Below are 72,089 nucleotides of genomic sequence, written 5' to 3' on the forward strand. Positions count from 1 at the left end.
GTATAGATTTTATTGCTTTTTAGTGAAGTTTTTATTGCTTTCCTTTATGAAAAAATAAAATAAAATAATAAAAAATAAAAAAATTCAAAAATACGTTCCAATGAATTGTAAATCATGCTTCCCTGTGTCCCATACTTGGAAAATATTGTTTTGATTCTTGGTATATGATAATGAGCTTTGTGAATTTGTGATCATGATTTGAAATTTAATTGTTTGGATGCCTAAACATGCGTCAATTTTGCCAACTATTTGTGAATATAGTGCTTGACTAGTTGATTTGGTTAGGAATTGTGTGATAGTTCCTGGTATGTCAAGGAATTTGAGTATTGGTTTGCAACTATTAGTAATGTTTGTATGGCTCAATATTATGCACATTGAGGAGGGCGAGGCATTTGTTCTCTTAGGTAGCCTTCAGACGATATTAGATACATTTGTTCCCTTCTTGTTACCCATGTTGTTGCTTGTGCCCTTTTTATTGTTTATTTAGCCACATTACAAGCCTATATGAGCCCCATTGGTTACTAGTCCCAAGCTTGGCTTGGGAGAGCTATTAGTTGGTGAGGTGAGGGAGTTTTGGTGTGCATATTCTTTGCAAAATGTGGGAATAAAATAAGAGTTATTGTTCTTTAATATTATGGTTGGAAAATATTGATGATTTGTGTTTGAAAATTGAAAATTTCCAATGTGAGATAAAAAGAAAAAAAAAAAGAGCAAAGGAAAAAAATTGTTTCAAATGTTCAATTGTTCTATGTGAAGGTTGCTCAAGAAAAAAAAGAAAAAAAAAGTTCAAAGTTTTTTTAAAAAAAAAAAAAGAAAGAAAAAGAATAAGTATTTCAAAGTTTGTTTTAATTCACTCTATTTCCTATTATTATACTTTGTGAGTGAATGTGTAAGTGTTGGGATTTCTTGGTGAATTTTTGTGGAAGTTAAGTTGTGGTTGGAGATGTTTTGGTGATCACTTGTTTTGACCTTGGGTTTTATTAGGATATGGCTCCCTTAAACATGGCTTTACTCTCACATTTTCCTAAATTTATCCTACCCTTTACCCTAGCCTTACATTAAAAGCTTTAAAGACCTTCCGACCTTTGTGCATAAGAGTTGTATGAATGTGAAAGTGTTGTTTATCAATGCAAGTTATGATTTGACATATTTCGAGTCGACTAGTAGGTTGAGCGTACATTGTTTTAAACACACGAGAGTGTGAGTTGGGAGGGCATTGTTCACATATAAAGGGGTTGGTTGGAGAGCGATCGAGTACATCTTTTACTCGCCACATAAATGAGAGTTGAGTGTGTGAGCACTAGTCTTGAATTCAATATGCTCATGTGGTTTGCTCTACTTGACAATTGTTGGGGAGGAAGAATGATTAGATGAAGGAGATTGATTGACATTGAAGCATGTTCATTAGATTTGCCTTGAATCGTTTGTGCTTGATTTTGTTTACTTGTGATGAAGCAAAGGTTTGGCTTGGGGGAGTTTGATATGTCCGATTTATATAGTGTTTTACCGACCCCCGTCTCTTGGTCATAATTAGTAGTGTTTTTGGCTCTTTAGAGCCACTTTTATTACTAATTAGTGTTTTCTAGTGTTTTTTGTAGTTTTGCTTGAGTTTTGTAGGAAATTGCACATTTGGAGCATTTTACGGGTTTTTCATGGAGCAACTACGAGCATTAGGAGAACACGGCCATCTTTGAAGCCTAGGACCGGTTAGAGCCAGTGATTAAGGGCTCGGTGTGTGATACCGGGGCATTTGGACCGAGTATTCAAGACCCGAAGAGGAAATCCGAATTGGGCCGAAGAATTGAGCCCAATCGAAGTGTAGGAGTTTATAGGTACTACGCAGTGGAAAAACATGAATCATATTCAATCAAGTACCAATCCCAAGAATCACATGCATAACACGCAAGACACATAATCATACCTTTGACGCGTGAATTCCACGTAGCTATTCGACAGGCAAATCAGGGAGAGAATAGAGCCCCAAGCGTTGCTCCTCTACGTAGTCCACGAGATTCGATCGAGCCGTCCACCAATACTAGATTGGTCGAGTGATTGAGGAAAACCGCGATCACCACCTTTATGGACAACCGACCACCGCACGAACCACCACCGGCGTGAGGAAGAGGAGAGAGCCGTGAGAGAGAGGACTTTGAGAGGGGTTAGGTTTCGTGTTTGCTAATTAGGGTTTGATCACACTAATCAGTTAATTTATTCCATACATTGCAAACCTAGGCACCTAGTCTATTTATAATCTCATTATAATTAGACTAGGGCACGAAGCCCAAAACACTCTTATCCACTCCACATAGCCGGCCACCTAGAGTGATGAGGCCCATGATGGGCCTCATCCTCTAATGCTCGATCTAGCCCCTTTGTGTGACCTTATAGGATCCGTCCAATTGGGATTTGGGCTATTTTACTAGTCCAAAGATCGTTAGTACCTCTAGCTATGGCAAAACAACGACCCAAATGTACGAACTTAATTATCTCCATAATTTGATCCATTTATATACCTAGTAATTGCACACGACGAAGACATAACTCCTTTAATCTCCCACTTGTCTGAGACAAGGGTGCAATATTCAAATTCCTTAAGTCAATATATGTGTCGATTTGATAATATGATTGCATCACATGTCGATATCATATTAATCTACAAATCGTTTCTTGAAATCTGAGTTAGAATTACAAAACCAGATGATTACTGTGTAATGTATTTGAACGCGGCCACGTATTTTCTGAATTCTCCCTCTTCAAGCGGCCATGACACATTTCCTAATTAAATAGGTAGACTCTATCCAATCTTGTGGTAACATGACTCCCACTCAACTTCTGAAATAACCGGGAAACACCCTTTATAATCTCCAGTTACGGCTAGACGTTTGAGTGTACCACAGTCACAACATCCATTGAATGAAATCAATGTTCCACTCATGTCAAAGGAATCCACTAATATATACGGAAGCTCTATACTTGAACTTCAAAGTAGGTCAATAGTTCGATCATGCATCATTCATGCATATCCAAGTGATTGACCGAGCGTCACTATGCCCCTATAGCCCATGAAATTGCGCTATCCAATCAATCTTACATGCTAGTTCATTTATTGAAATCATTTATGTCCACTTTAATGATCTCGAACTAGGAACTTAAATAATATATGAATTTGGTTCACCTGTGGGGTTTCAATTCACCAGGTCATCAACCTGATGAGCTCATCAATTCATAATTATTTTGGACATTTTATTTAATTTCCAAAACCATAATTAAATAAGAGAAATAATAATTTCTATTTTAAACATAATTCTGCAAATTGATGCATTTCTCATGTAATATGCTTTCTCAAAACATATACAACTTAAATTACATAACTTGCTTCAATCCTAAGACTTTAATATAACTCTCATATCTTAGTCCATGGAAGGGGTTTAGTGATTTCTCACTCATAATAAAACTTTGCAGAACACGACCTTCCGCTGGTCAATGATCTCATAATTGAGGTGATATCTCATATCCTTTTGTTTGGATTTGTGATGTGACTCTGGCTCCTTTGTTTTTGGGCAAAGGTGACCTGTTAGTCACATGACATTTTAATCTGAACTTCCTCTCTAACTATCTTACTATAGTTTAATAATACACATATTCTGACATTGAGTATGCAACAGTGCTCTGCTTTGAACTCTTCAAGCTCACTGTTCTTCTCCATCCAGACACAAATATGCATTTAGATCACCATCTAGAATCATCTTGCCTGTTTGGAAAACTTTCATTCGTGTAACCTTTTGACAACTTGTTTAAATTACCATTTAACACAATAGCTAGAAATATTCCTTTTAGTGCTTCTCAAGTACTCAAGGACTGTTCTTGGTAATTCTCCGTATGCTTATTCTATATTTGCTTAAAACCTGCTACACATGCACAAGTCATATGCAACATCTTCCTTTGTACATTTCATGGCACATATAATGAACCTTTTGCAGAAGCATAAGGTACACTATCCATACAACTCATCTCTATTAGCTTTTGAAGGCATTGAGTTTTACTGAGTGTAATACCATGAAATATGGGAAGACATCCTCTCTTAGAGTCTTGCTTTATGAACTTGTCAAGATCCTTATCAACATAAGTCTCTCAATTCATTCCAATCATTCTTCAAGATTCACTTCATGGATCTTAATTCCCAATATGTACTTAACATCTCCTAAGTCTATCATATTGAAACAATCTTTCTAACCATTGCTTGACTTATTCAAGCATTGATATATCATTTCATATGAAATGTATGTCAACTACATACTAGACTAAGAAGACCAATTACTCCCACTAAACTTCTTGTCTCTACAAGATTCCTTTTCGTTCTACTAAGGAAATCAAACTGTTTGATTGCCTAATCAAAACAAATGTTCCAACTTCCTGATGCTTACTTCAATTCATAAATGAATTTCTGAAGTTTGCAAAACTTTCTAGGAATTTCTGGATTTCAAAACTCTTAGTATGTATCATATACATACTCACCATCAAGAACATTTCATGAAGGTAATTTTGATCTTCCACAACTAGAATAATCCGAATAGGCTTACCCAACTAATAAGTTTGACCCTATTTGTAAGACTTTTATCGACTAACACATTTTTACAAACATGGAGTCCATACTAGATTTCATGGCTTTAAGTCATATCCTGAGTTGGCACTTATCCAAAGCTTGCTTGTAGGGCATGGATTCTAACCTTTCTAATAAGAAAATTTTAGAATCCACCTTTTCTCAGAATTTCAATAAACTGTTTGTTTTAATCCCAAGTGGCCTACGATAGGTATGACCGACATTAGAATTATTCTCTTCAACTCTTTGAAGCCTTTCATTCTGGTGGGACGATAGAAGTCTCGCTAGTTGAATTAGCTTGCTTCGACACATGTTTCATCAAATTAGCTGATTTCATGCGCATTCGTCTCTGATGTAGTGTTATCATCCACATCCATTTGTTGCTCGTCTCGAATCTCATCGAGATCTAACTTTACTCCCACTTGGCTTTGTAGAAAGACATTCTTTCTATAAAGACACTATCGCGAGCATCAAACACTTTGTTTCTACGCGATTGTAGGAATAATACCTCTTAGTTTCCATGAGAAAACCCATGAAGAATTATTTTATTGATTTAGGGTGCATTATGTCTTCTTTGTAAACATTTTACATTGATTTCATAACCCTTAATCCTGTTTAGAAAAGATAACTTTTGGAACATTTCCAAATCATAACTCTTATGACATCTCTTCTACTGCTTTGGTTAAGTTTCCTGTTTAGTGTATTCGCAATTGTTGTTGTAATGCATGTCCTCAAAACGATATTCGTAAATCTTGGATCGAACAATGGCAAGCAAAGTTTGATTCCTTCTTCATAAACATACATTTTAATTGTAATGTTTCTGGATTGTGAATTAATTCAACAATTCCCTTCAAATGATCATTCCTTTTGAGTTAGATATTTATCACAACAATCATATTGTGGTGTTAAATTGTTTATCTCAAACTAATTTTACATTTCATTTTTTGGAATTTTGAACATTTCAATGTTTCCAAGCTTTACTTCATTAAGTAATTATCGATATATTTACTTAAATCGTTAGTAAAAGAATGAAATAGTTAAATCCCTTTGCTAGTTTTGAACTTATTGGCTCACATACATCATATGTATGAGTTCCAAAAGGTCATTTTAGCTTCTTTTACCCTTCCTACTAAAGGCAACTTGGTCATCTTAACTTATCAAGCATGACTTCTAAGTCTCAAGTGATTCATAATCATATAAGAATAAGAGTCCATCCATAACTTTGGATGTGCAAATTGTTTATGTGACCTAACCTTACTTTGTTATAAGCAAGTGTATTTTGAATCATCTAAACTTTACTTTTGTGATCTACTTATATCAATGTTATAAAACAAAATTAACTCATATCTAGCTAAATGAAAACAATTTATTACCTTGGTCATGGATCAACACTTGTCCAAGCCAAGTAAACCAAATCAGTATTCAAAACAAGAAAACCGAAATATTGTCTCATCAAAACTGGAAATTGTTCTAAAATCATGATAAAATAATCAAAATTTAAAACTATGAAGCTATCTCTGGCCACTCTAACACTTCTAGTGCACCTTCAAGCTCCAATTCCATGCTAGTTTCACTTATTTGCAGTTCCTGCGCAACATCACTATGTTAAGCACTGCAACTTGGTATCTCATACCTAAGTGAAAATGTTTATAACATAATACCTGAGGTTGATGCTCCATTCTTCTTGAGGAAGTCGTGGTATTTCTGGCAATTTCGCTTCCAATGCCCCTTCTTCTTACAGTAAAAGCATTCACTTTCACTTGCAGCATTGGGCTTTGGGGTCGTCTTAGGCTTTTCAGGAGCCTTGGCAACTTGCTTGCCCTTGCTCTTAGCACTGGCCTTTTGCCCTTTCTTCTTGAACCCCTTTCCCTTTTGAATCATAAGAACTTCCTTCTTAGGTTCCTTAGGGATTTATTTCTCAGCACTAACTAACATTGCATACAATTGATTCATAGTCTTTGCAGTGGCAGTCATGTTAAAATTCATGATTAACTGGTTGAAACTTTCTGGTAGTGAATGGAGAATGATGTATGTTGCCAAATCATCACTATATGGGTGCCCCAGTTTTTCCATACTTTGAATTAGTCTGATCATTTTGAAAACATGATCATGAACTGTGGCACCCTTCTCCGTCCTACAATCCAGAATCTCACGATGGAGGTCATACCTTTCAACTCTAGCTTGTTTCTTAAACAAAGCTTTGAGTTCTTGCATGATTGAGTAGGCATCCTGGTCCTCAAAACGCTTTTGAAGACTAGGCTCCATGGTAGCAATCATTAAGCAAGTGATAGGTATAGCTCTGTCATGAGCTTCCTTGTGCTTCTTGATCTCTGCCGCAGTTGGATTTTCTGGCAGAGGTCCTAGCAATGGGGTGTCAATGATATCCTCTTTACCTTCAGATTTCAGAACAAGTCTTAGCATTCTTTCCCAAGTGGAAAAGTTATCCCCTGTCAACTTATCCTTCTCAAGGAATGGTCGAAGGTTATAAACGTTGTTGTCATTGTGATTATGGCTACCCATCTATGTCAAAATAAGGCAAAGTTTAATAATTATGTTTAATTTAAAATTAAAGTACCATAAATGCATTCATTTGGTAACTTTAAAACACTCTATTCAATAATTAATTGATCCCAATTGAATTTTAAGTGATTCCAAGATCCTTTATTTGTGCAATAATTGACCGGACTGAGGCCCTACCATCAACCATTACATTTTCAAGGTGAGTAAACTCTTTACTGATTACAACTCTTGTAACTCCTGGTTGAATAATTAATCATCACATGCTTAATTATTACCCTTAGCTTCAAGGTTCTAAACTCTTTAGGTAACCTTGTTGAGTATAACCAATTAAAAGTGTAAAACGTGATTTACCCCCACTCCCCTAAGATATAATATGACACCCAACTGAGGCATGACCCATCATAAAATATTAAAGGTTTCATCGGGTTTTTAATTGGAAAAGCTACCTCAATATTACTGGGACCTAGATTTATTATGTTTTGATTATTTAGTGAACTCTAGCGCATCATCAATCAACATAAATAAAATCTAACATGCATAATCTACTAATGCAATAAATCATGACATAGTATGGCCCCTTAGTCCTAAGAAAACTAGAAATGAAAAAGCTCCCACTTGAATCATCATGGATCTCCATCCACCTTGCTCCTTTGGGCCTTCACTTCATGGGCTTCTTTGTACTAACACTATTTAAATAACTATTCTATTTATTTTAAATAAAAGTTACAAAAATACTTAACGGTACGCAGACCGTATTTAGATTACAAAAATACATCACGATGCGCAGATCGTATTTAAGAATCTATGGGCCACACTAGTCTATATACAGCAACATAATATCATATATTATAAAAGTTCCATATAATAAATCACTCAACATGTTTGTCTAAACTACAACATCGAATGTTCATAATAAAGTCAACGCATTTCCTAAAATATCTTATATTTTAATCATAATTAGATAATATCATATATTATTCATGACTGTTTATAAAATATCATATATTTAATTTAGTCATGAGATAGAATCAAATCATATTTTAATCTATAAAGATAAATCATATTTAATCTTTCATGATTATCCTAACAAAATTAGGAGATTCTATCCTAATTACTAGTCAATCAAATAATTTTAAAATCAATTATATCTAATCTAATTATGGGATAATCACATTATTTAAATCAATTATTATCCTTTTGGAATATGCTCTGAATATCCTAACCAATCTTATCCAAAATTAACCACTTTAATTAGTATAATTACCAATTTAACAACATTAAATATGGATAATATCAAATATAACAACTTTTGAATATTTGATTTTATCCTAAAATGAAAGATTTTATCCAAATAAAACCGATTTTATCTTTTAAAATAAAAGATCATATTTTCAAAATATTTTAACTTATCCAAAATAAAACTGATTTTATCCCAAAATAATTCATAATTATCTTGAAATAATTTTACAAAACAGATTTTTTTTTTTTTGAAATCCGTGAGCACCATGGTTGGCTAGCCAAAGATAGCCACGGTGGCTGGTTGCCACAACAGCAGCCACTACCGTAAGGCAGCAGCGGGCAGCAGCTCTGGCAACCGTGGCAGCAGCAGTGCAACGCTTGCACGCTGCTGCCCACAACCACCTTCGACCTCCGCCCTCCCCTTCCCCTCCCTCTTGGACCACCACCTGGTCGGCAGCCGCCGTGGCTACGCCACCCAGCCGCGGTTGCCGGCCATCTAAAATAATTTTTTTGTGTGTTTTTAATTTAATTAAAATAACACTTATCATAATTAAATTAAATCAGTCCATAAGATTAAAATTAAATTACATTCAATCTTTAAAATTAGGGTTCATCATAAAATTAATCCCAATTTAATTCTAACTTTTAAAATTAAATTGATGATCATACATAAAACACTTTTATGCATAAATCAATCCGATTAAAATTATGAATCATAAAATAAATCGAATTAAATCAAAATCAAGCACAAAAATCATATTTTAAGGCTATAAATTTCGAAAAATTCGAAAAATAGGGTTAGGAGGTTCGAAAATTTCGAATAATTTAGGGCTGAATTCGGTCTCTTCATGGCTATTTTAAGCATAATTAAATCACATTTAATCGATTCCAAAAGTTTAATCACATTAAATATAATAATTGAACCATAATTAAATTAATTTCTCCCTCTTAATTGATTATAAAATTAACGTGGACATCAAATTAATAATCGTATTATTATGATCTAACGCGTTCATGCAAGAGGCTAACTGATACTACTGTAGGAGTTTATAGGTACTACGCAGCGGAAAAACATGAATCATATTCAATCAAGTACCAATCCAAAGAATCACATGCATAACACGCAAGACACATAATCATACCTTTGACGCGTGAATTCCACGTAGCTATTCAATAGGCAAATCAGGGAGAGAATAGAGCCCCAAGCGTTTCTCCTCTACTTAGTCCACGAGATTCGATCGAGCCATCCACCAATACTAGATTGGTCGAGTGATTGAGGAAAACCGCGATCACCACCTTTATGGACAACCGACAACCGCACGAACCACCACCACCACCAAGAACCACCACCGGCGTGAGGAGGAGGAGAGAGCCGTGAGAGAGAGGACTTTGAGAGGGGTTGGGTTTCGTGTTTGCTAATTAGGGTTTGATCACACTGATCAGTTAATTGCTTCCACACATTGCAAACCTAGGCACCTAGTCTATTTATAATCTCATTATAATTAGACTAGGGCACGAAGCCCAAAACACTCTTATCCACTCCATATGGCCGGCCACCTAGAGTGATGAGGCCCATGATGGGCCTCATCCTCTAATTCTCGGTCTAGCCCCTTTGTGTGACCTTATAGGATCCGTCCAATTGGGCTTTGGGCTATTTTACTAGTCCAAAGATCGTTAGTACCTCTAGCTATGGCAAAACGACAACCCAAATGTACGAACTTAATTATCTCCATAATTTGATCCATTTATATATCTAGTAATTGCACACGACGAAGACATAACTCCTTCACGAAGTCCAAGCCTCGAAGAAGAGACTAGGCCTGATCGGGCAAGCTTGCACCCGATCGGGCGAGCGCGCATATGAGAGCATCAGCAAGAAGGCGCGCCCGATCGAGTGAGCGTAAGCTCGATCGGGCGCGGCTGCCCAGGAAGAGTGAAGAAAAAAAGGCGGGCCAGATCGGGCGCGTGTTTTTGGAGCTGAAGTTTTAGTTTTCAATTAGGATTTTTTTAGGGATGTTTAAGTACGATTTTTGTACGTAATTTTGATTACCTTATCTTTTAGACTTTCTCTCTCTACTTAGAATATTTTCTCTCTCTTAAATTCTCTCAACTTTGTTCTTAATTCCATTCCTTAATCCAGATTTCTTTTGGTAACAATTTCTTCTCTTTTAATTTCAGTTATTTTCTTTAATTCTTTCATCATGTCTTGTTTTATTGTTTTGATTAGTTTAGATTTTATTATGCTTGAGTAGTTTTATTTCTAGGGTTTATTGGGATCTAATAAATAATATGAAGGGGTAATTTGTGATTGTTGATTATCAATGCTTGATTAATTTCCTATTGATTGATTTAATGCTATGCAATTAGGTTTGGCCAGATTTAATTGTATGAGTTTAGCAATATTAATTCGAGATTCGAGAGATGAGATTTGATGTTTAGGCTTAGTTTCAATAGGCGGACTAATTTATAAATGGTTAAGTCGAGATTCGAGAGATGAGATTTAATACCGGTAAATTAACTCTGTGATTGTAATACGTAGCGAAAGCCCTTTATAATATGATTAATTGATGCTTGATGATTGCTTATTATGATTTACCCTGGAACATTGTTTATTAGTGAACATATGCCCTAGGTTTTTCCTTCATTGATTTATCTCCTATTTTATTCCCTTCCTACTTTTACCTTTAGTAGTATAATTACATCCTTTACAACAAATTTGGTTACTTGATAATTTAGATTACTTCTAATTAATTAGGAATAAATTGACCTGTTTCCCTGTGGTCCGACCCTTCTTCCCTATCTACATAGTTAGTGGATTTAGGTTTTATTTTTGATTAGGTGAATACGACTTGAGCCTGTCAGGGAGAATAATTTAATTATGGTTTAATCTTTACAATAAATGAGATTTAATTTTTTGAATTGTTTAAATATGATTTAAATTGCTCAATTATTCTAGCAAAATCTGATTTAAGCCCTAGAATTTTCGAAAATTGTGATTGAAATAAATCCCTAAACTTTGATTTTGTGCTTAATTTTGATGATTTTCGAATATTTATGCTTCATAAATTTAATTAGATTGATTTGATACATAAAATATGATTTTTGTATAATCAAAAATTTGATTTAAGTGTTAAATTAAATTAGAATTAAATTTTTGAAGAACCCTAGATTTGAAATTGAATTATGAATTTGATTTCAAAATTGAATTAGGCATAAATGTTATGTTTGAATTAAAAAGACCTAATTTTAGTTTAATTTAACAAAAGTTGTTCATTAAAATTAAATCTCTCTTAAAGAAAAAAGGAATTAATTTTGGGAAGGGGCAGCCGTGGCTGGGTGGACGAACCACCGTCAGGTGGCCACGGCGGCTGCCAGGTGGTCGAAAAGGGTGCAGCAAGGAGGGCGGGAGTCGCGGCTGACAGCAGCGACGAAGTGCAACTGTTGCACTGTCGACTGATGCAGCCGTGCTCTACTTGTGGCTGGGCTACGGCCTAGTCGCGACGGAGGCCCTCAGCCGCAAAGGGCGCATCAGGGAGGTCGGAAAGCGGCGTAAAATATGATTTCAAGAGGTCGGCAATTCCAACCAGATTGCCTGCGTCGTGGCTGGGATCGTTTCCTTGTTGCGGTTGTCTTGCGGTTGTGCGTTGGTTGGGGTCTTCTCCCTGACTGACGCACATTGGTGTCTCTGTTGTTGTGTTGGCTGGGTTCCTCCTAGCTGACGTGGCAGCAGACCTCAATTAAAAAAATGTTTTTATTAAAATTATTTTATTTTAAAATATTTTCAAAATAAAATCTGATTTTATTTTGGGGATAAAATCAAATTTCAAAAGTTGGTTTTTGATAATTATCCTTAATTAAAGTTGTTAATTTTGGATAAAATTTGTTAAGATAATTTCAAATTTTAAATTTTGTTTTAATCTTTGAAAATTTTAAGGATTGTTGAGCAAGATTCCAAAAAGATAAAGATTGATTTAAATAATGTGATTATCCAATTATTAATTTTGGATAATAATTTATTTTAAATTTTGTGATTGGATAGTAATTAGGATAGAATTACTAAAATTGTTAGGATAATCTTTGAGGATAAATATGATTTATCTTATAAGATTAAAATAAGATTTGATTCTATCTCATGCTTAATTTAAAATATACGATATTTTTTTTATGGACATGAATAATATATGATATAATCTAATTGCAGTAATTAATTAATTCAAATTATGAGATATTTTGTGTCATTTTTCCTTAATTATGATCATTCGATGTTGTAGTTTAGGAAAGCATGATGAGTGATTTATTATGTGGCAATTTTATAATATAAGATGTTGTTTATTGCTATATAATGACTAGTATGGCCCAGTAGATTACTAAATATGATCTGCGCATCGTGATGTATTTTTGTAATCTTCATACGGTCTACGTACCGATAAAGTATTTTTGTAATTTTATTTCATTTTATTTAAGTAGTATATAGAATAGAGTAAAATTACAGGTTGCAGTTAATCCAAAAAGCCATGAAGTGAAGGCCCAAAGGAGCAAGGTGGATGAGATCCATGATGATTCAAGTGGGAGCATTTACTTTATTAGTTTTCTTAGGATTAGGGGTCATGCTATGTCTTGTTTATGCATTCAGTATTTTATGCATGTTAGATTTTATTGATGTTTTGTGATGATGCGCTAGAGTTCACTAAATGATCACAATATAATAAATCTAGGTCCCGGTAATATTGAGGTTGCTTTTCCAATTAAAAAACCAATGAAACATTCGATATTTATGATGGGTCATGCCAAAGCTGGGTGTCATATTATATCTCGAGGAAGTTGGGGTAAATCAAGTTTTACAATTTTAATTGGTTATACTCAACAAGGTTACCTAAAGAGTTTAGAACCTTGAAGAAAATTAAAGGGTAATAATTAAACATGTGATGGTTAATTATTCAACCAAGAATTACAAGAGTTATAATCAGTAAAGAGTTTACTCGCCTTGAAAATATAATGGTTGATGGTAGGGCCAAAGTCCAGTCAATTATTGCATAAATAAAGGGTCTTGGAATCACTTAATTCAAGTTGGGATCACTTAAATTGAATAAAGTTTTTTAAAGTTACCAATTTAATTCGCTTATGGTACTTTAAATTTTATCAAACATAATTGAATTTTGTGTTTACTTACTATTAAGTAACATGTCGTTCTAATTTTATTATTATATAAATCTCCTCGATTGAAAATAAAGTTGAGAAACGTTCTCAAAAAATTAAAAAATAATCCATAAACCTATATTCCAATTTTGCTAAGATGGTTCTAAAAGGGCAAGTTTTAAACCCATGTCAAATGTATAAGGTTGGTTTTATTCAAAATGTTTGAGTAAAATGCCAACACATCTTCTTTTTGAAAAGTGTTTCAAGGGATATAATGAGATAGGAGGTACAAACCCTCTAAAAGACAAGTATAGAAGTCTAATAAAATCTCTTATCTTCAATGTGATTGAATATAAGAAAGTGATTGGAAATCTATATGATCAAAAGTTGATCAAATGACATTATTCTTCATCCATTTTATATAAGAGTTAAATAGTTTATTAAGCTCTAATATGAATAATGATTGAATAGACTTAGAAAAATCATGAAGTGTGCTTAAAGTAGTTAAGCAAAGTATCATTTTGAACCCAAGAGAAATGTTCTAAGTGGCTCAAATGGGAAAGGTTTAAGAATATATTTGAGGATTGCATTAAAAAGTTATATTATAGGCCAAGATATGCAAACAAATTGCTACTTCTCAAACCTAGAACTACTTACATGCTAAAAGTTGTTATGAACAACAAATGTTTCAAATTAAATGGACCAATTCTAATTGATTAGAAACTACCTCATATAGTTGGAAGGTAAAAGAATGCAAATGTTCCAAATTTAAGAAGTATATTATAGAAATTGATTTAGCATATTGCTACTTCCTGGACATAAGATGTCTTGTTTAGATCACTCATTTCACAATGTGGTTGAACTAAATGAAGAAGTATGGCTAAAGGAGAAATAAATCTACAACTTTAGAAGCAAATGTTGCTACTTCACAAGTAGAATCTACGAGTCTGGAAGCCAAAATTGCAACTTTACAAGTATATTTCACCTCACCTTGTTATTGGCTAGAATTAAATAAATATTATTCATTCTTGCCATTATCAAAACACCATTCAATGTTAGTAATGACTAAGCATCGAAGATTCAAAAAGGTAGAATAAATGTTATTTTACGCGTCTTTGAGTCATAATGTGTTTTGAATTGCTAAATAGGTTTAAAGTTCTATATGATAGATATAATTAAACCATTTCTATAGATAAATTGTCTCTAAAATGTTAAATAATTTGAATGAAAAATGAACATTGCATGCGGAAAATCCAAAGGTATGGACTTTCAATATCATTGGGTTATGAATCCATTGATATATGTAAATATCATTCTAATTCGAAAAGTTTTGACAAAGTCATCATTTAGAGAAATGATGATGCGAACTCGAGGTCGAATACATATCGATGTAAGAAAACCAAAGGTTCAAAGGCTAGAGACGGACAATGAAACTTCATTTGTGATATGATTACTTGTGCTTAGTTGAAGCATAAGTATGAAAATTTTAAAAAGTTCAAAATGTTCGGTATGAAGTTCAGTATCAACTTGACAAGATAATGATTACATTACAATATGATTGTAATTGTGAAAATTTGAGTTAAGACATTTACTTGGAAATATATTCAAAGTATTGCGATATGATCGTAATCATGAGAATTTAATCCAAGACCTTGATAAACATCCAAGAGTTGTGAAATCGTTTTACAACAAACTCCGAAAGAAAACCTTATGAAGTGTTTATGAAGGGAGCTATCAATCTATATAAGATATATTTTGATAAATGGATAAAAATTACCTATCTTCCAACCATTGTTCAAGGGATATACTTTTAAGATAAGCTACAAAACTAAACAACAACTTCATACGTCAAATCAAAATGCAGAAAAGGCTTCATACGTAATATGGATAAGAAATGTTCTTGTAAAGTCTTTCTACAAAACAAGGAATAAAAGTTGTATTAAATCGTTTAATGCAGGTTTAATTCCTATATAGAACATGGGTACTACTACACAAACCATACTTAGCACAAAAATGTTTGTTGCTCAAGTAGGTGCCCTTATGGAAAATTGTTCCAAAAGGTCAAGTGAGAGTAGTATAAATCTCAAAAGAGTTCGAGAAAAGCAACAAACAAACATGGTTCAAACCATGGTTGGTTCACCCCAATGCTGAATATTCCTCTTCAAAAGGCAAGTGGGAGTATAAGCATCTCGAAAAGTTCGAGAGCCTTGAAAAGTTCAAGAAATGTGAATTCGAAAATCTTGAAGAAATTCGAGAAGTAATAATATCTTATAAAAAGAATCCTACTAGACTCAAAATAGGTTTTATAATTTAATAAAATAATAAAATAAAGGAAAAATTAGAAAAAATAATCCCAACTTTCATCAATTTTGGTAGAATAATCCCAACTTTGGATTACTATGTAATAATCCGAACTTTGGGATTTTCTTTTTCTTCAATCCCAAATACCGGTAACCGGTCGAATGAGTTTTTTTTTATTTTTTTTTATTTTTGTTAAAGTAACACATGTCACAAATTAATTGGCTTAAAATATTTATAAAATAAACAAATTAAAAACATAACCACCAGCCAAAGCCCCAACCACCGGCCAATTTGCCAACCTGCCACCTCCCTCGCCGGACCTCTAGCCTTCACTCACTCCTAGAGTCGCCGCTCCGAGCCAAACCACCATCCCCTCTCCGAAACTCCCACACCACCTGTCAAACCTCAGAAACCACCAGCCCCTACTCTCGAAAACCCCAAAAGCACCAACCCCACTCTTGAAAATCCCTCAAAGCCACCGGCCCACTCCCGAAAACTACCAAAACACTCCTCCCCCACCATCGAAAACCCTAGATGCTAGGGTTTCGAGGTGGGGAGGGGCATTTTGGAGTTTTGTGGCTGCGATTTTGGGGTTACGATGGTTGCGTGGTTTTTGGGGTTAATGATTTCGGTGGTTGCGTCGGGTTTTCGAGGTGAGGGAAAAACGGCGACTCAAAGGGTGAGGGAGACGTGACGACCTGGGCTGTGGTGGAGGTTAGGGTGGATCGGTGGGGTGGTGGGCTACGCTATGGTGGTGGTCAGGATGCATGCATCGATGGGGGAAGGGGATGCTGGGTGATTTTCTGATTTTTTTTTGGTTTTTTTGGACCAATCAGGATTTGACACGTGTCAAGTGACCTGATATAATAGGTCATTGACTTTGGTTGACCAGTTTGGGATTGGGGAAAAAGAAGACCCCCCAAAGTTCGGATTATTCAAGAAAAATCCAAAGTTGTGATTATTTTACCAAAATTGATGAAAGCTAAGATTATTTTTTCTAATTTTTCCTAAAATAAATTGTAACTTATATAGAAAAGTAAAATTTTATATAATCACAAGATTTACAGGTATTGCAATCTACCTCTCCTTAAAACAAGTTTTGTCCTCGAAACTTAAAATAGAAAAAGTTAGGGTATTACAGTCTACCATCCTTTAAACAAGTTCCGTCCTCGAGATTTAAAATAGAAAAAATAACCTGTAAATTTGAAAGACAGTAAAAACTAAACCAAACATTTTTTTTAGGAAAATTTGCCAATTACTACTGCAAGTTAATACCACTTTGTAAATTACTACCGCAAATTAAAAAAGTTATGAATTACTACTGCAAAATTTTTTAAGATGTTGCGATTACTACCAAACCCCCATTAAACCCAACTATGACGTCATTGTATCACTTTAACCCATGTTTGACCATGGTTAAGGGCTTTAACCAGTAAAAAAAAAAAAAAGAAAATGGGTTAGGGATATAATGATGTCATGGTTAAGGAATTTAACCCATGTTTGACCATGGTTAAGGGCTTTAGCCATGGGTTAAAGAGCTATAACGACGTCATAATTGGGTTTAATGGAGGTTTGGTAGTAATCGCAACATCTTAAAAAATTTTGCGGTAGTAATTCACAGCTTTTTTAATTTGTGGTAGTAATTTATAAAGTGGTATTAACTTGCGGTAGTAATTGACAAATTATCTTTTTTTTTTTTTACCAAATATATAGATAGAGTAATAAATTATTAGGGGTATTACTTGATATAGTTAGTATTTCAATTGATACTTTTTCTAAATATTCATGCTATCAAGTGTTACTTTAATAGCCAACCTTTACCCAATGCTAATTGATAGATACTCGCTACTTGACCACTAAAAGCTGCAACAATGCCAAACAAGACTTTGATGCACCGTCTTTTTAAAACTGGAGTCTTTTATATCTGTCTTATCCTTTAAGCCGGAGTATCTTCTTAATCATACACTACACCACTGCTCTCGTCGCACTCCGCAACGGGCGCCACCAATTTTAGAGAATTAATAAGGCGGAGGTTGAGACGGCTGCAACACGGCGGGAAAAACAGTAGCACAACGACGGAGGTTTGCTGTTCATTTTAAAGTCATTGTTCCGAATCATATTTTTAATCGTTGAGTATGATATTGAAATTCGAATTTGTTGACAGTTGAAGTTGATTTGATGATATTCTACTTGATTTAGTGTTGTTAATCCATGGCTGTCACAATATCGAACGGTACATTCTTCGCCTTGTTCAAATATTCTTTTTGAGTTTTATTGTAATCCTTATGTGTTTTTTTTAAGTGACACACTTTCCATTTCCGGCTGTGTTTTTTTTGAGTGACACACTTCATTTTTTAGAAATTACCTATATTTTAATAATATATTTTCACCACACTATCTCTTACTTTATCATTTCTCACTCCTTTTATGTCCCCACTTTCTCTCACATTCTTTTACTTTATCATTTCTCACTCCTCCAACCTACCCACTAACATCTTATTTTATTAAAGTCAATAAAATCTCCTAAAACTCTGTGTCGGTCAAACTGTGTCATTTAAAAAAAACACAGAAGGAGTAATTGTTATTACAATTTGAAAAATTTGTCTGAAAAAACTTATTATAGTACTCTTTTTGTCAGAAAAAACCTTTTAAATTAAAATTTTTTTGCCAAAAGAAACCTGTTTTTTTGTTAAAGACAACCAAAAACTTTAATTAACCTAATTACCCCTAATTATCAATTAAACCTTAATTAATTAATTAAAAATCAAAAATAAAAAATAAATTGATAAATTAAAAAAACATAAACCACCCCCCAACCCCATCACCAGCTGCCACCCCTGGTAGCAACCGCCTCCACCCCTGCCTGCCACCAAAACCCCCCACACCCCTCCCCTTCCCCCGCGCCGGCAAAGTCCCTACCTCCTCCTTTTCCTTTGAACCACCACCGCGACCACCCACCAATCACTAAACCCTAACCCCAAAAACTCCCACCCCCCTCTCTACCACCACCACAAAACGGCCACCACTTCATTTCCTACACCCTGAAACGACAAGGGAAGGCCGTTTATGGGTGTGGAAAAAGGAGGGGTTGTTTATGGTTGTGGAAATGAGGGGTGGAATTTTCAGGTTAGGGTGTAGTAAGGGGTGGGTGGTCACGGCGAGTAAAAGGGAGGGGGTTGGGTCTCTGGTCGTCGTGATGGGTGAAAGGGAGAGGGTTGGGTCTCCTGTCGGCGCGGTGGAGAGGGTTGGGCTGGGTAGGCCAGCCTTAGGAGAGGAGGTTTGGTCAGTGTCGGAGATGGGTGGTGGTTCAAGGAAAGAAGAGGGTGATGCAGGGGGGGCGCGGGGAGGGGGTTTGTCGGTGCAAGGGGTAAGGATTCTGTTTGCGGGTAGAGGTGAGGGTGGGGGTGGCTGCAACCAAGGGAGGTGGAAGGGGGAGGGTGGCAGGTGGTAATGGGGTTTGGGGGTGGCTTAAGTTTTTTTTTTTTTTTTTTTTTTTTTTTTTTTTTTAATTTATCAATTTATTTATTATTTCTAAATAATTAAATAAGATTTAGTAGTTAAGTAAATAAGATGAAATAGATAATTAGGGTTAATCCAGGGCTAATTAGGTTAATTAGAGTTTTTGGTTGTTTTCAACAAAAAAATTTTAGAAATAGGTTTCTTTTGGCTAAAAAATTTTTAAAAGGTTTTTTCTGACAAAAAGAGGGTTATAATGGTTTTTTTGACAAATTTTCCTTACAATTTCAATTGTGAAATTTGACTCTGATTTTGCATTAGTTTTCTGCTTTATTCTGTTATTGTAGACACCATTCTTGACAAACTCAGAAATGGTAGTGCTAAATTTGAGCTTGTATCATCTGCTGTTGATTCTATTTCAACTCCCAACCCAGTTCAATTCCTTAACAACACCAGTTCTCTTTTTTTCGCCCGAATCGGACTTCCGCAGTAAGTTCTTATCCACTTCTCCTACCTTCGTTTTAAATTTTTGCAACGATTAAATACATTACGCTCACACTTCATGTCATGTTGCAAATAATATGAAATGAAGGTAGTAATTCATTTGTATAGTATGAGTTTGGTCAGGCAAATATTTTTGTTAAAATTATATGTTTTCTTATAAATTTAACTTCAGAAGTAGAGTTTCTTCCTCAAACATAAAGGTGGAGCGTTACACAATTCTGAAGGTCACTGGGGATGGCCGTTGCATGTTTCGAGCACTCGTAAGAATCTCTTGTTTGTTTGTTTTTTTTCTTTTTAGAGAGACCCATTAAGGACAATGATGTAGTTGAAATCTTGTACAGTTCAGGTTTGATAAACACTTTGCTATTAACTTATAAGTTTCAACTTCGTTAAGGGAGGAGTTGCATCCTTTGTTGCGTATATTTTTGTTTTGTTTAGCCCTTCATTTAGTAGAGCGCGTTATCATACCATTGGTTTTCGAAGGTATTGCACTATAGTTAGCTAAATCTTTTCATTTTCTAGTATCCGGAAAGTGTGAGGGAAAGTGTCTAATCATTGCATATAATGTGAAATTGAGGTAGTATTTGTTCAGATATATGCGCTCAAGATGCATCTTAAATGTAGGCGTAGTGTACAAGGCTCCTTAACCTGCTATTGATTCTAATATATGGTGCCCATATTAAGCCAAATATCTATTTTGAATTTTTCTAGGATGATAGTCTACAGATTTGGCAAGTACTATAGTATTACTGAAATAATGAAACTGGTTTAAAAAATCGAGCTTTGTGCGCGCCTGTGTGTTTGTTTTTTTTTTTTTTTTGAATGTTATTGCTCTACTAATAATAATATTCATTATGACATTAGGTTAAAGGCATGGCTAGGAACAAGGGAATAACTCTTACACCACAACAAGAAAGAGATAATGCTGGTATTTATTTATTTATTTCTTACCCTTCTCACTCTTTCTTCCCTTTTTAATCTTGCTTGACGATTTCAGATACATAGATAGTGCCTATGTAGTGTGTATCTTTTCCAGTTGTAATGAATTGGTTGGTGAAGAGTTAGAATTTTCCTACAATCCAATTGATTTATAACTTGTAAACATCTCGTTATATCTAATTACTTGAAACTTGCTATTACAGATGAGTTAAGAGCTGCAGTGAAAGAAGTTATTTGTGAAAATGAAAATGAACGGCGTCAATATCAGGAGGCAGTCACTGCAATTACTGTTGATGAGCCCTTGCACCGGTTTGTTTATATTTGGTTGCATCTTATGAAATTTGTGTAGTTAGCGTATTGGTTCTCAATGAACTCAGCTATGTGCTTTTCGGTCTCATTTATAAGCTTCTTTGCAGATACTGCCAGCGTATTGGACGACATGACTTTTGGGGTGGAGAGTCCGAGCTACTGGTTAGTCCTCTCCAAAGCCTGGTATATATTAGTATAGCATAGATGTATGAGTCAAGTAGTAAATAATTGTTTATAAACTCAATTGTGATAAGATGTAACCTGTTGACAAGTCCTTGACTAGAGTTGCTAGAACTTGTTCTTATGTACACAATGGCTTTATAACACTAGTCTAAGAAAGGTAATCGACCAAATTACTCTCTTTCTAGCTTCTTTTAGAGTATATCTGTCTCCTACCAACCAAATATCCCTCTTTACCTTCCTGTCTGGCTGCGTTTACCATGAATATGTCCTATGATTGTTCTAGATTCCTCCATCTCATACATAGAAGAAAACTAGTGTAGCAAATCCTACTTTAAGAACTATCAAGTAAGGAACATACTAGTATATGATTAAATGAATGAGTAATCTGTGTCTTATAAACATGAATTAAAGAACAATATGAACAATCATATAGAAGGATGATACTTTGGAAGTTTGGAGTTAGCCTTTGGAGCGCTAGTGTGAGACCTAGTAATTGATTTTTTTGGCAGTTTGAAACAATGAAATTGGAGGATGTGCAACAGTTTAATAAAGGGATTTAAGTTTACAAAAAAATATGTTCATCATAGAGCCATCTCCAGAAGTTCAATACAAACTAGGGATTTAAATTCAAATAATTGAATCTATTAAGGAGATGGCCGATTTACAATAATTAAGTCTAACTCAAGTATATGACGTGATGAAAGGCAAGAATGCAAGAGTCAACAATAGATGCCATGCTTAAGAGACAAAAACTTTCTTTTGAAAATATATGATGTAAGCCTGTAACAGTAACTTTCCCAAACAACACACTGTTATCTAGTTTTAAATCTACACTCATAAGCCTTAATAATGAATCTTATAACTTTTTTGTAGGTTTGTAGATCAAACTTGGTGGTAAAAGGAACTTAGGACCTTGCTATCATTGTAATGACCCCCACTACCTTGCTTAACCTAAATCACACTATGTTGACAATGACGAGAGAATTCAACTGGAATGAGATGTGTGGCCTCATTTGTACGTGCATGTATGTGCATGGTTGGTCGGGTCCATGATTAGGGTTAAAGCCTTAGTTTGTTGCAAATCTTTGGGTATCTTAATCGGGTTCATAGCTTGGTGTATCCTTTTGATGTCAAAGCTATAAAATTGTTAATTATCTATGTATAATTGTCTTTGCATTATTAACTTATATTATACAATGTATTTGCATTATTAACCTACTATTGAAAAAATTCACATGAAAAAAAAAAAAAAAATGAAATTATTGAATAATATAACCCATTTAAAAATTACAACTTTTTGATTGTTGACAATAACTATATGTCTTCATAAAAATTACAACTTTTTGATTGTTGACTAACTATATGTCTTCATAAAGCTTTGAAGGTGAGGCAACTTGCTTATACTTCCTCCATTAATATTTAGATGTGAGGCACCTTCTTTTACTTCCTCCATTGATATTTAGGTGCAACATTTTGACATCTCCACTATTCACATAATTCAATTTGTTTATATAAACAAGATAAATCATAACCACATGGAATCTTTTTACATGTATTCCAATGATTATTTTCAAAATTTAAATTTTTTGTGGGTTTTTAATTGTAAATTAAAAATATTTAATGTCAGATTCAGATTTAATATGAAGAATGCTGTGAAAGAGCAGTAAATAATGTGGGGAAACCATAAGCTGCGTACATCACATTGACCCCCATTATATTCATGAGCACACCAATCCCTAGAATGGTCACCCAAATACAAGAAAAGAACAACTGGCTGTACAAACCAGTCAAGAGAAAATAATAGAAGAAGCAAAGAAAATACATGAGCAGGATAGAAATAAGAGAGTAGGTATCCTCCTTTCATCAATATTTATTGATATTAATCATTTAAGATTGCTAGTGTATTATTTTTAAGAATAACTAAAGATATGAATTGTCAGTGTGACCTAGCAAGCCAAAACTTTCATGACACATGCTTTAATGAATAGAGGAAGAAGTAAACATGCATGTCTTGTCCTCTACATGTATTTGGAAGGCCCTCCCATCTACTTTGATTGCTTGTTTTGGTGAATGGTGACAATGTAGCATAAGTTTACTAAATTGAACCTGAAATAACATGTCAAACTGTCTGCAGAAGGCACAATTGCAAAATCTGCACCCTGCCAATTATTTTCTTGAATATCTAAATAAAATGTAGGTATGGTCAAACCAATAGTTTCCTTCTTGTCCCAATTTCAATATGATCCCATTCCTCATTTACCTGTACTACCTTAAATTTTAAATGCCTATATCCTGTTTAGCACTTAACCCATTTAGTAGCCCCAGTCTCTTAATATGAAAAATGACGGGACTAGCAATATTGTATCTAGTAATAATTAAAAAGGCTCAAGGTGCACCAAGGAGTTGAATTCCACCTGTAATGCTAATAACATGATAAGAAAATTGTACCTCCTCCTCTAGTTGATACCTACCTTTCAAATTATCCTTATCTCCTTATGGGGTTGAAGCTTGGTGAGGTGTAGGTGTAGGTGCTTTGGCCATGACAAGAAGAGTAGCAACTAAAACAATAAAGCAGGTGGTACATTTTGCCAAGATAGGCTAGTGTGGACCAAGCAGGGGATGCTGATGATGAATTTTTATGGGTGGGGGTATGAATGATTAGATGAGTTGTAGGGTAGGCTAGCAATCACTTTCTTCTTTAAGGCAGAGTTAGAGTTAGCCTGACGCCTGACCAGTAAGAAGTTGTTGATTACCTTGATGCACCAACTTAAATTTTATACAGGTAAACTTAAAAGGGAGAACTTTCTGGACGAAAATTTCCCTTGTCATAATGTCTAACGTCTTTTTACTCCAACTAACCATTTGGCACTTGGATCCATTTTGTAGCTCCTACTGTGAAGTTTGCTCATGAAACATGCCCCAAGGGATGAGACACTTAGATATAATGCACAAATGGTTATCACAGTTGAAATCAGTATCTTAAACAGTTGAAATAACATGATTTCTAGGTTTTTACTGATAATTTTGATTCACAGTGTTATATTATTTCAATAGGATACTCCGATGCTTTTCTTTTTCTTTATTTATTTATTTTTGACAGAAATACAAAGCGAATCTGTCCCCCCCCCCCCCCCCCCCCTCTTTTTCCTAACTGCTTTCTCTAGCCTTCCATGTGATGCAAAATTATATTAATGACTAAGCTAACACAGTGGAGCATGTATACTGTATAATTGTTGCTTGATTTCAAGTAATGGATTTCTGCAGTCAATCGGCCCATCTCCTTCCACAGTTAGCCAGCTTTTCTCCTGTCTATTGTGATGATATTAATGTGCAACTTTTTCCTCTTCTGAGCTTTTGCTATGGTATACTGAAGTGCTTTAACCAAGGTTCCTTGCTCGTACTAAGGACTTCCTTTTCTCCTTGCCAAATAATTCCTGGTTCAGTCATCATCATGCATGCTACTGTTCCTCGATTCATCATCTTCCAGACTCCTGCACAAGAGATGTTTGTTCTTGCGCACTGTTCTTCACCCTGGATCAGTTCGTACTTCTCTTCATTCTCTCATCTCTGCCTTGAGTTCATTGTTTTCTGCTCTTTTTCTTCGACTTTTGTACTAGCTTTTTCCTTTAACAAAGACATTTGGAACGGCATTACCCTCTGGGTCTCTTGAGATGGTATGTTTGTCGCCCCATTGCTTTATTAATCGATGGTTGATCTCTCTGTTAATTTCCTCTGCCCTTGCTATGATGTTTATCTCCATCGAAAGATTTGCAAGGTTTTGATCTATACCTTGGTTGACTATCCTGTTCCTGGCCCAGTGCAGCCTTGGGGGTGCTGAAGAGTAGTCTGTGCCAATATTGTTGTTATCAGGCTCCTTCTGCAACTAAGTCGACCTGTTATTTCCAATCTGTCACAAGTCCACTCTTCCAGAGGTGTCTTGCAAAATCACAGTGGTGTTTCCTGGTACTTTGGATTATTTGACTCATCTTCACAGCACATCACTTGCTTCTATATTTATTCCTCTTATTTTAAGCTCACTTCCAATTGGTTTGGCCTTGTTCAAAACTTTCCAGAGAAGGAGTATCTTACTAGGCTGATCCTTCCTTTTTCAGCTTTTTTTGTCTCTTTTTCTCCCCACTTCTCCCTCTTCACTCTTTACAATGGCTTTAGCCTTTTTATACCCAGTTCTAATTGTGTAGACTGTAGACTCCACTCCTCCCCTCGTTTCATACAGTTTGATCACCATTTCCTACTCCTCGTGGGTAATGAGAATGAATGTATTTCAACTACCGTTCTCTCATTGTAGAGCTCTTTGCACCTATTTATCTTCCATGTGTTCTTTTCATTGATCAGTTACCTGACATTATACTCCTCCCCCAATCGATCTTTAATTCTCCGCGGTGGCTCATGACCATTCACCCAAGGATGGTGAATTTTTGCTGGGCAACCAACCACAATTAGCCATAAGCATCCCGAATTTAAAAACTGGATTTCCCTTTTAATGCTCTTCCACCTCTAAGAACCTGCCATATTTCTCTCCCAAGAATTGTCAAAGAAGTTTATCCTATTGATTTTGTACGTTGTCCTGAAAACTTCACTTAGAAGCGAGTTCTCTTCTTGAATAATTTTTAAACCTTATTTAGCTAGGAGCACCTGGTTGAACCATCTAGCATCCTTAATCCCAAGACTTCCTTCGTCTTTTGGCTTAGTAATGCAGTTCCTCCTGTTCCAGTATACGCCTTTGTTTTTGTCAACCAGAACGTGCCACTACCTTTTCTTTTCTTTTTTTTTTTTTTTTTTTTATTCCTTGCCTGAGGCCCTGGCATGCTCGGATGTGTTTTCACAAGAAATTTTTTTTAAAATAAATAATTCTAAGTTTGTATTCACTATTTTTTTTAATCATGTTATTTTTAAGGAAAAATGGGAAGAAAAAAAATAGTTTTTGGCGCGAAATTTTTTACTGTGGATGCAACCACATTTAATTTTAGGAGAACTCCGGTGATTAATTTAGTTATAGTATAGATGCTCATTGGACATTTGAAAGCTGAGAATACATATGCTGCTAGAGAGCATAGAACTGAGTTAATTAACTTTAGCCTTCCTGCCTGTGAAAGAAAATTTTAATTACATGTATTTGTTTACACCTAAATCTAAGGCTGTAGGACCTTTGTTGCCCGAGTGCTGTTCATTCATTTTACAACACTCAAGTGGATCTTTTACCAGATTCGGATCTGGCTACTTGTCCTCATTGTGGATGCTTGCTGTTTCTTGCTGATATTCTGCATATGCCTGATGTCTTCAAAGACTAAAAATTATGATTGACATGCATCTTATGTTGCCGGTGACTTGTTTCTGTGCAGGTGTTGTCAAAGTTGTGTAATAAGCGGATCATTGTGTATATACCAGAAACAGAGGTTAGTATTCTAGTTGGAGAAACAGTTTATTTATTTTTTTATCTATATTATGTTGTATAGTGAAGATTTCTGCTTTCTGCCTTATAGCAATAGACTTTTTAGGGGTGCTTTAGTATTTTTGAAAGGAAAAATTGAAAGAAGTAATCCCACTTTTTCTCAACCTGCTCAAAACGAGCCCACCTTTGGATATTTTGTGAACAAGCCCACCTTTTACCCTTTTTTTCTTAAAATTTACCTAATATACGTGTTATCGGTCACAAGGGACCACTAGAAGAGAATACAACATAAAGATGGGATTATTAGATAAATAATCAAAATGTGAGTTTATTAGCAGCGAATTGGCCAAAGGTGGGATCATTAAAATCAATTTTTTCAAAAATAAATCCACTTGTTTATTAAGAGAGTAACCCCATTTTTTTTTATTTTACTAATCCACATTTGTAAGGTAATCTCATTTGTTCATCATCGAAAGCCATATTATTTGGATTAATTACCTTATACTAGGAGGTGCAACTGAGTGAAGCGACCATCAATGGCGGAATGGCCAGACATACTAACCTGACTTGAAAAAAAATGTAGGTACTGAGAGGAAAAATTGGTTGCAACAACACCAACTATGACGAAGGTGCGTGTAGCAGCACAACCTTTTAAGGGTGCGTCTACAACACAAACTATGTAATTGGGTGTACATATTAACATAAATAACACTAATGAACTAAGGTTCCATGGAAAAAGTGAAATCTCTATTATTTTATATATAATTGTTTAAACATTATTTAAACTTATATGATTTTCCATCATGTGTGACTAAATTAGTCTTACCTTTTATATATTTTTTTCATTTGAGCATTTTGCCAATAATTTACGTTGTTATGTGCACCCAAGTGCATAATTTGTGTTGTTGAGTGCACCCTTGAAAGGTTGTGCTGATATACGCACCTTTGTCATAGTTGGTGTTGTTGCGGCCAATTTTTCTAAAAAAAAAGGTGAAATGTTAGTAGTAGTCACTTAGAAAATTTAAAATAAATAAATAACTAAATATTAGTGGGATGGATAGTTATTATTTTTTTGTACAAGTTTAAATAATAATAATAAAAAAAGGTAGTGAGTAGGTAATTATTGTAAAAAAAAAAAAAATCACCCTTAGTGTTATAAGGGTTATCCCGTCATTGTTATTGGAGTTACTTTGTTCTTTTGCTAGCAAGCGGTTTGCCCCAATTGAATATTTTTTAGAAATAAGAGTCAATGTGCATATTTATGCTAATGCCTGGATTATATTATATGCGAAGGGAAAAAAAAAGAAATTATTGGGATGGGTAGTAAACATTATGTATACATTTTTTTGTTTCACATAGTGTTTCATATGTGTGCCTGGTCACACCGTGTGGCCAGGTTATTTGTTCTGGGGTTCATAAGTTACTCAAGGGTTACTCGGTAAGGGGTCACTCAATCGAGGGTGTCAGAGGTTACTTTGTTAGGGGTTACTCGCTCAAGGGTTATTCGGTCAATAGGGGGTTACTTGATCGGTCAATTAGGGGTTAATCAGTCAATGGATATTCGGTCAGTTATTTAGTTGTAGGGAATATTTCAAGCAATATCCCTAGCTTGAACCCCACTGCGATCATACACTAAAGTACGGTGACGTCCAAAGGGAAAGAAGATAAAACAAAAGAGTCGCCAACAAGTTTTAGGAACTTGTAAATCGTTCACAAGGTGAAGGTTACACTCCTTAACGATCCATGAGATCGTCGACTCCAATAAGTGTGGAACCATGACTGGTAGTTCGGGGATGAAGGTACAAATCCAACCTGAAAGAGATTGAACCTGCCCTAATAATAGACCTCTACTTTATTTCTGATCGTATTCATGTGCGCTTTCTGACTAACATGCAATCAATAGGTTTACCTTAAACCTGTTTCATCTATATTGGTTGAATATTAATGCACAAATAAATCTATTAATGGCGATCACTTGAATTATAATCAAATTAACCATAAACAAGATTATTAATTATCTTATTAAGCGTGATTACAAGTACCAATTCCCTTTAAACATGCATAAAAGGCGTGATCAAGCAATAACAATATATCAAGCAACGTAATAATCATAATAATAATAATAATTAAAATAATCATAATCATGTAAATATAACCATAAATCATGTTAAGCATAATAATAGCAAGATCCTAGGCATGATACTAACAAGATCAATAACAAACCCTAGCATGTCACTAAACATCAAAAATCAAAGCTTTAACCCTAATATGAATATTAGGAAAGAAATAGAAAGCATCACAGGAATCACAATTGTCATATTTGATATTAAAAATTATAGTTGTTACCCTAAACATGATACTAGGAAGATCAAAACGTCCTAACATGACATTAGGAATCATAATAACAACCTAGACATGATTTCTAAGAACCATAAAATCAATAAATCAATTAAAACACTTACTTGGATGTCTCGTATCTCTTTCTAATAACAAAATACACGCGTTAGTAACTTCAAGGAAAATAATAATCAAACAATTAAATTAAATAATTGAAATAGAGATTTGAGACCAAACCCTCAGAAATTATCAAACCTTTCACGTTTAAGACGAAAGCACCTTCGAATTATGTTAGGTGTGTCTAGTGCTAATGTATGAGGAATTGTGTTTGTAAAAGGACTAGTTTAGAAAAAGAGAGAAAATCAAGAAATTCTTGATGAGAGTTGATGAGAAGAATTGATGGAATTTGATGATTGAAAACAGAGGTTTTAGGAGGCTATTTATAGAGAAAATCAGTCGGATGTGATAAAAAACGAATCAGAGTTTCGAAAAGAATAAAACACGACCGCAGCGCTAAACACGCGCGTGTCGCCAAACGCCGGACACTAGCGCCAGGGCGCCCTGGTCCTGTCGTTAGACGCTGGAAAACAGTTTTTGCGGATTTTGTTTTTATTATATCTTTTGATCCAGAAGTCCAAATAAGTCATGTAATATGTCATTGGAAAGCTCTTGAAGTCTATTTTCCAACCCAATTGGAATCAGATTAAAATCTTTTGTAGATAAAAAGATGTGGCCGTAATAGTGGAAGAGTGTCAGTTTTGGAAAGAGTTTCATATTTCATTCATATCTTTTTCGTTATAGCTCAGATTTAATATTATAATATATCATTGGAAAGATAATTTCAAGATCTATCCAACCATATAAAATTTTGATAAAGATTATGAGGCACGAAAATAAAATCTGAATACATTCCACTTCGTACAAAACAAGGATTCTTAAAAAGATTAGTTTTATTCAATTTCAAACTCTTTTAAACATAATTATCAATCCTAACTCCATTCTAGAATACTATAATCAATCCTAATAGCTTTAGGAATGATCCTCTAGATCATTGGGCCGTATATAAAATCCAAATCGGGCCCAGTTTAGTATTTTGACCATAACTTCCTTATTATTCATCGGAATTGGGCTTATAATATATCGTTGGAAAGGTCTTTTCAAGCCCTATCCAACTAATTATTGGACCCTTATCATGGACCAAACTAAACTGGAATGCACGTTTTTCATAAATAAGGTAAGAAAAGAAATATTTTCAAAAACAGAAAGAAGAGATATTTTAATAAAAACACCCTCATCACTTAACTTTTCACACTTTCGCTTTGTTCGATAATCAAATTACATGAAAGGTATTCATCACTGGGTTTGGTTTTGGGGAGACACATTTGAGTGTCTACATTAGTAAGGGTTACTTAGTTGGGCAGGGGTTATTCGGTCAGAAGTTACTCCGACAGGGTTACCTGGTTAGTGTTTTGTGTGTGTCAGTCGGTCACACGGTGTGGCTAGCTAGACATAATCACATAAATCGTGCTATTTTGATTTTGATAATTATTGAATTAATAAAAAGGTGTGGTTAAAAAGAAAACAATTGTTAATTTTTTAATGGAAAAATAGTGGATCATATGGTGGTTGAATTTTTTATTTTAAATGAAGTACATATAATTTTAAGATTGATTATCAAGTGAAATGCGGAAAAGTTAGGAAAAAAATGTGCAAAATTAATATAGATTCCTTGAAATTTTGGGGACTAGGGTTTTTTAAAACCAAATTTATTGGTTGATATATTAAAAATAGGTAATTTTCTTGTTTTGTTTAAATGAAGAACGTATAATTTTAAGATTAATTTTCAAGTGTTATGTGGAAAATTTAGGAAAAAATGTACAAAATTAATATAAATTCCTTGTAATTTTGGGGTCTGGGGTTTTTAAAAACCAAATTATTAGTTGATATATTAAAATAGGTAATTTTTTGTTTTTCATTTTTTTTTGAGTAAAATGCATAGTATGTGTTATTAGTAAAAAAAATAATAAGTCTATGAATAACTTCTACTATTACTTTTTTTTTTTCGTCAAAAAAAAAAAAGAAAAAGTAAAAAAAGTAATAGTGGAAGTTATTCATAGACTTATTATTGTTTTTACGGCTATTTCACCAAATGCCATTGAGTACTTTAAAAATTCACCAAATGCCATAGGACTTTTCAGAATTCACCAAATGCCACCGAGTTCTTAAAAATTTCACCGAGTGCCATTAATGACTAACGGCAGTAACTCCGTCAGTCATTGAGGCTAATTATGCTACGTGGTGGCTTATGATTGGTTCCTTTTATTATTATTTTATTTATCAAAAAAATAATAATAAAAAAAAAACGAATCCCAGCCACTCTTCCCACCGCTCCACCGCCCCTACGCCAGCCCAACCCCTTGCCTCCACCCCCACCGGCGACCAACATCGTCGGCGGCCACCCTTCCCCTTGACCCTATGCCCCCTACCATTTGCATCCACTCCCCCCCTAACACAACCATCCCTGACACCCTAATAAAACCCCCAAAACAAAGTCTCCTAAATCGGGTTTTCGATTTTAAGCGAGGTGGTTCAGGGGGTGGAGATGGGAGGGAAAGGGGTGGTTTGCGTTCGTCAGAGCAGGGAGGGATGGAGTGGAGGGGGTTACGGATTTAGGGAAACCGATATTGGGGTTTAAGGTGTCGAAACCCTAGATTTCGATTTTTGGGGATTTTAATTTAGGGTTCCGGTGTGGTGGTTGAAAGGGTGGAGCTCGGAGGGGATGAACTGATTTGGGTTCTCCGGCGTGGGGAGGGGGGCTTTGGTCGTCGGCGGTGGTGAGGGGAGGGATTTTCGAGGGAGAAGGAGAGTTTGCGTATCGGCTGGGTGTGTTGTCGGTGCGGGCTGGCTACGCTGGGTCGCTGGCAGCGTGGTTGTTCAGGACTGGGTCGCCGTCGCGGTGGGGTCTGGTTGGAGCCGGGGATACGGTGGTGGCAGTGATAGACGATGGTCGGGCTGGGTCATGGTGGGCAGTGTTTTTTTTTTTTTTTTTTTTTTAAAGTTTTTTATTAAGTAATTAATTTACTAATTTAATAAGCAACCAATCATAAGCCACCGCGTGGCATAATTAGCCTTAATGACTAACGGAGTTAACCACCGTTAGTCATTAATGGCACTCGGTGAATTTTTTAAAAACTCGGTGGCATTTGGTGAATTTTAAAAAGTCCGACGGCATTTGGTGAATTTTTAAAGTGCTCAGTGGCATTTGGTGAAATAACCGTTGTTTTTATTATTTTTTTTTTTTTAAAGTGAAAGTTATCCGAAGGATAGTGTAAAAAAAAGGCATGAGAATTGAGGATTGAGGATTAGAGAAGCCTCATTAATTTACTGTTAAATTATATATGTGCAAAATTAATATAAATTCCTTGTAATGTTGGGGACGGGAGATTTTAAAAACCAAATTATTAGTTGATATATTAAAATAGGTAATTTTTTGTTTTACAAATTTTTTTTTTTTTTTTTGAGTAAAATGCATAGTATGTGTGTTATTAGTAAAAATGGTAATAGTGGAAGTTATTTGAAGATTTATTATTGTTTTTATTTTTAAAAAATGTTGAAGTTATTTGAAGGATAGTGGAAAAAAAGAAGTACATGAGAATTGAGGATTAGGGGTTTGGAGAAACCTCATTAACTTACTCCTAAATTATATATTAAATGTGAAGTAATTATATTAAGAGTTTTATTTATTCATTTATTTATATACTTGAGTGGTGGGGGGAAAATCAAATTGGACCTTGGTCGCTTAGCATTTCAGTTTCCAAATTCAATCCTAGATTTGTAGGTATAGTGCCAGGTGTAGTTAATCTAAAATTAATGTACACCCAAATGCAAATTGCGACTAAGAATATTTTCTAGTCATTTTACTTTTTTTTTTGTTCATTTTATAAAGGAAATTTTAAATTTTGCTACTATCAAAATATCATGTTTTGACTTTTTTTTTTTTTTTAGGAAATGTTTTGATTTTTGTTACCAATCTAAAATTTACATTAAATATTTATTTAAAAAGAAAAAACTTTTAAAAAACTTAAAATTAAATAAAATCCCAGACACTACTAGCCAAACACTTTACAATCCCTGCAATCCTCTAATTGGCCTCAATTGAAAAAGGGTGAATTAGGTTGTAGAAAACAGAGGAATTTGTTGGAGGAATGGAGGATTAAGGGTTTGGATAAAGGATTTAATGGGGTTTTGAGGGAAGCTACAATTATGGAGAAGAGGGTTTAACGGGGTTGTTATGCTATTTCAAGTTGCTCGATTTGGGATTTTCGATGCTGTCGTTCGACGGTTGCTTAGTTTGGTAATTTATGCTATTGTTGTGCAGCTGCTTGTGTGGAGGTGGGTTCGATTGGTGATGTTGTCGTCGGCTGTTAACAGTGTGATTGGAGTGGTGGTGGCAAGGTGATTGTGGTGAGGTTGATGTGTTGTGGCTGCTGTGCTGGGGTTGTGTGGACGGTGGCAATGAGATTGAAGAGTGAAGGAAGGTGGTGGAAGGGTTGCCGGCACCGGGGATTGTTTGGGCGCTAATAGTTGGTACGGGGAGAGGGGAGGAGGAGGGATTGGAAGTGAGAGCTGAGGAGGGAGGGGTGGCTGGAAGGTGGCAAGGAGGGTGGCTGCTACGGTGGTTGGGCCCCACTAATAGAAATAGTCACCAATTCTGATAAATGGTAACAAACTTATGTTTTTTTTAGGTGGTAGTAAAATTTTTTTTAAAAAATTTGGATGGGTAGCAAAAGTTAAAGAGGTGTATTTTTTATTAGAGAAAGTATTACTGACACATGAATTGTTTGGTGTGGGAGAATTAGCTGATATATTTTACTCGTTGGCTGATATGTTTCATGTGTTGGCTGATATGTTTCATTTGTTAGCTTATATGATTTTTGGGTTGACTATATATATATATATATATATATATATATATATATATATATATATATATATATATATATATATATATATATATATATATATATATAGTAGGCTAATGTATTTATTTTGTTAGCTGATATACATATTTTAATTGTTGGATGATATATTTCATTTTGTTACTGATATGTTTATTTTGTCGGCTTATCTTGTTGGCTGATACGCTTCATTTGTTGGTTAATATGTTCAATCTGTTGACTTATATGTTCCTTCTGTTGGCTTATACGGAGTATGCTCCTTGTGTTGGCTTATATGCATCCTTTGTTGGCATGTTGGCAGATATATATTTTTTGTTGGCTTATAGTTCCTTTTGTTGCTGATACACTTTCTTTGTTGCCTTATATGTTTCTTATCTTAGCTGATTTGTACCATTTGTTGACTGATATGTATCTTTTCATTCTTTTGTTGACCGATAAGTTTGTTCTGGGCTGATTTTTACCTTTTGTTAGCTGATACTTCCTCTGTTTTTAAATACTTGCTCCACTTTCCTTTTCCGGCCGTTTTTAAATACTTGCTTCATTTCCTTTTTTGGAAAGCTTTTACAATATTTAATTCATTTATCACACTTAATGGACCCAATATAATACTCTCTCTCCTCCCATTCTTACACTATTGCTTTTTACAAATTTTTTTTTCTCAACTACCCCACTACCTTTATATTTTAATACTTTTTTCAATTCTCCTAAAACTCCGCGTATGGAGAAATGGAGCTAGTATTTAAAAACGGAGGGAGTAACATACATTAACTGATAGATATGCGTTACTCCCTCCGTTTTTAAATACTTGCTCCATTTCTCCATACGCGAAGTTTTGGGAGAAATTGGAGAAAGCAATAAAATATGGAGGTAGTGAGGTAGCTGAGAAAATTAAAAAATGTAAAAAGTAAAAGTGGTGGATGAATAGGAGGAGAGAGAGTATTATGTTGGGTCCACTAAGTGTGAGAAATGAATTAAATATTGTAAAACCTTTCCATAAAAGAAAATGGAGCAAGTATTTAAAAACGGCCGAAAAAGAAAAGTTGAGCAAGTATTTAAAACGGAGTGACTATTTGTTACTTTGTATCTTATATGATTAACAAATGTATTTTTATCTAACAAACAAATAAACCCATCACAAATCCTCACCAAGTCAACCATATCATATCATCATCGTCATAATGTCATCATCATCACCACTTGTTAAAATTAGACAACTTCCCAACGTACCCACCACCACCATCACCACCACTTTCATCGCACCTCTTTCGCTCTCTTCCTCCATTCTCGCCCAATCACAACTCCACCAGGAGCAAACCACGACCACCAACAATCGAACCTCCAATTCCCCTGCCTCACTCCACCGTACCAGCCACTATTTTAGATCTACCATTGTTGTCTTCATCCACCATTGTCATCTTCATCGTCATCGCAACCGAGCACCGCACCACCAATCGATCCTCCACCAGCCGCACTCGCCTCTAATTCTCCACTACCCCACTTAGCAACCACCAGCCGCATCTTAACCCGCATCTTAACCACCATCCCCTGCCAACAACAACCACCATAAGATTGCCATTTTTTTTTTAAGGAATTGAAAATCATTTATGGCCTGTTTGGTTCCAAGCATTTCATTTGAAATGCTGGATTTGGGCCAAAAAACAAAAAACATGTTCGGGTAATGTTAAAATTTGAATTTGCATTTGGTTGAAATCCAGCCCTTAAAGAATTATACCCATTTTATCAAAATTTCAAATTCCATCCCAAAGCCTATCATTTCAAATTCTTACTTATATTATATATAAAAAAAAATAAAAAAAATTTAAAAACCGACTCTCTCACCTAAGGATAGACCTGATTTCCCCTTTTCTGATTTTCTCTCTCCTCACCTTGATTTCTCTCTCCTCCATTGAAGCATTTTGTGAGCTCTTTACTTCATTGAAGATTGATGTGTTTTTTCGTACTCAAATTCTCCATTAGAGCAACTAGTGAGCTTTAATTTGTCTTCTTTGTGTAAGTGTACTCTCAATTCTCCATTAAGGTTGCGTCTGAGCTTTTCTCTGTCCTCCATTGAAGTGACGTATGAGCTTTCTCTCTCCTCCATTGAAGCGGCGTGTAAGGTCTCTCTCTCCTCCATTGAAACGGCATGTGAGCTTTCTTTCTCCTCCATTGAAACGACATAAGAGCTTTCTCTTGGCCCCCACTGAATCATCTTAATTTCCGGATAATATCGATTAATACACAAATTTTTGGTCGAAATTGTCACTTAATTTTCAGTTTTTTCGATTAAATTTTTAATTACTGAGTATAAATTCCTCCAATTTATAGTTAAATGTTTATAATTTGATTAGCTAATTTATTTTCATATTTTTCTGCTTGTTTAATTTAATTAATTATCTATCATGAGTATTAATTAAGTAAATGTAGTTTTTTTTTAATGAAAATTTTATTTGCTTAATTCAAAATATCAGTCATCTCCAAACAAAAGTTAGGATTTTAAATTTTGGAAATGAAATTCTAATGTTTCCCAAACACCTAATAATGGAATTGAATATCAAAATTTCAAATTCTGAAATTCAATTCCAACATTTGAAATGAATATCATGTTTCCAAACACAACCTTATCTTTTTTTGAAGGACTTGAAAGTCATTCAATTAGGGTTGATGATTAATTGATTTTGTGGGTGTTAATCAAAATTATGAATGACAAAATAAAATAAAACCGAACGAGTATAGTGAAAGGAGGAGAGCAGAGGAGAGAGAAAGAAAAGGGAAGAGAAAATTAAGGTAGCCGCTAAAGGTGGGCATAGTGTCGTGCCGGCTTCGCGGTGGGCCGTGCAACCCACGGCACAGCACAACCCACGTGCCTGGCGGGTCTTGCCTTGCCGGGCTGTGGGCCAACCCGTAATTTTTTTAATATATATATATATATATATATATATATATATATATATATATATATATATATATATATATATATATATATATATATATATATATATATATGGGGAGACTCTCGTGAGAATTTTTCTTGTATGGGAATTTTTCTTATGTGAGAACACTTTTTATGTTCTAAATTTTTACTCGTATGTTCTAAATTTTAAATATGATGTTCTAAACTTTTTCCCTGGTGTTCTAAATTAAAATCAGATGTTCTAAATTAATATTCACATGTTCTAAACCATAAATTAGTTAAGTTAGATGTTATAAATTTCGAATGACTTATTCCGAAATTTTAACTTATATGTTCTAAATTTTAAAACGTGCATGTGTTTTAAGATTTTTAGTTATATGTTCTAAATTCGAAAGCATATGTTCCAATTTTTACTCACATGTTATATATTTTAAATTATATGTTCAATATTTTTACTCCCATTTTCTATATTTTATACCAAGTGTTCTAAATTTTTTATTCACATGTTCTAAATTTTAAATCAGATGTTCTAAATTTAAATCATATGTTCTAAATTTCATAAAGCAAATTTTTTTAATTTTTACTCACATGTTCTAATTCTTGAATTAGATGTTCTATATTATTGCTCACACACATGTTCAAAATTATTAGTCATATGTTCTAAATTATTATTCATATGTTCTAAATTTAAATTTTAGTCGCATGTTCTAATTTTTTACTCGTATGTTCTAAATTTTTACTCGTATGTTCTAAATTTTTACCAACATGTTCTAAATTGTAGATCAGTTCTCATATAAGTATGAATTCTCACATATGAAGTTTATATAAATAATGTAAGTATTATTATTATTTTATTTTATTTTAATTTTTTTTATGTTTATGGTATAGAGTAAATACAAATAGAAGGTATTAATGTTTGGCAAAAGTTGCAAACAAGGTACTCAAGTTATTAAAGTTGCAAACAAGGTACCGAAACCTTGGCTGGAGGTAAAAAATCCGGTGGTTACCTGTTCCAACCAGTTACCTCAATTTAATTTTTTTTTTTTTAATTTAAAAAATGAAGGAAAAAGCTGAATTGGAGCAATTAAAAATAGATAAAAAGTCTATTCTCTTTCCTCATCCCCTTTCCTAAAACTTTTTCTCTACTCCCTTCCATGGCAGGGCAACCATAATTGCTTCCTTCACCATGAAATATAGATAAATTCAACTAAAATCCCATGAGATATAAAAATAGAATCCTACATGAATAAAAGCTAGCACCTAAATCGATCAATTCCTCAAACTCAACCACAAGTAAATCATAATATCAATAGCCTAAACCCCAAATAAATTTAACCCCCAATCACCTAAAAAAATGGTTGCCATAATAAACCTATCACTAATGATCTGGGGTTTTTTGGCTGGAAATTAGAGGGCTAAGGTATTGAATATGAATAGTGTGATTAGCGGAAGTGATTGAAGGTTGTTGTTCATTAGTAGGTAGTAGCAGTACCACACTGAATCAATTGCTTCCACTTTCAAAAAAAAGACAAATGCACAAAAATTTCTTAATTAACTTCTAGATTGAATCAATTGCCTGAAGAAAGTGATATATGAGTATAATCTGTTGTTGCTCACTCTTTTTTTTCGATTTGTGTTTTCCGTGGGCTTTGTTGTGGGTCGACGCCGGAGAGGAGGGTGTTGGGTCGGCTAGGGAAGAGATTTGGTTGTCGATGGTGGGTGGCAAAAGGCTGGTTGGTGGTTTCGTGGTTGCTGATATGGGTGGTGTTATGCATATGAGGAGTGAGAAATGAGGAGTGAGGAGTGAGGGTAATGTATATATATATATATATATATATATATGAAGTAATAATTTTTTTTCTGTAACTTTTGTAACAGTCAAATGTTAAAACTCTCCAAACATTAGTATCTTTTGATAAATGTGTCATTAATTTAATTTTTCCTTTTTTTTTGCAAATGGTAACCTGTTGTAGTAGGTTGATTAAGGGTTGAGTACTCTAACTGCAACTTCTCTAACTTCAGTACCTTACTTGCAACTTTCTTCAAACATCAGTACTCTCTATTTGTGTTTACTCTTAAAATATAACTTTTTTGAACAACTTTAATTTAATTAAGTTTATATAAATAAACATAATTAAATAAGTTTATATAAATAAACTTATCAATTTATTAATTAAATAAGTTTATATAAATAAATTTAATTAAATAAGTTTTAATATAATTGGGCATGGGCCGTGCCGGCGTGCCGATGATCGTGCCCCTGCCGGATTTCAATTGTTTGTTCACGGCAAGGCCCATGGCCCACAAGTGAGCCACTGTGCCGGAGTCGTCCCGGGCCCGTGCCGTCGGTGTGCCGGCACTGTCTGTGCCCATCTTTAGTAGTCGCACAAACCCTTGGTGCGGTGCCAACACCCAATAGATTGTGTTTTTATTAAATGAGCAAAAATTACGGTTTGGTGCACCTACTTCTATGTTTACCTATGTGTATATAAAAGATGTTGTATTACTCATGACATGATTTAAATTCTTGTTATTCCTTTTTGATCTAACCTTAACTACAAGTCATATGCATACTATTTTTTTTATAATTTGAAAACTGGTCTCTTAAGATAGATTTGAGAAAACAAGCTGCCAAAACTGGATTATTTGAAAGTTGAAATTACCCCAAGACATAAGAATTCAATAAATCAATATTACTAATGGTAATTTTGTTGTTTACCTAGATTAATTTCTCTGCGTAAACCACATTCTCAAGAAACAAGCTTAAATTTATGAGCATAAATAAAATTTATACAAAAAGTTACTAACTCCAATCATCTGGTCCATAATTAATAGTCATATTACTAGTTCAAATAACATTATTAATGTTATTACAAATTCGAACAATTCCTTGCACAGTTTCAGTTATTGGATTTTTAAAGTTAAATTTTACCATACTTTATTTAATTATTCATTTTTTTGTTTTTCCTAATGACTTGTTTATTTTTGTGTAGCATAAAAGTGGCAAGTGGGGGTCTGGATTCATTCCAATTGCAGAATATGGAGCAGTAAAGAAAAAGCAACCACGACATGTTGTGAGATTACTTTACAGCGGAAGGAACCATTATGATCTCCTTGTTTGATTATCATCTTCTATTTTGTCCAATGTTTGACAACAGAGAAAAGGAAATGGAAAATAATGTGTTCCTAATGTAACCCCAACATCTTTGTATTACGCACTTAAAATTTTAATTTTTTTTCAAAATTTTTTTTTTAATTTTTTTTTAATTTTTAATTTTTTGTATGGAGTTATGACTCTTATGAGCGGCTGAGTATTGAAAGCAAAGATATAGGGAATGCGAAAATATTAGGAAAAATATGCAAGAAAAAAAATAGGAAAAAAAATCTTGGATGACGAATTGATGAGCACTAGAAATAAGAGAGCACGAGATAAATCCAACTTTAACCTATGAATCATTGAAATCATTTCCAGAACACCTTTTCCATCCAAAATTAACTATTTTTGGGCGAAAATTTGAGTTCGGGGCCCTAATCAGCTTTCAAACGGGTTTAATATAATAAAATCGTGCTACTAATCTAATTAGCAACATAAAACTAGAAAAATAAAACCATAAAAACACCTTCAAAATTTTTATTATAAAAATAAATGAACCTGGCTCTGCTACCACTGTTGGGTTTTGATGAGTCCGACTCATCGCGGAATAAAACCCGACCCAAGATCACACTCGCAATTAATATAATTATTAACAAGAATTAAGGAAAGACATAATTACCTTCGATGTGCGCTTCGCTCGTACCCCGAGCTCTTACTTGAGAAAGCTTAAGTCTTACAACGGGCGAAAACCTCCTACGGTATCCACCCGCAGCACGACCCCGACTAGGTCTATTGCTTAGATGTTAGCTAAGCTCGACCAAAATACTCGAGTAATTATGGTTTACATGTTTTCTCGATGGAGACGCCTTTTCTAACACTTTACTCAAGTGAATAATCTCAACTCCCAAGGTTAGTATTTATAAACAAAGGCTCTCCAAAATTTCCATCATCTTTATATATGGGAGAAATGATAGAGTGAGAAAAAGAATGATTTAATTTAATTCTAAATTAAGTTAAATATTCATACAACAAGTAAACGACAAGGGGCACAAGAACAAGGAGGGTAGGTGGGAGGACCACGGAGACCAAGGTTGGTCATCTGCCCACCTCACGCCACATGGCAGCAGCCACCTTGTGCACCAAGGCTGTGTTGCTGTTGGGCCTCGTCGCAAGGCCTGGCTGGCTACCAGCCTTGTTGTTGGGCCTCGCTGCTCCATGCGGGCTGCTGCTAGGCCTTGCCGTAAGGCTCGGCTAGCAGCTAGCCTTACTAGGTGTTGCGCCCAACCCACACTAATTAAGGCCAACAATCATGCTGGGCCTAGTGCTGGGCGGCTTGGCAGCCCGCTAGGCCTAGCATGTTAGCCAGGCCCTTGTGCTACGACCATCATCCAACACGCACAAGGTCACCTAGCATGCTAGGCCCGAGTGGTATATCAAGACCTTTATACGCTAAGCATCCAGGCCTAGGTAAATATGTCGTTTGACTAATTAAGACAATTCACTTGACTCACGACGCTCGGTTTCGACGCTCTAAGCTCGAATTTCTAACGTCTAAATATTAATTACTCGAGCGACTTATTAATTCCTTCCGAATAAATTCGTCGTGTCGGTTCTTTAGTTGCTTGGTTGTGACCCAAAGGGTTCAATCAAGATTAAGTTGTAATATTAATTACTCATTAATATTACCGATTGGAAGCGGCCACCACCTAGGCATTTCGATCACTTGACCTCACTGAATAATTAGCTTTCTAATAATTTCGAACCCTCTATCGGAATAATACACTTGTTCGAAGGACACCATTCCTATTAGGCCAGTGTTCTCGTCTTGCAGCCTCTTAAGGTCACCCCAGGCCGACTGGATCTCACGCCTCTACCTTGGACGCCAGTCTTGGAAGCCAAAGAGCCTAAGGAGAAGCTACGGGCGAATGGACAAAATTAAGGGAATTGGCTAAGAATTCAGAAGACGAGTAAGTTTACCTCAACACAGCTGTTGATCATTGGACTGAGGTGGCCATCATGGATATCCCGGAACTTGTTTTGAGTCTTGCTTGGGACGACCTGCTGGATGGCGTCCCAGACGGCCTTGCGTTCGGTTCCAGTCAGAGAAGACCCAAGAAGCCGAGCATGCATCTCTTCAGAAATTTCTACAAAATAAAGAGAAGTTAGAATTCTAAATAAAAGTTTACTTAGAAGAAAAAGAAGATGAAGATGTACGAGTACCTTATGAGAGATGAGGAATGTTTTGACGTCTCTCAAGAGTGGGTGTCGGCAGAGGCTTCTCGTTCGCTTTAGGCGGAGACAACTGTCCTTCTTCTGCCTGGGAACTAGAGGCCCGAGTCCCCAGATACTTAATATGCGGAGTTAAGTCATGGTCGGTTGTGTTGTCCAGGGTCGGCTCTCCTTCCCCGTCCTTCTAGACGGGCTCGTCTCGGGCAACCTTGGACGGTTGTGGCTCCGAAGGCTTGGAGTCCCCACTAGGTGTCAGCTGGGGTTGCTCTCCTTTAGTTTGCGATAATGCAACCTGCGACCTTGCCCTGACCGCAAGTGTCCCTGAGGGGTCTTGGACGCCAAAACTTTGCGAGAATTGGACGACCTCTCGTCCTTTGAAGCCGATGTCGGTCTCTTCCTCACTGGCCTAGGGGTATCTGACTGAAAAACAATAGGAAACATTTAGTAAGGTTACCCAGTTCGAGTATAGAAGAGGAAAGAACCTCCGAAGTAAATCGACTCGGCAAATTTGCGGAACTCTCCCCCGACCGAGTAGGAGTTGTTTTGGGTGTTGTAGTCCCTCGGGAGAGTTACAGCTCGAGGACTGATCCAACTGCGCCTGTACCTGCAAAACAACGGAGACTTCGGGTGTTTGGAGCTCCGCCTTCGACGGTCAAGTTAGTACTTGAATATGAGTGGGAGAAAGTGTGGAAAATAAAGTGAGAACTTCTCGGATTCCGAGATCAGGTGTTTCTCTGATGTGAGAGAATGTAGAGTAGGTGTAATAAATGATTGAATGTAATGTGTCCCCAATTTTGGGGAATATCTCCCTATTTATTTGACCTAGATTTAGTGGACTGTGCCGTTTTACGGAGTTCTTGGGAATTGGGCCTTGAAGGCCGCAATTCAAGAAGCATCTGAGGTTGACACGTGTTAGCTGGCAATTATCCCAAATGGACCTTCCTAGGCTTGACACGTGGTCCTCTCTGATTGGTCCACGTGGACAGGGTAATTTTACCCAAAACATTTGTCCCTCACAGGTGACACGTGGCTGGCCACGTTGCGCCTTTGACACGCGGCAGCCAGTAAACGGTGAATAGTAAAACTATTTACCTTCTAGGGTTTTACAGGGATGCCCCTTCTTTTACCCTTCTATAAATAGAAGGTTTTACCCTCCCTCTCTCCCCATTTCACACCTAAAATTTGACTTTTTAGAGAGAGAAAGAGAGAGCTTTTAGAGAGAGACACTCTGCATCCGTTTGCCTGAGATTTTGTGTTTTTCGGCTACTTTTCAAGGAACACACCCGATCACCGCGTGTAGTAGTTTTTAGATTTCAATAGACAAGCTAAAGAGGATATTTTTTCCAGTGTTGAGAGAGTGCAAGAGGAAGTGAGAAAACACGACCTTCCATATCCCCAAAAGTTTATGAGGAACAAATTAGATGAACAATTTGGGAGATTTCTTGATATGTTGAAGGAGGTCCATCTTTTTATTCCTCTTACCGAAGCTATGACCCAAATGCCTAGATATTCCAAATTCCTTAAGGATATTTTGAGTGGCAAGAGAGAGTGCAATGAGGTAGATTCGGTAGAGCTTGGTGAGTGTTGTAGTGCTTTGATTCACAATGACTTACCAAAGAAGATGAAAGATTCGGGCAATTTCTCTATTCCTTGCAAGATCAAGAGTAAGTTGTTTAAAATGCTTTGTGTGACTTAGGTGCTAGTGTTAGCATTATGCCTTACTCGGTGTTCAAGAAGCTTAAGCTAGGAGAACTTCTTCCTACGAACATAAACTTGCAATTGGCCGATAGATCTATTAAGTTTCCAAAAGGAAGAGTTAAAGATGTTCCCCTTAGGATTGGTGGTTTCACAATTCCCGTAGATTTTATTGTGCTAGAAATTGAGGAGGATGACCACATTACTTTATTCTAGGGAGACCATTCTTAGCCACTTTGGGTGCTCTAATAGATGTTAAGGGTGGCCGTATCACTTTGAGAGTTGGTAATGAAAAAGAGAGTTTTAAGCTAAAACCAATGCATGAATCCTTGTCTTTTGTGAAACAAATCATGAATGATAATTTCCTTTGCTCCATTAATAATGTTTGTGTGATTAATTCTTCAACTAAAGGTGTTCATGAGATTTTTGATGATGTGCTTGTGAAGTTTGATGCCATGAAAGTTAGTGAAGAAGAAAAGCTTTCAAATGATATGGACGAAGAGGTTATTGACATTCCGCATTGGTTTGAGCTTTGCCCTCAAGAGGAGGAGGATGATTCCATGGATGTATATGGTGTGAAACCGTCTACAAAAAGAAACAAGGTTAAGAAGAAAGCAAGAGCTTCGAGGAAGAAGAGAATGAGATTGAAGTTGAAAAATGAGAAGGTTGTTTTTGAAGTGCAAGCAAGTGAAGTCTTGTCAAGCAACAACGAGAGGTTGCTTAAAAATGAAGGAGAAGTTGTTCTATCCGCTACCTTGGACAAGGTGGTGTTCTTTGACCCTCCATGATTTGGAGGAAGGGTCGAGCTTAGGACCATAAGCAAGCGCTTCCTGGGAGGAACCCGGAGATTTCTAACCTTTTCTTTTGTTTTCTATTTTCTTAATTTTCTTTCTTTTATTTTCTTTTCTTTCACTTATTTTTCTTTTGGAATTATAGGGTAATTCATGGAGATGGATTATTTTCTTTTGGAGCACGAGCATTGGATAGGAGTTTTTGCAGTTTTAGTGGTGATGTATGTTCGATTTTATCGAATTTTTGAGGCAACAAGGGGTAAGAAATATTAGTGAGGTAAGATAGGGAAATTGTGCTTAAGTTTGAAGAAAATTTGAATTTGGTGAGTTCATTGTGGTGCTACCATTATTTTAGGGGTGTTGAACCCGCATTCTTCATGTTTAGAAACTGATTGTTACGATGGGTTCAAAAATCCCGGGATGATATTGAACGATAAGCCCACAGATGAACGCACCAAAGAAGCAAAAGGCCGAGCTAGCTAGTGGCGCGGGCACTCTAGGGGAGTGCGCACGGGCGCGGGCGCGAACCCCTGTAGGCCGAGCCTTATTTTTCCTTCTTTTCCTCATTTCTTCTTCTTCCCTATCTCATTCAAACGCACACTCCTCTCATATTGCTTTTGAAACCGCTCAAACCCTAACCCCATTCATCAAATTTCATCAAAAATCAACAAACTTTCAATAAAAATCATCAATTCTTTCCACATTTTCATCCTTTTCAACAAAAACTACACTATTTTCATGTATCGCAAGCTTCAATATCTCTCATCCATTGTTGAAGAAATTTGGGCTTTTTCGTTTGTGAGGGAATTGGTGGCCAAAGCTTGTTCAATCTTGCATATTGTATGGTATAAACATATTCTTTTACTCTTAAATGCATAATTATATCATATAATTGCTAGTATTGGATTGTTGATAATTATGAATAGTAGTAGTATGAATTTTGGTAATTTTGATGATTGGTGTTGAATTTTGGTTGATTATATGTGTTTTTGTTGATTGTTATTGCCTCACATTGTATTGTTTGATGTTTGTGTAGCTAAATTGATCGTAATTGTTGAGAATTGTTGAGGTCAGATTTTTGGTAGTGCTACATTGATATTGTTGAGCATTGGTTTTTGGTTCCTTTGTGATTGGTGTATGGTTGAAATGCATTTGTTGACTTGTGATAGGTTGTCGTACACCTGTCAAAAATAAATTCCTAACAAAACCAACTAACAATGTAGTAGGGTATGTAGGGTCGAATCCACAGAGAGATGGTATTCAATCTAACCTCTAAGAAATTGGAGAAACTAAACTATGTCACGAAATTGGGATAGGGAAGCAGTCTAAATTAAAATAGGAATAAAACAATTGATAAAAAGACCTAGGGTTGTGGTTCACCATGCTTATAGTTCTAAATCTATCAAATATCAATAACAATTCAATCAATCCATTATCTAGAGCAATTGCTAAGCCTACGGTCAGGTCTTAACGCTATCAATTCAACATATGTAGTTCGGCCGCTAACATAATCAAAATTGCTAATTGTAGGTAAGCCTCTAAAAGTAACATCTTTTGATTCAAACTCTTATTAACAAAAATTAATCAAACAATTGATCAGGTTGCAAGATTAACAATAAAACACTATCAATTAGAGAAATTAATAATCAAAATATTAAAAACACCAATCAAGATTCATTGTATAAACATGGATTCCCAAACCCTAGAAATAAACTACTCTAGCATGAAATAAATAATTAAAACTAGAAATAATAAAGAAAGCATAATAAAAAGTAAAGAAATAAAATTACCTCTATAAATTAAAGTAACAAATTCAAGGACAAATCCATGGAGTTGTCCATGAAAAACTAGGGCTAAAGAGAAAGCTAAAACGAACGTAAAATAAAAAGTATAAAAAGGCATAAGGGAAAAATAATAATCCCTTGAGATATTTATAATATCCTAAAACTAATCTAAAAATAATTACAGAAAAGTAAAATATAAATTACACAAGTTGTCAAACGATTGGACGATAGAAGATGACGTGGCACGAAGATGCTCAATGGAATCGAGGGCCAAGAAAAAGACGTGCTACGATGCCCCTTGCTTGCTGCTTTCGTGGGTAAACTGGAGCTATAGCTCCCTGGTCGAGAGAGCTCTCGCTCGGGGCTGCTATTGCTCGAGGCCTATGCGAGCTACCTTGCGAACTCTCGCTTGGGGCTACTGGGCATTGTGTCAACTTTACAGGCTTGTAACTTCTGATTTATATGTTTTATATAGGCGTGTAACCTACTGTTGGAAAAGCTCTTCAAGTCTAGTTTCCAACGCAATTTGAATCGCTTCAATCCGATCTGTAGAACTCAAGTTATGATCAAAAGAGTGACCAAAGGTCTGTTTTGCCACTTTGTAAAACATCGTTTAACTTTGTTTCTAACTCAAATTCAATTCCGAAAAGTGCATAACAACCCTTGTGGATGATATATTCATTCCTCATGCATATAAATCTCAAAATCAACATTCACGAACATGGTATCTACGATTAATAAGCTCGATTCGTCGGCTTCCATATAAATATCATCCGAGTCAACTCCAAACACTTCGAAAGCGTCCAAATGTCTATCAAATCACATGAAACATTAAGAAAAACACAAACGGAGCGTAATAGAGTACAAAACAAACAACTTATGTATTTACGACCTAAAAAGCGACTAAAAGACCTAAAAAGCAACTATAAACTTAGCATAAACGTGCCTATAAATCCTATATAAATATGACTCATCAAATTCCCCCAAGCTAAACCGTTGCTTGTCCCCAAGCAACACTAGACTCAAGACGGAGAAACAAGACAAATAGGACTTCCAGGGAACCAGAATAAGACCGACTCGACTCTTGAGCAAACAATCAAACCAAAGTTATCAAGACCAAAATTTAGCTCGGATACAAATAGAACCACTTAACATCACGATCCACAATTGAAACCAAACTTGGCCACAAACGATTTCCCAATCAAGCTAGTCTTTGCCTCACACCTTGTAGACGCAACATAGGGTAATTTGACGATAGCAAGAAATAATGTTCACTCAATCACAAAACAGACATGCCGATCAAAAGGACTTTATAAGCTTGTAATGGGGCTAAGGTAAGGGGGTAGGATAATATTTAGGAAAATGTGAGTAAAAAGCCAACTTGGGGAGCAAAAACATATATAAATTTGACCAAATAATGATCTCTTCTCCAATTGATATCACCAACTTTCTCCAAACATAATAAAAAACCAAGATTGAAATCAACTATACATCGTCATGAATAATTTTTTTCTTTCTTTTCCTTTTTCTTTGCCTCTTTTTTCAATTATTCGGCTTTTTCGATGAAGTACATATAAACAAGTCAACTCCAAACACTTCGAAAGCGTCCAAATGTCTATCAAATCACATGAAACATTAAGAAAAACACAAACGGAGCGTAATAGAGTACAAAACAAACAACTTATGTATTTACGACCTAAAAAGCGACTAAAAGATCTAAAAAGCAACTATAAACTTAGCATAAACGTGCCTATAAATCCTATATAAATATGACTCATCAACTTGCATTGGTGGTGATTGTGTAAATTTGGGATTGCCCGATTTTGGTAGTGAGTTGTTGCTTGACGGTATTGGTAAAGGAGTTTGATTGAGGCATTCTAAATTGTTGGTTGGAGTTTCTTGTGGTGATTGTGGTATATTGTGATTGGATTGTTGAGTTACTATCTTTGAGAATTCACCATGTCTAAACACATCAAAAACCTCCTCAAGAAACGAAAAACCAATGTAACTATTGAAGAACCCGCTCCTTCCCCCTCTACATCATAACCTCGTTAACCTACCCCTATCCCCAAACTACGAATTACCGACCCCATTCAAAAAGCTAGATACACCAAACTCAAAGAAAACCATTCCCTTAAACCTTCCCGACACTACTTCCAAGCAGACATGATTAAGTTGGGAATTGATGAAAATTTAAGGGAATTGCTTAACAACCTTCGTATGGGATCTTTCGTGAGCCGGAGCTTCCGTACCTTTGTTCAACCGACTTTGGATTTCTTGGCCACGGTTGATCTTGTGGTGGCCGAAGGTGGTTACTACTCTGTTCGGTTTCAGCTCTTCAACATTCAATTTGATCAATCCCTTGAAGAGTTCAATGCGGCTCTAGACTTCGATCCAAACTCAGATATTTTGGATCTCGAGGTCTTTTTCAATGATGAATATGATCAAAATTCATGGTGGGACGACATTTCTGGGTGTGGTGACTTTGTGACCCAGTATGCCAAGATTAGTAAGGTGTATCAGTCATGTCTCCGGGTTCTCCATCGGCTTTTGAGGTATTCGATGTTTCTGAAGCAATAATTGGGAAAGATGAGTCAGTTGGAGCTTCAGATTCTTTGGGTGGATACTCGTGCGGAGTACCAAGGTCGCCTAAATTTGGGGTACACTTTTTTCAAGTATTGCCAAGGATTGCAAGATATGTATCCGGCAAGATCCCTTGTGGGAGCATGGTCATAAGGCTAGTGACTAACCTTGAGCTCGGGCATTATTTGCCGTCTTGCACTCTGGTGGGGGATTTTGATTCTCTCTACCTCGACGTCCGACAATTGAAGCAAATCCAAATCTTGGCAAAGAATGATGACGACGAGGTGTTTGATTGGCTAAGGGATAACCCGCATTGGTGCTATCTCCCTAACCCCTCCTTGACTTCTCTCCACCGTGAGAATGTGGCAAACATTTGGCATGTCTCCAAAAGTCATCGCCCTCCCTAATATGATGATGATGAGGAGATGGGTAAAGAAGAGGAAGAAGAGCCATAACAACAACAACAACAAAATAAAACAACAACAACAACAACAACAACAACAACAACAACATCAAGAGCAACATCACCAATTTGCTAACTCCGACTTGGATGCCCTTAGTGCTCAAATGAAGGGCATGCAAATCCGGTTGGAGGGCATGTATTATTAAGACTTTGAGGCCCTCTATTCTCATATGAGAGGGATTTCGGAGATGCAACAAGGTATGTTTCTCCAACAACAACATTTGTATGATGCGAGTGTTAACCGAGGAGATATCACTCCCCCAGTTAACTACCCTTACTTTCCACCCTAATATGGTCCTATACCATCTTTTGGAGGTGATGGGGTACCTACGTACCCATATTGGCAAGGACCCCCGGGGTCCAACACCAAGACTCGCTCATTCCCCGATGAGCACGGTAACTATGATTACCGTGTTCCCGGTAGGAGCGAGTATAGGGGTGATCCTAACTACCCATATGTACACCCCGATCACCCACTACCGCTCGCCTTGCCCGAGAAATTCACTCCCCTTGCCCCTTGGCAACAAGATAACTTTATGGGGCATTATGGTTTGCCACCCGGTTATACCGGGGGATGGGATCCTTATGGTCCCCCATCCGGATTTTCCTATGATGGGGATAACAATGATGGCCCCGGGCCGAGTGGTAGTGGTAGCTAGTTCCCTCATTTTTGTGCCATATGCCTCCATCCCTTGTCTTATATGTGCTTGCTTTGTATTGATGGGATGTTGAGATGTATCTATGATTAGCTTGGGGGAATTTTTCCTTTGCTTAGGGGTTTGTCTCGGTGGCCGATTTGTTGTTGAAACTCACCTTGTTTCTTTTGCCTCTTTGTATGATGGTCTTTTTCTTGATTCCTCTTTGATGGTGTTTGCTCATTCTTGATCTTGTTGTTGTTGTGATGATGATGCGTAAATTGCTCCCTAGAATCCAAACCCCTAATATCCAAATCCCGTTAATCCAAACCCTTGAATCCAAATTTTGTAGTTTAGTACTTTGTTGATTAGTTAGATGTTTAGTTGGTTCTTTAGTTTTTATTTTCTTACTTTTTCTTTCTTGACATTTTAGTTTCGCTTATTTTTGCTTTCTTTCCTTTTCCTTTTCTTTTCTTTTCTTTTGTTATGAAGTTACTAACCGTTTTCTTTGTCTATAGTTCTCTTTTCCATTTTTGTTCTCTAATGGCTTTGATGATGATGCTTTGTTTCTTGGAGCTTCATGAGGTGGCTGATTCTTCACCTTTACTATTTTTAGCATTGCTCGGAAGCCGGTGAGATCTTTCTTATTTTTCATTATTCTCTTTTATTTTCTTGGATGCATAGTTTAGGATTTGTTTTAGGAAAAGTTGAATGGTTCGAGGATGGATGCTTTTAACACCTAGAGTATTTGGGATCATTGGCGATGTTGTCATTTGATCACTTGTTTGTTGATTGGGAATTATATGTTTAACTTGCATATTCGTTCCATTCTTTATTTTCCTTCTTTTCCTTTATCTATGTTTTTCTTTTTCTCCTTTCTTATCTTTTATTTTTCTTTCTTCTTGTTTTTGGTTTTTGGTATGTTTTAAGGCTTTATTTGTCACTTTTTGTTTTTCCTTTGAATTGGACTATATACAACCAATTTTTGCTTTTGAATGAATATCTTCATAAATGGTATGGGTATGCACGGTTTGAGAATATGCTTAGTTGACTCTAGGATAGGTGTATGCTAAGGTAGCATGTTTTAGAACTAGGAGGATAATGAAACCAGATTCTACTTATTTGTGGCATGTTGGTAGTTGCTTCCTATGGTATATTTGACACCTATAATGAGTTTTTGCTACATCCATGTGAGGTTCATCATTTTTCAAGCCTTCTACATATTTTGCATGAGCGGCATGGATCCTTGACTATTGCGGACCTAATCTTGAATCTTGACTCATAATTCTCAAACACGAGACCGAACCATCTAGGGATTTCGAGGTGGTAATTTTTCTTTTCTAGGTTAATTTTCTTCTTTTAGTTCATTAGGTTTACATTTGCCTTCTTGCTAACCATTTGAGCCTTTTCCCTTCTTTTCAAGCCACATCTTTAGACCTTTGAGCCTTTCGTTTCTTTTTGTTCAATTTTTTGTTTTTGTGAAGCAAATGGCCATGTTTTTGGAGTTTGTGGTATATAAGTATGGATATTGGTTCCTTTTGTAAAAAAGCTTGTGTTTTGTGTATATTTCGTGAATAATGGCAAATGATTGATGGAAAAAGATGTCATAAGTGTAAAAAAAGGCAAGGACTTAATAAATGCATAATTGTAAAAGCCGTCCTAAGTTAAAGAGGCATGGACATTTGCTTTGAAAGAATTGAAAATATACAAAAATAAAAAAGAATTGAAAATAAGAAAAATCAAAAATATTTTGATGTGATTCTTTTCCCTTTTCAAGCATTAAGGACAATGCTTCCTTTAAGTTTGGGGGAGAAGCGTATACGCTTTTTGTATATATGATTGTGGTTATAGCTTTGAATAAGCTTGGGGAAGTTAGTTTGTTTTTGTTTGGCGATTGCTTGGTTATGAGGAGAAGGTTTAATCACCCTTTGCTTCACTAATTAGGAATACCGCTAAATTTTAAAATTTTAGCCTACCCCTAACCCTTTTTGCCCTTACGTTACAACCATTGGGAAAAACCTTTCGACTTATAGGTTGAGTCAAATTTCGAGGGAGGACATTATGAGTTAAAGCCTAAAGAGAGGGGAATACCATAGTCAAGACGTCGTGTAGCCCAAAAACGTGTTCTTTTCCGGCTCCTTTGAGGAGCTATTGAGATGCTCATTAGAGGGAGATTTGAGACTATAGGGAGAACGCGGTAAGATCGAACGGGATGAAGGTGAATTGTGATAACTAGTTCTCTATGCTTAGCATACTCTATGTTTCAATCAACCTCGGATATCTTGAAACGTGCATACCCCTATTGCTTAAGAAAGATGTTTATCATTTGAAATGTGGTCATTTTGTAAAGTCTAATTCGTAAAAGTTTCAATTTTGTTTTTCTTTCTTTTATTTTCCTTTTTGTTGTTTGCCTCATGTATGTTGGTGGAGAGTTATAGGTTAAGCTCTTAGGAAACCTGTACAAGACCTCACTTGTCCTCATAGGCGACTTTGGGGTTTCAAGGGCTTGTTGTAGCTAAAAACAACCGTGATTCCTATGTTAGTGAATCTTAGTGTATATTCCCGTCTTATGTCTTTCTTTTTCTTTTTGAATAAGTATTTCATCCTTATTATTTCTTGCTTTGTTTTGCTCGAGGACGAGCAAAAGTTTAGCTTGGGGAATTCGACAAGTGTCATTTTTGGCACTCATTTGGTTTTTTTTAGGGTGAATTTCATGTTATTCTATAGCTCTTTTACTTAGCTTTTCCTTAATTTTACTCATTATTTCTTTTAGTTTGCATTTTCTTAGTTGGATTTCTTTCTGTATGCATTTCTTGGTTAATTTCTTATTCTCTCTTTTATTTGCTTGTTTTCCTTTATTTTTTCAGGTTAAGGTCGTTATCCAAGTTTGACATTGATTAGGATGTCTAATGTTCTCTATTGGAATCTCAAGCATGGAGAAGTGCAAGTTCCTAAAGTCCTTAAGCTGTGCAATCAAGCCGTGGGAGCATGGTTTCTAGCGTTGAACCCACAAACATGGAGTTTATAAACTGCTAGGTCCCGTGTTTATCAAGAGCATTAAATGGAACGCACGAGGAGCATCGGCTTGATAGGGAAGAGGGCTGCCCTGTTCCCAGGCGCGGGCGCGCGGACTGGTGGTGCGGGCGCGCCTCTCTCGGGCGCGGGCACGTCTGTCTGGGTCTCTGTTTTGTACCTAGATTTGCGCGGCCGCGCTCTCCCTTATAGTTGACCGCGCCTGTACGGGTTTATTTGGGGACGATCTAACTAACTTCTCTTAGTTAGTTTTACTATATATAGATTTTCATTCTATTTTTAGAGAGGGGAATTTTATTCAGAAATTAGAATAGAATTAGAATTATAATTTTAGAGATAGAAACTCGAGATTGTAGAGAGAGAAGTTCTTGATTGATGATTGAAGATTGGTATTTCTAGCATTTTCTCCATTGAATTGAAGCAAGTTTGTAAGGATTTCTTTTACTTTAATGCAATCTTTAGCTTATCATTTCAATTGTTTTGTTGATTGTTCAAGTTTGAATTGAATTTGTGATTGAATTAGTTTTATTGATATGATGATGATGAAATTGTTGATTAGCTTAGTTTTGATCTTGATTTCAATGGATTGTGAGTAGTTCTCTTGCTAGGGGAATGGTAAAGCATATATGAGTAATGGATTGATGCTAATTGGGGGAAATTGATGGAGTTGATGTTGTGATTAAAATGGTTGATTGATTTAGTGCATGTGTGTGATTAATTGAAGAGTAGCTAACTTTCATTGTTACACTAGAATGCATTGTAACCTCGCATTGATACGAAAAATTGATTTGTGGCTTGCTTTTGTCAATTGAGTAGGTTTGCAAGGTTCCTAGTAAGAGTCTTGTAGTTGACGCTAGCTTGACCTCTAGGAGATTAGCCTACCTTACTCTCTTGATTGCTTAATTGATTTTCCCCCGCAATACTCGACTTAGTCATCTCCAATCCCAATTAGCTATATCTATTCCGAGTATATGCGGATCCTAACCTGAGTGCTTGATTAATTTGATTTCATTTCGATTGTTTGATTCTTTGGAATATACACACCTCACTTCATTGCTTCGAAATAGCTTAACTTTGACATTAGCATTCACCTCCCATTCATAGTGGTTCGACCCTCGACTTACTCTATGCTTGGTATAGGGGTGTGTTAAGAGATTACAAATTTTGTTTTGACCGAGGGTAGATTAGTTTTCAACGACCTAGTCTCCACCCTAGATCAGACACCATATTCGATGGGGAAGACGGCAAGGACGATGCCTCATACTTGGTGTCTAATGAAGGGGAGTCAGGCGACAAGGAAGCCGAGAGATCCGGTTCAGAGGCATCTGTCTTAGACCAAGAGGACATTACAGCTGAGTATCAATAGCCGGCAAAAGGGTCGAATCAGCCAAATCCCTTAAAAACTAAAATACGTCCTAGGGACTTCGCTGTTATGTAAAGCAGCTTTAGAATCTTTGCAGATGCACACCCGATAGTAGAGGGGTGGAGAATAGAGGCTCCCCCGCCCGAGACAACTATTTCCTGGGAGAACAACATTGAAAATGGCGACAACTATTTCGGCCGCTATGAGGTTGTCATTAAAGCCGACCTCCGCTTCCTCATTCACAACGGGATTAAAAGAAATTTGAAGGGGTATGACGTGGGCGTCTGGCGACTCACCCCAAACTCATGGCTCAATATACTGGGTTTCATTGCTGCCTGTGAGTATCAAGATATTGAGCCAAAATTTGCTGCATTTGCTGATATGCACTATATGAGCCGGGCCCCAGACGGACATGGTGCATGGTACACTCTAACTACACATCCGGAATATTTGATGACCTTGAACAAGCCTTCCAAATGGTCTGACTAGAAGGACAGATTCTACTTGGTCTGCTCTCCAACTTTGGGGCACAACCGGTTCCTTCGCCGGTACAATAAGGACCCGGAGCTGCTCGGGAAGAAGTGTGCCCTGCCCCGGATGTCTTATAGGGCTTATGAGCAAATTATGGGGTCGGGCTTCTTTAAAACTACCACCATGCCCTTAGAGGACGGGACTCAAATAATCGTTCCTAAGAACTGGATACCCCATCCGGACTTCATTAAGAACGAGGCCTTCCTCTCTGCCTGTGGGCTTAGCCCTATGTTTAAGCGGGGTAAACTTATAACACACCCGACATTTTGCCGTCTGTATTGATATCTTTGTTTTTTTTTCTTCTTTTAAACAACTATTTCCTTTGTTTCTTCAGAAGAAGGGAAGAAAATGGTGCCTCCAGAAATGATGCCTGCTAAGTCGGCTGCTCAACTGAGGAAGGAGCAGGTTCTGGAGAGGAAGGCGGCCTTGGAGGCCAGGGAAGCCAAGAAGGGAGGGGTAAGCCGCCGGCTGTACCCCCTTTGTTCAACTTACGAATTACCCGGCAGTATCACTTCTGTATAGGATAGCTCCCGCTGAACTATCGCCCAGCCCCCAGGATGCGCACTCACTGCCGAGAAGGCAATTAAGGAAGGCTCATTAGGCCGGTAGAGTCAGCCCGCAGGGCTGAACAGGCTGAAATCTCCATGAAGGAGATGGTACTCCTATAAATAAAGGGTAAAGTACAACGGAAAAGAGGTTAGACACTCAATTTATTACACTTTCTATATATCTCTAAGTACACTTTCTCTCTCTAAACATTCTCTAACTTAAACTTCAGAGGGGGGTTCCTCGAGCCACCCCCGAGGGCAGTTCATGTGTGCTACCGTGTGTAGGTTGTTGACGGGACCCAGCTCACCCAGCAGAACCCTTGGATCCATACCTGGAACAATTGGCGCTAGAAGGAGGGGAAGGATCCATGTTAGCTAGGGACTAGTTAACAAACCACCATGGCCGGAGAAGAGGCTGTACAAACATCCATAACCAAAACCAACGACGTCAATCAAACACCGTAAAAAACACCAATAGCAACTGTTGATCTCAAAGGATCCATCGAAAAACCCTAATCGACCATCTCAAAGAAATCCAACCCCATCGGATCGGCATCGGCTGCAGTTAAAGTGGTGTCAAAATCGGCCGATCCGACAGGATCCAGTTCCATTTTCAAATACGGAATGTCGTTAGCAGGCACGAACAATGAGCCCGTTGTTTCAGCACCTGTACCCAGAAACCGCATCCCGTAAACATGCCAGCCATTCTGCAGAACCTCTCCAAGTGCAGTAAAGAGCAGCTGGCAGCAATGACGACAGTTCTTGCCAATAAGGGTAGGGGAGCAAGCCCGTCACCGATAGTGGTAGCTGCGGAGCTCGTAATAAAAAAGTCAACGCCCACAACCCTCACCCCCGAGCAGAAGGAGCTCGTCTAGCTGAGGAAAAGGGTATTGGAGTTGGAAGCTCGCAATCTTAATCGAGAATGGAGTGTGGAAGAGGTAACCCAGGCTCAGATCAGCTTGAAGAAGCGAGTTCCCCGCAGTAGGTCGCCAGCCTCAGAGCGGGGACCCAGCCCGAAAAGAGACAAGCGAGCGCGAATCCAAGTTGTTCCAAATGATTCCCCATTTTTCCGGGAGATTCTGGAGGAACCGAAGGAGAAAGTAAAGATGTCGAGCTGTAGATACAATGGAACCACAACACCTAAGAGCCACATATCAGCTTTTGAGAATCACATGGTACTCTACACCATGACGAACTCAGTTTGGTGTAAAGCATTCTCGCCAACTCTGGAGGGGCTGGCAGCGGAGTGGTATGGAGCCATTCCCAAATGTTCCGTGTACTCGTATAACCAGCTGAAGAGAATGTTCATGGAGCATTTCATAACCCTAGTAGACCGAACTAAGATGACAACTGAGCTGATGTCATTAGTTTAGGGGAAGGACGAACCCCCGAGGGAGTTCATCACCAGATTCAACAAAGAGGCAGCAACCATCCCAAACATGAGTCAGGAGGTAGCACTACTAGCAATGCAGAGTGGCTTGCTACCGGGCTTACCATTCAGAGCGTATATGGGGCGTAAAAGCCTCAAAACGCTAGCTGAAGCGCTGGGTAAAGCGCACGAGTTCATCAAAGCAGACGAAACTGACAGAGGAATGCTGAGTAGGAAGACACCGGGCGACTCAGTTAAGCAGGCAGAGAACACACCCAGGGTTGACCAGCCGAGCAGGGCCGAGCAAAGTCATAGAGAAGCGGACAAAGCAGTGGGGGTGAGAAGGTCAGATCAAAAGAAAGGGCCAAGACCTGGAAGGTTCGACCAGTATACCCCAGTAACCCACTCTAGATCTCATATCTTCAGCGTGAACAAAGCTGATGATAAGTGGCAGAGACCTCCAAGGATGGTCAATAGGAATCGTGATACCAGCAAGTGGTGTGACTTTCATAGAGACCATGGCCACACCACTGATGAATGCACACACCTGAAGGATAACATAGAGGATCTAGTCAGGAGAAGGTACCTAAATAAGTTTAAGCAGCACGACGACCCTCCCAGAAGAAGGGACAAGGATAGAGCAGGCCGCGCTGACCGCAGAGGGGGCCATAGGGGTCCCGCTGGGGACGGGGACAGTGATGGTAAGCTAGACGGCAGAGTATATGTGATTAGTGGAGGTCCAGTGCATGGAGGAACAGTGAACAAAGCACGGGCCGACCTGCGGGCGATGATACATCAGATAAACTACAATGAGAAGCGTATGTAGATGGATACCTCTTCCCTCGCAGCCACGAGCCACGTTTGACGAGTATGACCAGGAAGGCATAATTTACCCTCATGATGATCCACTGGTAGTGACAATGAGAATTGCGAACTGGGAGGTGGACAGGATATTCATAGATGGAGGCAGCTTAGCCAACATCATATACATCAGCGCGTTCAATGAGCTGAAGTTGGACAAGAAGGATCTTAAAAGGGTGAGTTACGAAGTCACCGGGTTTAATGGATCAGGGCTGACCCCGGAAGGTATAATCGAGCTCTCAGTTCGAGTGGGGGAGAGGTCAAAAAGGCGTGATGTTCGAGCATAATTCCTTGTGATAAAATCTCCTTCGCCCTATAATGTGATCATGGGCAGACCGCTCATTCACAAGATAGGCGGAGTGGTATCCACCTACGACCTCGCCATGGCCTACACAACTAATGAAGCCAGAAGAAATCTCAACAATGTTACATAATTTTGCTAAAGCAGCCTGCAAGGACCAGGCAGCAGCCAACCTCAGAACGAAGGTCCGCTGAGCAGGCTGAGAGGAAGTCAAGAAAAAGGAAGCGCGAAGAATATCATAGGGAGAAGGATAAACAGAAGCTAGCAATGGAAAACTTTGAGCCCGCAAAGGAAGAAATGGCTAGGCCACTCCCCAGTGGGGAGCATGTCACAGTTGAGCACACATAGGGTGACCCCTCGAGAACGATGAAGATCGGGAAAGACATCGATCCTGGAGTAGGGGTACACCTCATAGAGCTGCTGAGAAGGAACAAGGATATTTCGCATTCTCCACAGATGAGATGCCCGGAATTGACCCTGCAGTCATGGTCCACAGGCTGAATGTGAAGAGAGATGTAAAGCCAGTTAGGCACAAAAAACGAAGCTTCTCCACAGAGAAAAATCAAGCAATCCAGGAGGAAGTGGAGAAACTCTTGGAAGCAGGATTCATCGAGCCTTGCGATTACCCAGAGTGGTTAGCCAACGTGGTCATGGTGAAAAAAGCAAATGGCCACTGGAGAATGTGTGTTGATTTCACAGATCTCAACAAGGCATGCCCAAAAGACTACTACCCGCTGCCGCGGATTGACCAGCTGGTGGACTCAACCAGCGGGCACGCCTTGCTAAGCTTCATGGATGCCTTCTCTGGGTACCATCAGATCAGCCTGCATGAACCAGACCGACAGAAAACCGCATTCATCACCGAAGGAGGAGTGTACAATTACATAGTTGTGCCCTTCGGGCTGAAGAATGCTGGGGCAACCTTTCAGAAGACAATGGATAGAGTGTTCATGCACCAGAAGGGTAGAAATGTTGAGGTATATGTTGACGACTCAATTGTTAAGAGTGTCACGCAGGCAGGGCATATCATGGATCTAGAAGAAACATTTGCTACCTTGAACAAGTACAAAATCAAACTCAACCCGAAGAAATGTGTCTTCGGAGTGAGCTCGGGAAAGTTCTTAGGTTTCCTAATCAGCGAGAGAGGAATAGACGAAAATTCGGAAAAGGTTGAAGCAATTCTAAACTTTTCGGAGCCTAAGTGCATTAAAGATATCATGCGGTTGATAGGCAGAATGGCCGCGCTGACCAGGTTCATTAGCAAGTCAGCGGACAAGGCTTTGCCGTTCTATCAGCTACTGAAAGGAAACAAAGAATTTAAGTGGGGGGCTACAGAAAAAGAAGCCTTTGAGGGTATTAAGGAGCATCAAACCAAGCTCCCAACAATGATCAGCCCGGAGCCGAGAGAAAAATTGCAGCTGTACATCTCCGCATCAATTCTGAGTACGAGTTCGAAGTCAAACCTAGGGCAGCCATCAAGGCACAAGCCTTAGCATATTTCATCATGGAAGCCTCCTATGAGGAGAAGGAGGATGACATTGGGGTCTAGAAGGTAGAAGTAGACGGATCCTCAGCCCAAACAGGGAGCGGAGCAGGAGTCATAATGACATCCCCAGAGGGAAATGTATTTGAGTACGCCATAAAATTCAAGTTCAAAGCATCAAACAATGAAGCAGAGTACGAGGCAGCGCTGGCAGGCCTGCATATGAGCATCGCGGCCGGAGCCCGCAAAGTCAACTTGCAGACTGATTCTCAGCTCGTCGCCAGCCAACAGCAGGGAGCGTATGAGATTAGAGAAGCCGCTATGCTGAAATATGTAACTAAAGTAAAGGAGTTGGCAGCCCAACTGGTTCACTTTCAGATAGACTTGTTTCCCAGAGCAGGAAACTCCCAGGCTGACGCTTTGTCAAAGTTAGCCAGCTCCACATTACAGAGTCTCACAAGGACAGTGATGGTCGAAGTCCTAGAGGAAAGCAACATTGCTGAAAAGGAGTAGGTAAACTGCATTGGGCAGCGGAGAGCCTGGTTCGCAGACATTCTGGCGTACAAAGTTCACAGCTCGCTGCCTAACGATGAAGTGCAGGCGAAAAAAGAGAAGAAAGACGCCAATTGGTACGTGGTAATGAATGGAGAGCTCAACAAGAAGGGCTTCTCAAAGCCACTGCTGAGGTGTATCCCAGAGTGGGAGCAAGAAAGCATTATGGAGGAATCCCACTCAGGAATATGCGCCAACCATATTGGTGGAAAAGCATTAGGGGTGAAAGTTCTGAGAAGGGGTGCATATTGGCCAACCCTATCTCAAGACGTGCTGGCATACGTGAAAAAATGCAATAAGTGCCAAAAGTACTCCCCAGTTATAAACCAGCCAGCAAATGATCTGACCCCAATCCTCAGCCCGATCCCGTTCACTCAGTGGGGAATGGACATATTAGGACCATTCACCACTGGGACAGCGGGCAGAAAATACCTCATAGTGGCGGTAGACTATTTTACTAAGTGGATAGAAGCTGAACCGACAAAGTACATAAAAGCAGCCCAAGTGAGGACGTTTATATGGAAAAACATCATCACAAGGTTCGGGGTGCCACAATACATAGTCTTTGACCATGGGTGCCAATTCGACTGCGACACGATTAAGAATTACTTGGAGGACATGGGCACCAAATATGCAAGTGCCTCAATCTTCCACCCGCAGAGTAACGGCCAGGTAGAAGCAGCAAACAAGCTGATCCTAACAGCCCTGCAGAGGAAGCTAGAAGAATACAAGGGCCTGTGGGCGGACCTAGTCCCAGAGGTCTTATGGGCAAACAGAACCACAGAGAAGGAGTCCACTGGTAAAAGCCCTTTCACCTTAGCCTAAGGGCTTGAAGCAGTTATCTCAGTAGAAGTGCAAGTTCCCAGCCTGAGGATACAACACTATGAACAACAAGGAAATGAAGCATGCATGCTAGAAGAGCTAGACTTCCTGCCAGAAGTAAGGCTAAAGGTAGCTCTCAAGCTGGCAGCCCAGAAGAGTAGGATTTCTAAAGCTTTCAACAAGAGAGTCAAGCACAGAGAGCTTCTGCCAGGAGATTTAGTCCTCAGAAGGACAACGGCAGTGGGAAAATGGAAATCAGCATGGAAGCTGTTAGCAAACTAGGAAGGCCCTTTCATCATTCACGAGCAGGTAGAACCAGATGCATTCCTCCTCGCAGATCAAGAAGGTCAGGTCCTAAGAAATAGTTTCAATGCTGATGTGTTAAAGAAATATTTTGTTTAAGAGACATGAAATTAAGAAGAAACAGAGATAGTCGTTTCAATTCTGCAAAAAAATCTATTTAATTCATGTTATATTAATTTAGGCATTTGAGCCATTTTTATTCAATGAAATACAAGCCTCTACGTGAGGAGTATGTTGCGTAAACTTGTTTTAATATGTCATGCTTTAGCATCATATACTAACGTGTAGGAAAAAAAGAGGAGAAAAAGAAACGACAGAAAGTAAAAAAACTTACCAGACTCATATGTACGGCACAAACGCATAGCAGAGAGCTGCTCGTTGCCCACAATGTATATGGAGTTGGGCAGCCAGATCTTGGGAAACTTGGAGTCACCAGTTCCCGCTCCCTATAGAGCCTCAAAATCCTCTGTCTCACGGGCAGGCTCAGAGGGGGAGATGGTGACTCCAGCCATGTTTGTGCGGATCTCCCTGAAGTTGCGCGGCGCAAAAAAATTAGAAGGCACCTTCATCCAGAAAAACTTACCAGTCCAATCACTGAACGACCAAGTTTCGGGTAGGACAAGACCCTGCTCTCCTTGGGAGCAACATAATACCACCCGGACTCAGTCCCAAAAGCAGATCTCTTTAGGCTCATCAAAGACTTGAACAGATGCAAGGACTCAGGATACCTTTGAAACCTCAAAAACCACAGCAAGCAGATCAAAGTATGAAGGGAAGTAGGGTGCACCAGGGATATACATATATTGAAGGCACGTAGCAACTTCTCTAGGGTAGGGTCCAGAGGGAACCTCAAGCCCAAGTCCAGCTGCGAAGCAAACACAGCAATGTGACCAGCAGGAGGAGCGGATAGCTTCGCACCATCAGCAGGAAGAACCAGCTCATAGCCCTCACCAAAACCATAGAATTTCTGCCCAACAGCAGCAAGATCCAGCCTCTTAGCATCCTTACGCCAACTGGAGTCCAGCACACAATTTTTGGGCCCATAACATTTGTCATCCAGAAAGAACTCGGTCTTACCCTCCTTTACGAACTCCACAACATAAGTAGTCTGATAGTCATAATAAGAGCGGTCACCAGGAGACTTAGTCATCCAGCCCGATTGAAAAGCCGGAGAAGGAGATGGTGATGGAGTCTCAGTGCTGCCACCTTGCACTACATAATGGTCAAACCGATGCACGTCAGCCATGTCATCAAGCCAAGAAAAGTTGTTTAAAGGCTGAACATGGGGAATGAGGCTAACAAGAGACACATCAGGGGGATTAGCCTTGACGACGTCAGCTAACATTTTATGGCGTATTGTGCGCATTCTCAAACGGGTGAGATGGGATACAGGAATCCCATCCATCATGAGCACCCCCTCACAATAGGGATCAAAGAAATTAGGATGGGGTTTGCGCTGGAAAGGGCGAAAAGCACTACTCTCAGCGGGATGACTACTACCTGACCCAGACGCGGCAGTAGGAGTCGCAGCAGTACCCATCTCGCTCGCAGCGGGGGGATAGTCTTAAGGCATAACTATCTGTATAGGAATAAGAGAAAAAGAAGGAGAAACAGGGGAAGTGTGCGCAAGGCGTTCACCTGAAAGAGAGGATCGGGAAGGAGAATCCGATCTAATGGCCGTTTGGGGCTCACTCATGTTCTAACTATCGAAAGCGTCAGACATTATGAAATCTACAAAGAAATACAAGCCCACAAAGAGAAGGAAAAGAAATGGGGCACCGAAAATCAAAGATCAGTTTAGTAGACAAGAACAATGAAGGAACAAGGAGAAAAAATCAAGAATGCAATTACAACAACAACAAAGAGGAGAAATTGAACAGCGACAATCGGGAAGAATCAAAAGACACAATCTTGTGAACGAAAAGCAAAAAGAAGCGAAATTAGGTAAATACAAACAACAAAAGGTACAAAGTAAGTACCTTTAAGTGAAAAAGTTGCAGAAGCAACAGAGTACAACAACAATGGCGAACACAAAAGCCCGAGCAAGACGAAAGTTCAGATCTGCAATCAAGAAGAACAAAGGGGAAACAAGTTAGTAAAGAAACAAGAATTAAGGAGGGAAAACAAATAAAGGGGAAACTAAGGCAAAAACAAAGACGAGGAAGCAAAAATTTACCGCAACAATGGAGGAACACGAGCGTTTGAAAGAGAGAGAACAAAGAGCGAAAATTTTGAAATGATAGAGTAATGAAGAAGGAAAGATGAAAAGTAAGAGGAGTAAAAGAAATAAGTGAAAAGGGGGACAGTGAAATTCATACGGAGTAAATGGGTGGTTAGACACAAGGCAAAGCCAAACCGCCATGTCACTTCAGTAAAATCAAACTGACAGCCCGGATCATCAACACGTGTCCCAATCATGCAAACACTGTTCCCGCCCTAAAGAAAAAGGAATCAGCGGGAGTGATCGAAAATCCTCTCTACAAGCTCGTCATTTCTCAAACTTCAGCGGGAGTGATCGAAATTCCTCTCTGCAAGCTCGTCATTCCTCAAACTTCAGCAGGAGTGATCGAAAATCCTCTCTGCAAGCTCAACATTTCTCAAACTTCAGTAGGAGTGATCGAAATTCCTCTTTACAAGCTCGTCATTTCTCAAACTTCAGCGGGAGTAATCGAAAATCCTCTCTGCAAGCTCGTCATTCTCAAACTTTAGCGGGAGTGATCGAAATTCCTCTCTGCAAGTTCGTTATTTCTCAAACTTCAGCGGGAGTGATCGAAATTCCTCTCTCCAAGCTCGTCATTTCTCAGACTTCAGCGGGAGTGATCGAAATTCCTCTCCGCGAGCTTGTCCTTTCTTAGAAACAGAGTTATCTTTGACATACAGATAGTGCGACAACACAGCCACCAAGATCAAAACCTGACCTCCCAAGTCTCCAGGCCGCATCAACACCCTAGAGACTTAAGGGGCTAGGAGTGTACAGGTTAATTCAGCCGGACGACCTGTTGAGCCACGGCCGGTAAGGCTACACGCTAAGAACAGATGGCATGAACAAACCTCACACCATCTCTTGAGGGGCTAGTTCTAGGGGATAGCTCCTGCTGAGCTATTCCTTCCAGCTGGGCTCAGTTAAGAAGACGGTACCTGCATATAAAAAGTCGACATGAGTAACCTCATACCACCTCTTGAGGGGCTAGTTGTATAGGATAGCTCCCGCTGAACTATCGCCCAGCCCCCAAGGTGCGCACTTACTGCTGAGAAGGCAATTAAGGAAGGCTCATTAGTCTGGTAGAGTCAGCCCGCAGGGCAAACCAGGCTGAACTCTCCATGAAGGAGATGGTACGCCTATAAATAGAGGGTAAAGTACAACAGAAAAGAGGTTAGACACTCAAGTTATTACACTTTCTATATCTCTCTAAGTACACTTTCTCTCTCTAAACACTCTCTAACTTAAGCTTCAGAGGGGGGTTCCTCGAGCCACCCCCGAGGGCAGTTCACGTGTGCTACCGTGTGTAGGTTTTTGACGGGACCCAGCTCACCTAGCAAAACCCTTGGATCCATACCTGGAACAACTTCTATTCAACTCATGAATTTTTTATTGTAATTCTGTCTGTATATTTTATTTTTTTGTTTGCAGAGCGGAAGCAAGACAATCCCCCGCTCAATGACCAAGTTGTTCAAGCAGCCAGGAAATAACAAGCGGCCAAGGGACGACTGACCAAAACCCTGTCTTAGACGGGAAGGAAAAATCCTCCTACCTTCTCTTCAGCCAATCCTGATCATCCTACAACCAGAGGCAAAACCCCGACTATGATGAAGGCTTTGAGTGAAAGCTCGGGGCGATCTGCTGGCAAATAGTCGGATGTCTCAACGGCATCAAAGAGTGGCGGGCCACTCACTGCTGCAGACGGCTTTGCAGCGGCTGAAGAAGAAACTCTCAGCTCCGCGTCCAAGGTAAGATAAGAATCAAACTCCCTTGGCCGGTTGACTATATGCGAGTCAAGACTCGGGTTAATCCGCCTGAAGGTTCGACGAGTCGCCGGCATGAGTCGGGTGCCGCCTGTGCTGCTTTCTCACCGAGTACTTCTTTTGGTGCAGATACTCCCTCAGCTCCGCCTGACATGCATGTGTTTGCTAAGAGGTTTGTGAGGACTCTCACTCGGTCAGAGAAACTCTCTGTGCCGGATGTGAAGGTCGTGGATTTCGATAAGATCCAAGGCCTGCTAGCTGGGGTAATCCCTTACTTTTGAGTTCACTTTTTAAAAATTTTTTAGCTTACTCTGTTTACCGCCTGTCCCCATCTTTTCAGACGATGGTGAGGATAGACGGGCTTAGGGTCCCCTTTAGATGGAAGGGGGAAAAGGTAAATGGCGCTAAACAGAGGGTTTTTCAATCTCTCAACTCTGCTGAATACTATAAAATACAATGTGATGTTGAAATTAAAGCAGTAGAGTTGAAACAGGAGGAGATGATAAGGAATTTGATGCCTGCAAATGACGCCACAAATGAACGGGTGACCAAGCTTGAAGAGGAACTAAAGACTGCTCAGTTAAACCTCAAGGCCTTGGACGGAGTTGATGCAAAGAACACTTAGCTGAGGGCAGACGTCAGCCGCCTTGGGGTCGATCTCGTCAACCTGAGGAACCAGCACAAAGGCGATATTGCCCAAGAGCAGAAACGGCTGGTTGTTGAGAACGAGCGGGACACAGAGGCCTGGCTACATATTGCATGGGGTCTGCTCCACCCCAAGGTTGAGTTTGATGTGATGAAGCTTCGGTACGACTATGCCACTGAGGTGTGCGATGCACAGCTGCTCAACGAGCAAGCCCCGCCTACCTTTAAGGACTGGGCTTTGGAGCAAGGCTATAAGGTTTCTAATGACGGTTGTAGGCCAGGATGATCAGGTTCAAAGTGACGAAGTTAAAGATGATCAAGTCTAGGATGGCCAGGCTCCGGGTGCTCAGACTGCAGCAAGCCTCCCTACCGGTCAAGACCAACCAGAGCAGACCCAACAGTAGCGACTCAGCTTCCTCCCTCTTTCTCTTCGGCTGCAGTATGCCAAATTTTACCTCTTTCCGGCCTGCGTGTCGAGTATTAATGTATTTTTTACTGACTAAGGAGTCGGGTGAAAATTTTTCATTTCTTATCCCAGATGAGGATCCGGTTAACATTATTATCCGGTTTTTACCGGCTTTAAATGAAGTATGCCGACTGAGTCGGCTTGATGAATGTGCTTACTTTAATTTTTGCATTTAAAGTTTTCACTTTTTGTTTCAAAATTTTTGCCTAACTTTTTAAGCATGCGACAATTCAGATAATATACCGGCTACTCTTGCCCCTGATGGCTGTGTGATTAGTTTTAGTACTTCTTTGATTCATTGACTTTGGAATGTTTGATACTTTTAAAGAGTATGGAATGTTCCTAAGTCAATCAATCACAGTAGTGATTTCCCCAAACCAAGTACACAGCCGTCAACAACAGCCGTTTTACCCAACCAGATATTCTAATATAATTTCTTCGTAAAACAGGCGGGTAGCTGCCGCCTAACAGTCAATGGAACAAGAGACATGATGAGTCCGCCTGTCTTATGGATCTCAGACAAATTAAAGGTCGTCTGTGTTATCTGCAATCCATTGCACCTTGATCATCTATCCCATTGGAGTGACTGGTACAATTTCATTGGATAGTCTAACAGAGAACTTCAGTAATTTATCGGCTGATGTCACTTGACATCCGGTTTAAGCTTAATCGTTCTTTTTAGACTACTTTGGTCAGACAACTATGAGTTGAACAATTTGGTCGTTCAATCTTTTCCATCTACATATGCTGGTAGAGCAAACAATTGTGTGCCCACTGCAACGATAACACCCAGAGGGTCGTCGCTGGACGCCATACTCAAATAGGAGCAGACAAATTATAAAAATAATTTTGCATCCGTCCATTGCATGGCCTCGGTTTGAATTTTATTTTAGCCACTAAGTCGTTTAACTTAGTTTAATCTCATTTATTTTGAAGGCCCACCAACTTAAAATTACTTAGCCGCTAAGTTTTGGCCTAGCTTATTGATTGGATGGACCGTCTGTGTTTTCGAAAGACAGTAACTTTTTGTTGCGCATGTATATACACAAAGCAGTTAAATCAATATTGAAAACAAAAAGCAACTTTCTCATTGATGGGATTTTTATTTACAAGTCTTAGAAGTATTACTTTTTCAAGTTATCTACATTCCAAGTTCTAGGCAACTGCCTGCCGTCTGGAGTTTCTAGCTGGTAGGTGCCATTTTTTACTTCTTCATAAATCCGGTAGGGGCCTTTCCAATTAGGAGTTAGCTTTCCTTACTCATTGGCCCTACCGGTTGCCTCCATTTTTCATAACACTAAGTCCCTAACTTTCAAGGGTCGCTTGTGTACTCTCTTGGTGTAGGCTCGAGTCATTCTCAGACGGTAGATCTCATGACGCAAGGAAACATTGCCTCTGTGCTCCGGGAGTGAGTCCAATGCTAGCCGCATGGCCTCCCGTTTGCCTCTTCATCGTATAGCATGACTCGTAGAGTCGGTTCATAATGCTCGATGGGCAAGACAACTTCAGCACCGTAAACCATGAGAAATGGGGTTTCACCGGTTGCCCCTTTTTCAGTTGTCCGGATGGCCCATAGAACATGAATTAGCTCTTCAGCCCATAAACCACCGGCTTTCTCAATTTTCTTTTTAATAGCGTCTGAGATGAGTTTATTGAATGCTTTAACTTGGCCGTTTGCTTGGGGTTTGCCGACTGATGCAAAAGAGTGTGAGATCCCTTGATCTCCTAACCAAGTTTTGAGCTGAGGCGTCTCAAATTGGGGTCTATTATCAAATACCATAGACATGGGTACCCCAAATCGGGTGATAATGTTCTTCTAGATGAAGGAGATGACATATTTTGTCTTGATGCCTTTGACCGCCTCTACTTCCACCCACTTGGTGAAATAGTCCACAGCCACAAGAATATAGCGCTTTCCGCCTGGTGCAGGCGTATACGGACCTATAATGTCCATGCCCCATTTAGAAAATGGGACTGGGCTGTGGATTGCCGTCAGGTCAGTAGTCAGGCGATGGATAAGCTTGCCAAATCTTTGACACTTGTCATATTTTTTAACAAATTCCATGGCATCATACTCCAGAGTGAGCCAGAAGTAATGCCGCCTACCTCTGACGGCTAAGGATCTACCGCCTGAATGAGAGGCGCGGTATCCCGCATGCAACTCTTCAAGAACTTATCTTCCCTTTCCGGGGTAACACACTTCAGTAAGGGCTTCAAAAACCCTACCTTGAATAGCTCTCCTTCTCTCATCTCGAAGTTTGTTGCACGCTTTTTCAGCACGGCTGCCTCCTAGGGTGAATCAGGGAGCGTGTCGTCTGTGAGATACGCCCGAATGCCATCCATCCAAGTAGAACTTTGGTCTTGAATTCCGGTGGGCTCGTCATCAGATATACTTTGCTTTTCCATTACCTCGCAAAAGACTGACCGAGGCGTATCACGGGAGGCAGAGTATGCCAATTTTGACAGAGCATCCGCTTGGTTGTTCTCAGACCGGGGCACTTGACTTAGATGAAATTGTTCAAGTGTCCTCGCTTCAGCCTTGACCGCCTGCAAATACTTGATCATAGCCGGATGGGTGGTTTCATACTCACCATGGTAATTGCTAACGACCAACTGAGAATAAGAACATGCGTCAATTTTTGTTACCCATGCCGCCTTAAACATGAGGATACCGGCTAGCAGGGCTTCATATTCCGCCTCATTATTTGAGGCTTGGAACTTGAACTGTAGTGCATACTCATATTTTTCCCCTTCCGGAGATTGACAGATTATGCCTGCACCACAGCCATTCATAGCAGAGAGCCTGTCTACATGCACCTTCCAAACCTGATGAATGTTATCCGGAGCAACCGGCCTTGTCATTTTGACAATGAAGTCGGCAAACGCCAGACCCTTCACTGTCTTTCTTTGTTCGTAGGTGATTTCAAGACTTTGCATTTCAATAGCCCATTTGAGCATTCTGCCAGATGAGTCCAGAGTTGTCATTGGCCGCTTAAGGGGCTAGTATGTGTAAATCACCACCGGATGTGCCAAGAAGTATGGTTTTAACGTCTTAACAGCCATGTAAAGAGCAAGGCCAAAATTTTCAACCATGGGGTACCAGAATTCAGCATTCCTGAGCATATGGCTAATGAAATAGACCGGGAGCTGATTGCCGTCTCTCTCAGCAAGGAGAACAGCACTGAGGGCATGATCTGATATGGCTAGGTACATATAAAGCGTCTCCTTTGGAAAAGGGATAACAAGACTTGGCAAGGAGTGTAAATGTTCTTTTAATTTCTAGAAGGCCGCCTCAGCATTATCTCCCCATTTAAACCTATTCTTCTTCCTGATTTCTTGGAAGAAGTAAAGGCATTTATCACCTGACTGACTGAGGAATCTTCCAAGCGCAACCAGACAACCGGTAAGCTTCTGGGCTTCCTTGACAGTGCAGGGTGACTTCATGTCAATCACTGCCTTTACTCGGGGTTAGCCTCTATCCCCCTTTGATCAATCAGGAATTCGAGAGGCTTCATAAACTCAACACCAAAAACACACTTTTTGGGATTTAACATGACCTTATGCCACCTAAGTGTGGTGAATGTTTCTCGGAGATCAGCAAGGTGGTCCGTTTGTAGCTTGGATTTGAATATATGTCATCAATGTACGCCTCTACATTCCTCCCAATCTAATTAATAAAGACTGTATTAATCATTTATTGAAAAGTAGCTGGCGCATTCTTCAAGCCAAACGGAATCACCGTATAACATAATAGCCCCTGATTAGTGACGAAGGCCGTCTTCTCTTGATCTTTTTTCCACAGTGTATCTGGTGGAAGCCGAATAAGCATCCATAAAGCTCAACAAGGCATGCCCGACTGTAGAATCGACAAGGCTGTCGATTTTTGGAAGCGGGTTACTGTCCTTTGGACATGCCTTGTTCAAGTCAATGTAGTCTAAACACATGCGCCAAGTACCATTCGGCTTCTTTACAAGCACCACGTTCGCAACCCAATCAGGGAAGTTACATGGCCAAATGAACCCGGCGTCTAACAGCTTTTTGACCTCGGCCGCTGCAGCCTGACTTCTTTCCTTACCATGATTTATTTTCTTTTGCCGGATGGGCTTCTTTTTTGGATCCACAGCGAGTTTGTGGACAGCGAGATCCAGGCTGATGCTTGGCATCTCCTCCCCTTCAAAGACAAAGATGTCTTTGAATTCTTTCAGCAGAAGGTGCAAGTCTGCACCAAGCCTTTCAAAGGCAGTCGTCCCCACCTTAACAGTTCACTCTGGACGACTGTTGTCAAGAGGGATATTAATGTGCTCACCAGCCGGTTGGGGATGGAGATCATCTGACCGTTCCCCAGTTAGTGATTGCTATTTCTTCTCCCTTTTCATCTCCACCAGCTTTTCAGTTTTTCACTCCTTTGCGGCTGCTAGAGGGGGTGAATACGGTTCATTGACATCGTCAAGGTCTATTGGCTCCTTTGGCTGACCGATTGCAGCAGTCGACTTGACGTCTAAGAGATAGCACTCCCTTGCCGTCTTCTGGTCCCCGTTTAGGGAGCCGACAGTGCCATCATCCCTTTCACACTTGAAAAGCATGAGAGATGAGATGATTACGGACTTGTACTCGTTCAGAGTGAGTCGGTCAAGAATGATTTTGTAGGCGGTCAGCTCTTTAACCACCAGGAACCGGACGACCATGTGCCTCCCTTGTCCCTTCTCCCCCAACCAGATGGGTATGTCAATTTGTCCGACTGGGTGCACGACCCCTCTCCCAAAGCCACAAATAGATGGGAGACGTAGCGCAGGACATACCGCTTGTAATTAAGCCGGGACAAACACTTGTAGCTGATAAGATCAGAGGAGCTACTCGTGTCTATGAGGATCCGGCCAACCAGCTGATTGGCGACCTTGCATTCAATGACGACTAGGTCGTCATGCGGTCGGCGAACTTTGCCCCGATCCTTCTCTGTGATAAGGACGTTTGGGAATGTTCCACTTGAGGACGCATGTCCATCATCAACTGAGTGGATCATCCTCTTAAGATGATCCTTGGTGCCCCGAATGGTCGAGCCACCGCTTGCGAATCCGCCTGCTATTGTGTAGAATGGATACTTGTCGGTATCCGAGCTAATAGTAGGCTGGACAGCTTTTAACGACTGCCTGGATTCGTCTTAGAAGTCGCTTTGGACTTCAAGACATAGGACATCAGCAAGCCCTTGTCAGCCAGACTATCCAACGTCCGGTTGAGACTATAGCAGGTGTTAGTGTCATGGCCCACCTCCTAATGGAAGTGGAAGAATTTATTCTTGTTCCGCGACTGAACGAAACTCTACATAGGATTCGACTTCTCAATAGTCAGCCGGTCCTTCACCTCTTTAGTGATGGTGTAATAGTCTTTATTGAATTCATACTATGAGACATACGGTTTGAATTCTTTCTTCTTCTTCTTGGATGACTGATGAAGACAACTAAAAATGTCTCCCCAAAACCAAACCCGATGATGAACAACCTTTCACCGCCATTATTGGTCGGGTTCAGTATATAATCTTGAGAGTGCTTAAAAAATCGTATTTAATTAAATTCAATTTTTGAATAGTCCATGAATCAGTCTTGATGTTTAGTCAAAGCACAGTTTTTTTTTTTTTAATTTCAACCAAAACCTTTTTTTATTTTATTATTTATTTTGTCCCAAACCTTTTATTTATTTTATTTATTTATTTAATTTGGCCCAATTAATAATAATAAATCAGAAATGGCCCGAAATAATCAATCGGCCCTTAAAAAT

The 72,089-nt window shown here is 38.4% G+C and overlaps 2 protein-coding genes across 7 annotated transcripts; both read left to right on the forward strand.

Annotated features, from left to right (window-relative positions):
- The first annotated feature begins 17,690 nt into the window (after nt 1–17,690).
- LOC145556051 (OVARIAN TUMOR DOMAIN-containing deubiquitinating enzyme 3-like) lies at nt 17,691–40,017 on the forward strand. 6 transcript variants are annotated; one of them, XM_081617732.1, is made up of 9 exons: nt 17,691–17,877; nt 17,961–18,029; nt 19,600–19,741; nt 19,929–20,016; nt 20,621–20,684; nt 20,899–21,004; nt 21,112–21,187; nt 26,548–26,601; nt 27,181–27,396. In XM_081617732.1, exons 2-9 carry the CDS (start codon nt 18,008–18,010, stop codon nt 27,250–27,252), a joined length of 624 nt encoding a protein of 207 aa, XP_081473858.1. In that variant the 5' UTR covers nt 17,691–17,877; nt 17,961–18,007; the 3' UTR covers nt 27,253–27,396. The 6 variants fall into 6 exon arrangements, with proteins under 6 accessions (XP_081473858.1, XP_081473856.1, XP_081473855.1 ...); XM_081617730.1 differs by lacking the exon at nt 27,181–27,396 and adding an exon at nt 39,797–40,017 and having other exon boundaries at nt 17,692–17,877; nt 17,996–18,029; XM_081617729.1 differs by lacking the exon at nt 27,181–27,396 and adding an exon at nt 39,797–40,017 and having other exon boundaries at nt 17,693–17,877.
- A 3,598-nt stretch (nt 40,018–43,615) lies between these two features.
- On the forward strand, nt 43,616–44,037 carry LOC145642948 (uncharacterized). Its single transcript, XM_081694106.1, has 2 exons — nt 43,616–43,703; nt 43,823–44,037. The coding sequence occupies exons 1-2, from the start codon at nt 43,616–43,618 to the stop codon at nt 44,035–44,037; spliced, it is 303 nt and encodes a 100-aa protein (XP_081550232.1).
- Nucleotides 44,038–72,089: the final 28,052 nt, after the last annotated feature.

This window comes from Chenopodium album, chromosome 8 (assembly GCF_948465745.1).
Source record: "Chenopodium album chromosome 8, dcCheAlbu1.1, whole genome shotgun sequence".
Lineage (NCBI taxonomy): Eukaryota > Viridiplantae > Streptophyta > Magnoliopsida > Caryophyllales > Amaranthaceae > Chenopodium > Chenopodium album.

Excerpts from the sequence above, each read along its gene's own strand:
- LOC145556051 (XM_081617730.1), top strand. The coding sequence starts at position 18,008 with ATGGCTGTCACAATATCGAACG. Across the intron at positions 19,742-19,928 it reads GCCCGAATCGGACTTCCGCA|AAGTAGAGTTTCTTCCTCAA; the intron begins GTAAGTTCTTAT and ends ATTTAACTTCAG. Across the intron at positions 20,017-20,620 it reads GTTGCATGTTTCGAGCACTC|GTTAAAGGCATGGCTAGGAA; the intron begins GTAAGAATCTCT and ends TTATGACATTAG.
- LOC145642948 (XM_081694106.1), top strand. The coding sequence starts at position 43,616 with ATGACCCAAATGCCTAGATATTCCAAATTCCTTAAGGATATTTTGAGT. Across the intron at positions 43,704-43,822 it reads GGTAGATTCGGTAGAGCTTG|GTGCTAGTGTTAGCATTATG; the intron begins GTGAGTGTTGTA and ends TGTGTGACTTAG.